At 41.4% G+C, this 71500-nt stretch overlaps 4 protein-coding genes across 6 annotated transcripts; 2 read left to right on the top strand and 2 right to left on the bottom strand.

Annotated features, from left to right (window-relative positions):
- Nucleotides 1–21796: 21796 nt before the first annotated feature.
- enc1 (ectodermal-neural cortex 1) lies at nt 21797–31063 on the bottom strand. Its single transcript, XM_030786387.1, has 4 exons — nt 31014–31063; nt 28997–29296; nt 27134–28658; nt 21797–22363 (listed from the first exon to the last, which is right to left on the bottom strand). The coding sequence occupies exons 2-3, from the start codon at nt 29288–29290 to the stop codon at nt 27177–27179; spliced, it is 1776 nt and encodes a 591-aa protein (XP_030642247.1). The 5' UTR covers nt 29291–29296; nt 31014–31063; the 3' UTR covers nt 21797–22363; nt 27134–27176.
- A 1770-nt stretch (nt 31064–32833) lies between these two features.
- Nucleotides 32834–43119, top strand: hexb (hexosaminidase B (beta polypeptide)). Of its 3 annotated transcripts, none has more exons than XM_030786862.1 (14): nt 32834–33137; nt 33483–33631; nt 34516–34581; nt 35476–35522; nt 35639–35749; nt 36404–36505; nt 36830–36962; nt 37204–37384; nt 37894–37980; nt 38108–38180; nt 41181–41361; nt 42075–42165; nt 42293–42397; nt 42783–43119. In XM_030786862.1, the coding sequence occupies exons 1-14, from the start codon at nt 32842–32844 to the stop codon at nt 42844–42846; spliced, it is 1686 nt and encodes a 561-aa protein (XP_030642722.1). In that variant the 5' UTR covers nt 32834–32841; the 3' UTR covers nt 42847–43119. The 3 variants fall into 3 exon arrangements, with proteins under 3 accessions (XP_030642722.1, XP_030642721.1, XP_030642723.1); XM_030786861.1 differs by lacking the exon at nt 41181–41361 and adding an exon at nt 39672–39852; XM_030786863.1 differs by lacking the exon at nt 41181–41361 and adding an exon at nt 38628–38802.
- A 330-nt stretch (nt 43120–43449) lies between these two features.
- gfm2 (GTP dependent ribosome recycling factor mitochondrial 2) lies at nt 43450–52460 on the bottom strand. Its single transcript, XM_030786350.1, has 20 exons — nt 52378–52460; nt 52122–52203; nt 51916–51961; nt 51532–51629; nt 51246–51371; nt 50867–50955; nt 50636–50724; nt 50033–50093; nt 49604–49789; nt 49181–49261; nt 48875–49023; nt 48386–48526; nt 47952–48051; nt 47657–47846; nt 47059–47135; nt 46653–46791; nt 46215–46400; nt 45605–45720; nt 44078–44260; nt 43450–43730 (listed from the first exon to the last, which is right to left on the bottom strand). Exons 1-20 carry the CDS (start codon nt 52411–52413, stop codon nt 43602–43604), a joined length of 2304 nt encoding a protein of 767 aa, XP_030642210.1. The 5' UTR covers nt 52414–52460; the 3' UTR covers nt 43450–43601.
- A 7923-nt stretch (nt 52461–60383) lies between these two features.
- dab2 (DAB adaptor protein 2) lies at nt 60384–67408 on the top strand. The gene is made up of 13 exons (XM_030787503.1): nt 60384–60528; nt 60626–60765; nt 60952–61050; nt 61200–61331; nt 61501–61584; nt 62034–62060; nt 62156–62206; nt 62547–62609; nt 63436–64122; nt 65586–65730; nt 65959–66618; nt 66964–67184; nt 67352–67408. The coding sequence occupies exons 1-13, from the start codon at nt 60384–60386 to the stop codon at nt 67406–67408; spliced, it is 2511 nt and encodes an 836-aa protein (XP_030643363.1).
- The last annotated feature ends 4092 nt before the right edge of the window (nt 67409–71500 follow it).

Raw genomic sequence — 71500 nt, 5'->3', positions numbered from 1 at the left:
AAAGGGCCTCAGGCAGAGCCTTTTAAGCACCCAAACAAACCAAAAGGTTTAGCGAATAATCCACCACAGACTGTGTGTGTGTGTGTCTGTGTGTGTCTGTCTGTCTGTTTGTCTGCCTGTGTGTGTGTGTGTGTGTGTGTGTGTGTGTGTGTGTCCACGTGCACACTGTGGTTCTCTGACCACTGAGGAAACATTCATATGGGTTTTCCTCTGATCTTCAAAACCGCAACCATAATGTCAGTACACTGTTATTTACAAATACATACACATACGTGCCTACAACACACACACACACACACACACACACACACACACACACACCCTAACTACAACACTAACTACATCAAAACTGTCCAATTAAAGATCCTCTCTCTACACAGACAGGCAGTTAGATATTCTCTACATACTCACATGGCAGGAAGAGCTGACCATCTGTGTGTGGTGGGTCTGACAGTCAAAACCTCTATGAGAGTCTCTATGAGTAACCTTTCATTTAACTTATTTAACTTAAACTTTCGTTTAAAACAATACTTTTTGTAATGTTATGGTGTATCCTTTAAGGTTATGTTTTTAATTTAGAGGTTGCAAGGTTTTCACAAATGATAAGGACAGCTTTTGTTTTCTAACTTCTACAGAAAGAAATGTGTAAATGCTTTATGTGCTTTAATTCAATCTCTGCATGGACTGAACTGATACATAATATAATATTCAGACTGGTTATTCAAGGACGCAAAAGTGCTAGATATGCATTTTTTTGTTATTTGCAGAAAGGATGATTTTGATGAGTGTTTTGCGAGTGTGTGTGTGTGTGTGTGTGCGTGTGTGCACGCGTGTGTGTGTGTGTTTGTGTGTGTGCGTATGTGACTGTGTGTGTGTGTCTGTGTGTGTCTCAGCGCTCACTCTGTCAGACTTACTTGGATATGGATGCCTGGTGTCCTGGTGTCTTTACCCCTTTGTTTTGTTAATGCTGGAGGGCAAAGGTCAGAGGCCCCACCTCCCTGATGTGAACCCCTCTTTTCCATTCCACAGGACCAGATCTCTACTGTCATCTGTTCATTTCACCCCCACTGGCGGTGTGTGCATGCATGTGTGTGTTTGTGTGTGTGTTTGTGTGTGTGAGTGCATGCATGCAGCATATATGTGTGAATCTCTTCTGTCCTGTACACGGAGGCATTGATAGATCATTCACATTAGCCAGTTGCTGTGCTCACCTGTTCAAAATTCGTGGTATTTCAGGGTATGTATATCAACAGAGTGTAATACTAACAGTGTAATATTAAAGAAAGTGGCCAACAAGGTACATTTATAAACCATCAGTATAACACTGCAGGATAATAATTATGGACTGAGTTAACTGTTGTGTTTGTCTCACATTATGTCTAATGTCCACACACACACACACACACACACACACACAAACAGAGAGAGAGAGAGAGAGAGAGCTTTTGGATTAGCTGTATCCTGCTGTTCCATACTTATACTCAGTAAGGGGTAGCATTAGTCAGAGCTACAGGTTGGGGGTAAAGATTGAGTGAAGGAGGGCGGGGGGCAGAGCTCTGTGGACCCCCTCTGGTGTGAGTCTGGGACATTCTAGACAGATTAACAGCACATACTGTGTGTGTGTGTGTGTGTGTGTGCGTGTGTGTGTGTGTGTGTGTGTGTGTGTGTTTGTGAGTGTGTGTGTCTGTATGTGTGTCTGTGTGTGTGGATGAATTTATGTATATCTCTATGTACCTGAGCTAAATGAACCCTGAGGTCAGTGTGCCGTGTAATATCGCGTAACTGTGCAGTATGTGTGATATAGTCTGACTGTGCAGTATGTGTGATACAGTCTAACTGTGCAGTATGTATGATACAGTCTAACTGCAGTATGTGTGATATAGTCTAACTGTGCAGTATGTGTGATACAGTCTAACTGTGCAGTATGTGTGATATAGTCTAACTGTGCAGTATGTGTGGTCTTTCTCTTGGTTTTATAAGTTCACAGAGGTATGTCTTTCTGACTGAGGGAATGACATCTTTCAAAGAGTCTTAGTTTACTCTGCTGCTACGCTAACCCAGTCAGCTAGGATAAAGCTAACTTGTCACTGCTTAACTGAGGTTGTTTCCCTCCTCCTCCAGGCTTAAGGTCAGTCCGGGTTTGAGGTGTCTGCAGAGTGCTAGGTCTACTTCATCAGACACACTCACATAGACCCTCTCCCCAAGATCCACATCAGTCTAGACTGGAACAGCACTCCGTGTATGATCTAAGTTTAGTTTCCTGTGGATAGAGAAGCATCGTGTTGAGACAGAAGATTAAATTTCACTCCAAGACTTTATCAAGAAACTCATGGAGCTGTATCTCTGAAAGAAATTGATGGGGAGAGAGGGAACAACTAAAAAAGGAACCCATAAAGAGAAAGGGAAGAAAAGCGTTAGAGTGGAAGGCATGAATTAGGGTTGGAATTCAAAATGTCATTTGTTCAGAGAATGTGTCTGGATTCCTGTGAGCAGTTATAAAAAATTTTTTGCTACTGTCTTTGGTAGATTGTGAAAAACAAAAAATATTTCAGCTTTTTCACTACTCCAAAAAAAATACCATAAACTATAACCTCGTGATCAACCTTCATCTGAAAATCTGAGTTTTCCTAACTTTAGAATAAATTTGGTCTGTTCACTTTTTGGCTGAGAAAAATCAACCTGTCAACCCGTTTCATAATTATACTCAGCCTGGTTCAGGCTATGTCAGCTTAAAAGAATTCCACTCCATTTTTTGCCTTAATTTGGAAATACCTAAGTTATCTGTGATCTTGCAGTGTGATGTGTCCTTCAGTCTATACACCTCTTTAATTTCTGTTGTTTGCTTGGCAGGGCATAGCTCCTACCTGTGTCTATCCAGTATGGTGTCAGCCAGGCCAGATGGGCGGGACATTTGTGAGCAGGTGTAAATTGATTACTTGAGGTAATGAGGCTGGAGGACAAATAAAGGCATGGGTCATATTCTTCAGAGTCAATGCTGAGTTATCAGAGCAGCTGCACGCTGCTGCCACTCCCCTTTAACAACAGGCAAATGGCCGTGAGTGCCCTTGGTATCAAAACAACAAAAACAGAGAGAGAGAGAGATTTAACTGCCTCTCTGCTCAAAGCTGACTCTATTAACTGCTGTGGGAACGGTTCGGTTTTGTGATTAATCAGTGTAAGCATCATACCAGGATGCAAACTTTCCTGAAACATTATTTTTGTACCATTGTGCATCGGTGACTATGCGTTCGTGTCTCAGTGTGTAGGTATGTGCTCTTAGTGTGGCTAAGGTTAAATAACCCAGGAAATTACAAAACATAATTTATTTCTCACATAGATCCAGCACTGGATCACATCTCAGACTGACACTAAACTTACTTCACTTGCTCCATGTTTGGATCTTGAACCAGGATTTTGATCGATACCCAGTTTTACCCAGTTAGCCAGATTTTGAGCAGACAAACACTCTTCTCATTCCCAGCTGTGTGAGGCATGTCCTTTAGTGTGTCTGTGGAATGTGCAGAGTTCCATGTTGATAAGTGGGAAAATAACATTCCACAAAGCTGGGCTCTTATCACTCAAGGCTTCAGATCACTTATGACTACAAAACCTCTTCCTGTTCCTGGGTCACAAACTGTCCAGGGTCACAGAACATTCCAGCGTGGCCTAATAGCCTTGTTTAAACAGGTTAATGTAGATAACACACACATTCACAAACACACACACACAGGGATGTACAACATTTGTATAACCTCACTTAAACTTTTACATTCACAAACAGAAGCAGACTCATTCATAAATACGCACACTCACACGCAGGCATGCGCAAAAACATACATATGCACAAACACACATTTTTCAATTTATTAAATTTACAGCAGTTAAGCCTAGAATTAGAACAAAAATTCAAAACAGGACACGAGTTTTCTACTGTTAATTAATTCACAACTAACCCCAAGTTCAGTCATGCAATCTATAAATCTATAAACAGCACAACATTAAAACATGTGCTGCGTTATATGTGTGACACAGTGATGAAAGATGCAAGTGCCTTTTCAGCACGTGGCAGCTTAGCCTGAAACTGCTCCATCTTTCTCATCAGAAACCTTCCCATTGCAGACTAATGACTGATATATGGATTTGCACTTTTGAAAACATGTGCAGCCACTTAATACATTTCCCGTCATGTCTTTTCTGTGTGTGTGTCTATGATATCTTTTTAAGTTTTCACAAGTTAACACATTTTTCTTAAATTTCAGTAATCCTAAATCAGTGAGGCTATTAAAAAAAGATTTTCTTCCATTTTTCAGTGTGTATGTGTGTGTGTGTGTGTGTGTGTGTGTGTGTGTGTGTGTGAGCAGGGGGGGGGGGTGTTATTTGTGCATTCCCACCTCAGTAGCTGTCTGCTCTGAAACACCATTTAATAGAAGATCATTGTTAAAGACAGTCCAGGGGTGTGAGGAGAATACTGGGTTGTGTGGAAACTGTTGGGGCGTAAACACTTTGTGAGCACGCCCACAGACGCAAAACGTTACAACATTTAATGAAGTTATCTAGAATATGTTTAATGCTCAGTGTTGAAACACCATTCCATTTGAAAAAGCATCCATAGGTTCTCTTACAATTCAACTACACCGCAGCCACACCATAGGGGTCACTGTATACGCAAGCTTTTGCCTCAGTTTTACACAGATACAAACCCAGATAGCAAATATACTTCTTGCGGCTGGATTGTTTTCAGAGTTGGGGGGTGGGCTTGGGTGGGGACACAATTTAATTCATGCTGAAGTGGTGAGGTAATACTGTCAAACTCAACTCCACTCTCCGCTTAATCCTCCCTCTCCATCTCTCACACACACAGACAGATGTAGACACACACAGAAGAGCAGATCTCAGACACTGATGTATGAGGAGAGGGTCTGGGGTCATGAGACATAGACTGGCACACACGCCCTTACTGTCAGTGTCTCTCTCATAGACAGTCTAGTAAATGTGTTTTGATAGTTTAGTGAATGTGTGTGAGTACACGAGTGGGAGAAGGTAGTGACTCATCCTTGGTTTGGCAAAGCCGCACATAGTCCTCATACGATATCTGACCAGATGACTTTGTTTTGTCAGCTCCTCCCTCACAGAACTCTGTGTGTGTGTGCGCGCGTGTGTGTGTGTGTGTGTGTGTGTGTTTTCTACATATGTTTTCTGTATAAGAAAATAAATAACAATGTGTCTTCAGCTCTTCAGAACATTTATTCCAACAATGAATCACTTGAGTTTTGTATTGCTTGGAAGAATAGAGGATCATTGCTAAGTTTCAGTTTCATGTTGTGAGTTCCATGTTACATTTTTGACTAAAAGTGGTAGAATGGCTCTATGCTTTTTTTTGTTGTTGTTTGGTTTTTTTTAAGAATAACATTTTTGGATTTTGAGTTTATCGAAACCGACGATTTTGTTTTTTATTCATCTTGGTAACCAATCAGAAAACTGACTGTACTAAACAGAGCCTGCAAAGTATATCTGATACTTTCTGAGATACTCCCATAGTGTTGCAAAAATGTTTTACTGGCGTGGAAATGATAGGCCTATAAATGATTTAAAGCAATTCATACACGCACAATATTAATAAGAAATGAAATTATTAAGGTTTGAGACGTGAATTTCACTTCCTCCGGTTGTAAGATGATGTTTTTCTATTTTAAAAAAATCTTTTTGCAGTAATACCTAGCAGCTAAAAAATGTTTTTCCTTTTCTAAAGCTGTAAGGAGAGATTGGGAAAGATTTGCAGATAGGAGTGTGCTGAAATTCCATTACCGTTTAGGAAAGCAGCCCTTAGGGTGTTGAGAGTGTGTGTGGCTGTGTGTGTGAGAGACAGATTTTTGGTTCCATTAGCATTCTGCTCTTTTCTCACTATGGTGCACGCTGAGTCCCTAAGCCACACTGGGATTGTGGAGATAAGTGGGGAGAGCTGTAACGCCCTTCACTTTAACCTTTGACTTGTGATTATTCTATAAGGGCAATGCAAGACAGAAGACAGAAAAACTGTCCCGCCCTGTCCCAGTAACCCACAAATACACACACACACACACACACACACACACACACACACACACTTGTACTTCTGTCGTTGAGAGGACACTCATTGACAATGCATTCCCTAGCCCCTTACCCTAACCTCAGCCATCACAGCTAAACACCTAACCCCAACCCTAACCTGAACCTAATGCTAACCTGAACCCTAAAACCAAGTCTTAACCCTCAAAAAGCCATTTGAAAGTGTGAGGATGAGCCAAAACGTCCTCAATTTCCCAAAATGTCCTCACTCCCAAGGTCTAAAACTCAAAGTGGTCTTCACAAGAATAGCTGTACAAGTACACACACACACACACACACAGACAAACACACACATGTGACCTTATGGTAGCAGGCAATGTATAGCTTTCCCCTGAGCTCTTGACCTCTGCACTGCTGACAGAAAAACGCTTCTCCTCGCACACAGAGTCTGGTATTGGATAAAATAGGGATAGAGAGAGACAGAGAGAGTGAGAGAGAGAGAGAGACAGAGAGACCTAGACACAAAGAGGGAGAGAGGGAGAAAGAGACAGAGTCAGAGGGGGGGGGGGGGGGGGGCACGCTGTATATGTTCATAGCTGTGTGTAAAAAAGGCCATACTGATAAAGTTTACTGAACTGAATGGAGAGGAGAGGAGAGGAGAGGAGAGGAGAGGAGAGGAGAGGAGAGGAGAGGAGAGGAGAGGAGAGGAAAAGGGGGCAGCTTCAGACAGACATTAAGAGCTTGATAGAGGCAGAGAAAGACTGATAAGGACAAAAATATAATGAACCATGTTGACAACAGTCACCTTGGCAACGAGAGAGGAGTAAGAAATCTGTGAGTCAGAAAGAGAGAGATTAAGGGAGAGAGAGAGAGACAGATGGATAAACTCAAGCAGCCATAGGGGAGGTGTTTTAACATTTCACATTTCTCTTTCTCCCTTCACCGTAAGCGGGGAATCCCATCACCCCCCCCCCCCATCTCTCTCCCTCTCACTCTCTCTCTCTCTTGCTCTCTCTCTCTCCCTCTCGCTCTCTCTCTCTCCCTCTCTCTCTCTCCCTCTCTCTCTCTCTCTCGCTCTCTCCCTCTCTCTCTCTCTCTCTCTCTCTCTCCCTCTCTCTCTCTCTCTCTCTCTCTCTCCCTCTCTCTCTCTCTCTCTCTCTCTCTGTCATCGGGGAAACCATTTACCATAAAAGAGTTGCAAAGCGAGTATCAGCTAATGGATTGGGATTAACAATTTTGTGTAGTGTGTGTGTGTCTGTGTACATGAGAGACAGAGATTATCTGTCTGTCTGGCACATTCTTTGTTGCTTCAGAAAACTGAACTCAGGCCAGAGTGATTCATATAAACATTTAGCTTCAGTTGTACTAAAATCACAGAGGTTGAAACATTTGCCAGGGGACCAATTCACTACAGCTATGTACACACACACACACACACACACACACACACAGTAGTTAATTTCTAACTGTTTGAAAACACAAAACCTAAAGCTTTCCAATGTATTTACTTAATTTTGACTCAATTATTAATGTAGCATTATCAGCGTACCAGCATTATTCATGTCATTTTTTGCAGTGGGAGTGTAACTTTGGCTGTTTTCTCTCTTTCTCTCTGAAACAAAGGCTCTGTTTAGGTCCAGTGCACAGGATGAGTGGAAAAAATGAAAAGGGAAATGGATTTAATTAGCTGTCTGTAAGGCCATTCAAAAGGCACTGCCATTCCACCCCTCCCCCTCTCCCTCTCTTCCTGTCACCCCCTCTTCCTCTCTCTCTCTCCCCCTCTCTCCTCTTTCTACTCCCTTTTCCTCTTCTCTGTCTCTCTCTCTCCTCTATCTACTCCCTTTTCCTCTTCCCTCTCTCTCTGCCTCTCTCTCCCCATCTCTCCTCTATCTACTCCCTTTTTTCTTCTCTCTCCCTCTCTCTCCCTCTCTGTCTCTCTGTCTCTCTGTCTCTCTCCCCCTCTCTCCTCTATCTACTCCCTTTTCCTCTTTTCTCTCTCTCTGTCTCTCTCCCCCTCTCTCTCTCTCCTCCTCTCTGTCTCTGTCTCTGTCTCTGTCTCTGTCTCTCTCTCTCTCTCTCTCTCTCTCAGACTTGCCTAATTAACACTGATGGTGTGAGTTTTATGCACAAATACATAAGAGGAACAAAAAGACAAAAGTGATCCATTTTCCCTCAAAGTAGATTTACATATAAGCCGACATTAATTGCGTTGACTAAGTGGCTGTGCAGTATGAATAATTCATCATTATAAGGAAGAGTCTGACGGAGTGGTCATACAGTGTTTGGAGGAGGAGCCAGGACAGGGGATAAATGTATGTGGTAATACTGACATACTGTCATGGGATTTCCACAGGCATATCTCCAATGAGAGAGGCAGAGAGAAGCAGAGAGAGACAGAGAAAGAGAGAGAGAGCAAACCATTTCACTCTTTCATCTCAATAATTACATTATTAATCAGTATTCCCATTCTCGTTCACTACTGCCTTTTACCACAATCTCACCTTTAGAACAGCGTACTTAGTCATGTCAGCCTACATATAATGCATGCACGCGCATGCGCGCACACACACACACACACACACACACACATACACACCTGTTGACACCTGTACACAATGCTCTTTTTTTAAAAAGTCATCTCTGTTAACAGAAAAGAACTTAAATAGATCAGCAATTAAGAAAGTTAATAATCGACCTCTGTGGTGTGTGTGTGAGTGTGTGTGTGTGCGTGCGTGTGTGTGTGTGTGTGTGTGTGTGTGTGTGTGTAAGAGAGAGAGAGAGAGAGAGAGAGAGAGAGAGAAAGAAAGAACCTGTGTCTATATGAATGTGTGCACAACAGTTATAAGAAATCATTATCATTTAAATGAACAGATGGAGAAAAACAAAATGAACAGTCAATGAGACCTCATTCATCATCTCTCTCTCTCTCTCCCTCTCTCACACACACACACACACACATGCACGCATGCACACACTGTTGTCAGAGAGTGACAAATGATGACACTCAACATCAACACACTCTCTCAAATGACTTATTAATGACTAGTTATATGAAGGGACTTGAAAGTCTGGGGCCTTTAACTTCTGCTGTGACTCACCCTCTGTGGAGTGTATACCTCACAATGCATTGCAACAATGTGTCAGTAAAACATGCAGGGCAGTGTCTGTACTGATACAGGTGACCGTGAACTGGTAGTGTAAATCCGTGAGAAAACTGTAACCATATGTGATCCTCCTGCAGTGGAGTGGCAGTGGATTTTGGTACTTTACATATGTAAACACAGACATGAAGCACCCTGCAGGCTCTCCGCAGGTCCTCACAAGTATAAAACCTTCCTCAGTGACCTTAAAAAACTTTCTTAAAAGACCTGACGCAAATCACTACCCACTACCCAAAATCACAAGCCTTTTCCTTTGGACTTCCGAGTAGAAAAGTCTAAGTTTAAGTTTAAATTTAACACCAAAATCCCTCTCTGTCTCTCTCTCACTGTCTCTCTCTCGCCCACATTCGCTGTCTGAGACATATATACAGACTCACACACACATACACACACACACACAAACACACACACACACACACACACAGGCAGTAACCAAGATAAATAGACTTTGTGAGTGTGGAAGGGCAAAGTCATTGTCCATATAATTGAAATACTTAGTCATTCTAGGGAACGTGAATCAGCAAAAGTGAAAAGTAGAAAGAGACAGACTAAGGGAGAAGAGATGGAGACATCACACACACACACATACAAGTATCGAATCAGAGGCATTTTATGTCACTTAAAGAACTTCTTAAAGCCATGGATAATCTCCCCACACAATTCACCTTCAATCACACACTCCAACACACAAACAACAGACACACACACACACACACACACACACACACACTGCAGACCTTCTTTTCTCCCATTAATTAATCTGGTCATGACAGCTCTCTGTCTCTAACTCTCTGTGAAACCGACCGAGGGCCAGATTGGCTCAAAACTAATTTCAGCACACACAAAAATGGATAGATTAAGATGAAGGGGTTTTAAAGGTAACTGTCTGGGACCAATTTTAACCTCCACCACTGCCCTCTATCCTTCTATCCATGTGTCCATTTGTCAGGACTAAACGAGTGTGACTAATGCCACGTTCACAGTTGACTGTGTGATGCTGAGGGCGTTGTATGCCAGTTTAAATGCCAGCTGTCTGGGGTGCTGGCATAGAGAGAGAGACACTTCAGCTACTGCTTAGACATACAGTTCAGTTCATGCCCTCATTTAAACAAATACCAACTGTTAATGTGAAACATCACAGCTAGACACACTCAAACATCCTCATCATTGAAACTGATTCACTGAGCGAGTGACTTTGCCCTGAGCTCTTCGGACAGGAAAGACTCAAACTCTGTTTTTGATATCAATAAGCTCTGACACTTGTCCTTGACATTATCAGAGACTATATTTTAGGGGTAAATGTACATTTGTACTGTGATAAAAGGGAAAAAAACATTACATTTCCTAACAGGAGAAAAAAACGGTGAGAAAGAACGGCGATTACAGCGTTAGGACAGATAGAGGTAATCACAGAAGCTTTTGAAAATGATAACATTATTTATGAAGTTTACCTCGTGAGGTCAACAACCAACCCAGCAGAAACAGACATCAGCACACCGGGCATGTCCAGACATGCCCACAGGAACACTGGCAATGGGGTCTCTGGCCCAAAGTGTAAACCAGCACCACTATCTGAAACAAAACTCACAAATTGCAGCTTTACATTGACCCAAGACAGTTTTTATTTTTAAAATAACCTTTTCATTTAAAAAGAAAAGAGCTTTACAAAGAAACAGGATGCAGCACAGACCAGTTACTCTTAGATCTGAAAATGGCTGTATATGCATTTGTGACTGTTTAGTGTGTTTCACTGGGAAACGCTTCATGTAGTTGTGTTACGTGATGCATAGCAATGACTCAGCTATGGGACAGCTGTTGAAGGATCTGTTAAAATGCAGTTGCACTGCAATATCTCACTCAGAACATACGGAAATATGTATATTTCATGTGTATTAAGGGATGAGTCGGTTTTCCAGAATTTTCTGATATATTTTTTCTAGATTTTTTTTGCTGCAGTCACTGAATATACCTTTAAGTACAGCTATTTGCTACACAACACAACACACATACATGGACGCACAGACACAAACACACACATACACGGACACACACACACACACACACACACATATGCAAACCACAGTACAGATGAAAGCATTTAATGCACCAGATGCACCGCTGAGGTTATGTGTGTGTGTGTGTGTGTGTATCTGTGTGTTTGTGTGTATGTCTGCGGTACTTTTTATATGCACGTGGGAGGGTGTCTGTCACATGTTCTAATGTGGGATGGGCTGGTGGACTCTCTGTGTTTGTATGACAAACACAGAAGTTTAATACTGGAATGCTAAACTTCTACACTCAATTCTATAGCCTGTAGGGCTTATGAGAGCCAGAGAGACAAAGAGACAAAGGGAGAGATTTTTGGGGATAGATATTGTATTGTATTTTGGACTGCATTTGATCAGAGGTAGTATATAATCAATAACACACACACACACACAAATATACAGACCAGTGGAGGTGCTTTACTATCCTATCAGGCTGTAAGAGGGGCATGAGAAGGAAACCAATTATGAGTACTGACAACACATCCACTTCCCCTGAGGGACACAGCATATGGGAGGCTCCGCTATGATCTGCAGGAGTCACTGTAGGAAATATCTGGTGGTCTGTTTTCATGAATGCCCAGTGTCCCATTGCCGTTGCAGTTTTCTGAAGCACAGGTTGTTTAGGTTTGGCACGTCGCACTAGACTTCAATCCCCCGTGAGTCCAGCTGCTGCTCCTCCTGAATCCTAGTCCTCTTTACCCTTCTCCACTGGTCAACTTGTAATACAGAAGGGCTACCTCAACTCTTTGTTGAACACACACCCATGCACACACACACGCACACACATACACACTGCGTCACTGAAGAGTGTAACGGGTTTCAAACAGCTGTTGGATGATCTGCATCACCCTACTAATTACAAACTTTGTGGGTTTCCTCTCTCTCCAGCCACTGCACCCACCCTCTCAGCCCAGCCCCCTCCTTACACACACTCAGACATGCACGCACGCACGCACACACACACACACACACACACACACACACACACACACACACACACACACAACTCCAAATCACTCCATCTGCTTGTGTGCTGTTTAATTAAGGAATAGCTCATTTAATTGATGAAAGAGAATGAGGCCCAGATTCCAGACCGCAGTCAAAACTAAGAATACAGGCCTTCTAGTGTTGTGTGTGTGTGTGTGTGTGTGCGCGTGTATCTCACGTCAGTGTGCACTCATCTGCTTGTCCCTAATGGAAAATGTCTGAATAAATATGCCATACATGCACACGTGCGTGCACACACATACACACACACACACACACACACACACACACACACACAAACACACACAAGGCTCATGAAATTGTGCTTTTGATGATATATTTTAAAGTACAGAGATCTAGTAGTTATGTGTGACATTGCAGGCAGGAATATTGTGTATATTTATTCATTTATAATCTTAATTCATGACTGCTAAGATTGCACTGTTTGTTATTTCATCATAGAAAAAACAGAGCATTGAAAAATAAATGAAATTATTGTTGAGATGACATTTTTTTGCACAATGGGTGTGTGCCTTTATGTGTGTTTATTTGTGTGGTACAGGCACATGAATATTGATTGTAATCTCAGATAATTATTTTTTTGCACTTGTTAGAAAACGACCCATCAGTGAATAATCAGTGTGTTTGATTAAGAGGATGACCCGCTGATGGTCACAGCACTCAGAGGAGACAACACATTTGAACCTTTCTTCTCTTTTTTCTTTTTCTCTTTCGCTTTTGTCTCTGTCATTCCCAACCCCAGCCCCACCTTAACCACACGAATGCACAGAGAGGGACACTTTAAGTGTGGTTAGTCAAATCACCTATCAAAGGAAAAATAAACAGTGTGTGTGTGTATGTGTGCGCGTGTGTGCGCGCATGCGTGCGGGTATGTCGTTGCCCCCCCCCCTCTCTCTCTGTCTCCCTCTGTCTCTCTTTTGGTCTCCCTCTCATCCATGACTGTGTGTGTGTGTGTGTGTGTGTGTGTGTGCGCGCGTGCACGTGTGTGGCCTATTCCCTTAATATTTCCTCTCTATCTCGGAAAACAAAAGGATTACAAGGCAGTTCACATTCCTCTTTATTTCTGTGCTACAGTGTTTATGTCCTCAGGGAGAGAGTGATGAGGAAAAGAATGAGGCCCCTCCACCCTCTTTTTTATCTCATATTTGCTGTTCATTGAAGTCAGAAGTGAAGGATTAAGGAGGAGAGGAATGATTAACAGGCCTGAAACACATCTCTTAAACCCTTAATGTTGTTTTAGCAGTCACTGAAATTGCTTTTATCTCAATCAAAGGCTGAGAAAGAAGTCTTATCACTTCCCCAGACGCCTAATGTGTGTGCGTTTGTGTGTGTGTGTGTGCCTGCGTGTGTGTGTGTTTGTGCGGTAATAAAGCGTACAGTGATTGGGGGTTTGGACTACTAATGTGGTTTCCACTGAACATCTCAAACTCTTTAATCAAACAAGTGGGTGTAAAAGGGACGGGTGGAGATATGGACATTCACGCACTCAAACATATGCACACGCAAGCACACAGACACGCAACACACACACACACACACTCACACACATACACAAACACGCACGCACGCACACACACACACGCACGCACACACATACACACGCACGCACACGCAACACACACACACACACACACACGTAACACACACACAACACACACACACACACGTAACACACATGCAACACACACACACACGCACACATACACACACGCAACACACACATGCAACACACACACACACACACACACACACGGTCCTCATGGGAGAATGTCAATGACAGAAATATAACTTAAATTGTTAATCTGTTATAGAAAAAAAAAACTTTTATTATGTTATGTCTTAACATCATTCTGCATATGGAAAAGAGTTATGGAAAAGTAAAAACACATTTCCATTATTCACATATCCAGTTACTGACGTATTTCTATACTCAACACACCATCCAGCATGCAAAAGACAAGCGGACACATACACACATATAGACAGAGACACACGTGTGCATGTGCACACACACACAATGCAAATACATACACACACCACAAGTATGCCCAAACACAGCAGGTTCTCAGCTGAACTTTTTAAACATTGAAATTCAGAGAATGGGGTGAGTGGATGAGAGAGACAGAGAGAGAGAGAGAGGGAGAGAGAGAGAAAGAAAGAGTTGTGTGTGTGGTCTGAATCACGAGCCCCTTGAGATCTAACCCCCCCCATCCCACCACCCCCACCCCTCCATCCATTTACATAGCTCTGCTCTTTTTCCTTTATTCAAGTCCTTATCTGTAATATGCTACAGGTGGGTCTGATAACAGTGTGTATGTGGGCACATGACTGTGTGTATGTTTGTATCTGTACATATGCATGCCTTTATGTGTGTGTGTGTGTGTGTGTGTGTGTATGTGTGTGTGTGTGTGTGTATATGCACGTGCACATGCGTATGTGTGTGTGTGTGTGTGAGTGCATGAGTTTGTGTGTGTGTGTGTGTGTGTGTGGTCCTTGCTTACACATGTGGATTCTGTAGGTCATGTGGGAGCACTTTTCCAGAATATTCCCCCCGTAAATCTGACACAAGTCATAAGCGAGATTTCACGCGTGACACACTTTGCGCTAAAATGCACACTCCAGAATTTGACCTCATTCTGACAAAGAGTGTGGAACTGTATAATATCTGCATTCAAAATAACAGGCCCTCCTTATTTAATGTCCCTGTTACACTGCAGGAACAGGACACACCACGAAATCACATGCTGCTAAATCACCATTGGATGAGGGAGGGAGCTCCAGGTGACATCACAATGATGTAAGAAAATTAGAATCCAGAAGTCAGAATTAAGATTAAGGGGCTTCTAAGCAGAAGGTATTGTCAGATGTGGGTTGAAAATGAACTATGCTACAGTCAAATGTCAAATGTCTAATAAGAAACAAAGTGATTCTTGAAATCTATTTGGGATTTCTGTAATGCAAACTTCAAGCAAACTCCATCCCTGTAGGTCCACAATTTGTTTGGTATTTTGCTGGAACTGCAGTCAAACACATTGGATTCAATTAATAACAATGAGTCCCTAAACATTAAATTCTGGTATGTTAGATCTAAGACAGAAAAAAATCTTTTTAGGGTTGCTCCTGACAAGGGTTAATTTCCATTGTCTCCTCTTGAGTTGGCCTTGTGTTTTATGTGATTCAGGACCCGTGGAAGGAAGTCTGAGGGTGTTTTCGACCTTTGACTTCTTCAGCTGGTTGATTTGGTAAGATGAAATACAGAGGTGCTGTGTGATTTGTCAGATGAAAGTGAGAGAGTGCAGGGAAAGGGGAGGGGCTTTGCTTTGACAGGAACCACGCTGAGCCCATGCAAGTCTCCGTGGAACCGCTAGACATGTTGCCTAGCAACAAGAACTGGTGGGATGTTCTGTTGGTGTCATGCGTGGGTAGTGCTGTGCGCGTGTGTGTATGTGTGTCTGTGTGTGTTTGTTTCCAATTCCCTCTGTTATTCCTGTCTATGTGGATCACCCATATTAGTATTTTGAGCTGATGACTCCACTGAGGGGAACATTACTGTACACAGGAGGATCTGAAATCCAGCATCTTGTGAAGATTAGTATGTAAATATAGGATTTTATAAGAAGTAGGCACACTGATATCTGCTCTTGCCTTCTGATTGTCTTAAAATGCAACTGGTACAGGGTTTTTCAGATTGGCAAAGGATAATAAAGTTAGCTTGCTGAAATTCAGCTCTCCCAGCCAGTGGGATACGACGATAGTTATTTTAAAGTGAGAGTATGATGATGAACAGTGAATCAGTAATTAAAATGAGAGTATGATGATGGACAGTGAATCAGTAGTTAAGGTGAGAGTATGATGATGAACAGTGATTCAGTAATTAAAATGAGAGTATGATGATGAACAGTGAATCAGTAATTAAGGTGAGAGTATGATGATGAACAGTGAATCGGTAGTTAAAGTGAGAGTATGATGATGAACAGTGAATCAGTAGTTAAGGTGAGAGTATGATGATGAACAGTGAATCAGTAATTAAAATGAGAGTATGATGATGAACAGTGAATCAGTAGTTAAGGTGAGAGTATGATGATGAACAGTGAATCAGTAGTTAAGGTGAGAGTATGATGATGAACAGTGAATCAGTAATTAAGGTGAGAGTATGATGATGAACAGTGAATCAGTAGTTAAGGTGAGAGTATGATGATGAACAGTGAATCAGTAATTAAGGTGAGAGTATGATGATGAACAGTGAATCAGTAGTTAAAGTGAGAGTATGATGATGAACAGTGAATCAGTAGTTAAGGTGAGAGTATGATGATGAACAGTGAATCAGTAGTTAAAGTGAGAGTATGATGATGAACAGTGAATCAGTAGTTAAGGTGAGAGTATGATGATGAACAGTGAATCAGTAGTTAAGGTGAGAGTATGATGATGAACAGTGAATCAGTAGTTAAGGTGAGAGTATGATGATGAACAGTGAATCAGTATTTCCTAAGAGATTCAGTGTGTTGTGCCTGTCTGCCGTGAACATTTAGGGTAATATGGAATCATATCAGAGAACATAGTTGGTACTCTGTTGGCAACCAGCTAAATGAAAAGCCCAACTTCCATTATTCATTCATAAGAACAATACATGTCTACACTTTCAGTTGTGTGGAAACTGTGGACAAAATTGTGCTTGCATGAACTTGTACCTCCATGGTTTATCTGGTCACTGTATGCACTTTTGTGAATGACTGGATAAGAATTATTGCTAAATGCAAAAAAGTAAATTTAAATTAATATATATCATGCTACTTTTGATTTTTTTATTATATACGTAGTCTGTTGACATTTTAAACTCTGTGATAGCACTGTAGTGTTAGGTAGTAAACAAGCAATACTGATATTCACTGTAGTTTTGAGTAGTATACAAGCAATGCTGGCAATACTGGAAACATTGCTGTGCTTTTGATACAGTAGATTGTTTAACATCAGGCAAGAGGTGCACTCTATGACGTACGTGGGCAAGAATAAAATGAGATGGAGAATTTTAAAGAAATGACGTATGATTATTTGCTTCAGATCTATAAAGCACAACAGTGTTGAATGTGAAAATATTGCACTGTAAAGGGCCACACTAAAATAGTCTAAATGATTCAAGTTACATTTTGGTCACCCTCCCATGAAGGGTGTGTGTGCGTGTGTGTGTGTGTGCACGTGTGTGTGTGTGTCCGGAGCCTGTAAAACTGGTGTTTCTAAACCTGCTGAGGGAGAGTTGTTTAAAAAAGGAATGTAAACACTCCTTCTTTCCTCAGGGAGCATAGTGCTCTGTATGCATGTTTGTGTCTGTATGTCTGTGTGTGTGTGTAATGGGATTTTAAACAAATATCCCCCTAACAAGCATACAGATAGACAGCAACCATGAGAGAGAGACAGAGAGAGAGAGAGAGAGAGAGAGAGAGAGAGAGAGAGAGAGAGAGGAGGAATTGGGCTTTTTAAAATTTCATGTTCTACCTCAGCCCTCAGAGCTCACAGATAAAGGTCAGTGTTTCCATGGCGACCTGTGAGTTAAAGGGAAAGTATCTGATGGGCCATGCAGGGGTGGCGCTTCCTACACACACACACACACACACACACACACATACACATACACACATGCACACACACACACACACAGATAAGATAATTTCTGGCTCATCTCCTTGTCTACACAAAGCCCTTACTGATACACACACACACACACACACACACACATACACATACACACACATACACCCACATTTTAATGCTTTCTACAGACAATAAAAGCCCTGCCTGCCCTGTAGAGCTGCCCAGATATGTAAGAAATGCAGTAATGAGTTTGGAGCAGAGCTGAGTTGAAGAGGGAACAGTTTTTCCTTACTCCAAATGAAGCTGTAGCCACTCTAATATTCAAGCAGAGTTTACAGCAATCCCTCAATAAATGCATTGTGTGTTTGTTCAACAAACTTTTCTTAACTAATGTTATCCTGACTTTTCAGCTGTCTACAAAACTATGAGATGTGTGCATGTGTTTGTGTGTAGTGGTACATTTGTGAATGATTACCAAGTAATGAGACATTTTATATTTATGGTTAAGAGGAAAAACTCTTATGTTTATTTAACCATGAATTTCACATTGTGAAAAAAAAATCACTTGTACAAAATAATGTAATAACCGCCATGGTCGAAACATAAACACAAATAATAACATTACAAACAGCATTAAGACAAACATGAATACTGTCCCACATGGCCCGTGTCTCAGCAATGAATCCAACTATACAGATGAACAGTTATCCAATGCCATTTAAATATAACCCAGTCAATCTAACAAAGAGAGAGCTACTGAGAAAGTGAGAGAGAGAGAGAGAGAGAGAGCAAAAAAAACAGTTAAAGTGGAATGGGAGACTTGCTGTTGACCATTGCTAGCGAAACAGTGTTCTAAAAAGGAGAGAGAGAGACAGCTTTCCGTATGATTGGCTGGAAGTGTGTGCATGTGTAGTGGCCTGTGAAAGAGCTTTAGAGGGGTAAGGGTCGTGTCTGGGATCAGGGGTAGATGTAGCAGGACCTCCAAAAGAGGACATGGTATGAAGGAATTCCCCAATACCAGTCTGCACTGGGGTACAAAACAACAAGAGGAATTTGAAGTCACATACCTTATCCTTACCTTTCTCTATTCTCTCTGTATTCCCTAATTAGAGATTTGATGAACTCAATGTCAAGAGGGAACAGGTTGTTAGGTCTTTACATTGTTGTGCATTGAGTCCTATGTAAGATATGTGTAATTACATCAGTGATTAAACAGTTTTCACACAGTCACACAGAAATACAGTGTCACTATGTAAAGAATGACTCAACACATTTGATAACAAGACCAACACATGCTTGTCATAAGAATAACATCGAGCCTTACTGTGAGTCAGGCATTGGACAGGGTTACACTCCATGACCGACAGAAAATTCTGGTAAAACATTAGAAGTAGTTTGTGTAAGCACTGAACAAACCACTTTTGAAGTATTCAAGGAAAGGTTCAACATTTTTTTCATCTTTTCACTGCCATAATGAAAGGCGTGTTCACACTTCTGCCTCATTTACTCCCATTGATTCTACCTTTGAGCATGCTAACAGTTAGCATGTTGAAACTCAGTTGCTAGTGTGCATCAAACCCCCATCTAAAAAAAAACTGTCTTATGATAAGAACACAATGGTGACAAGATGAAAAACTGGTCAACCTTTCCTTAAGGAATGAGGTTTATAGAGTGACTGAGGACCTTCTAATATATATCGTGTGGTACCATGGAAGTGTGAATGTGTGTCTCTCTCACACCGCGGTGTCAGACACACTATGTTGTGTGTGCTCCTGGTCTCGACCACTTTAAGAGCTTTGGGATTTAGCTTCATCATCGCTGTGTGATTTTTAATGTAACGGTCAAATGATGCTTGTGTTTAACCAAGAGGGCACGAGTGTGAGTTTTAAAGCTTTGTCAGTTCAGTCTTTCCAACAGACAAACTTCCTAAAGATAACTACCTTCATCATCATCATCATCATCGTAATGAGCATCAGGAGCTATGGTAGGAGGACATTCCATATTCCAAATCCAGTTAATCGTCTTATGGATTACTAGGGGAATTCCTAACATTCTGCGCCTTCTCTATGCTGTTTTCAGAGTTCCACTCTGTTGCCAATCATTTAGGTTTGTATTAACATTTTAATGCTAACCACCCTTCATGCACAACTTAAAGGCAATGACAAGATCTTAGTGACAGCTTCAGCTGAACCCACAACAGCCATGTCTCAAAATTTGTGATATTTCTCTCCCTGGCAAAACAGCCATACATGCCTGTAGTCAGAAAAAGACCACTATGCCCCCCCCCCCCCCATTAGTTTTTAATTGGAAAATGGATGGACGAATGGACCAACTCAAAACATTCCATTGCACTGAGGATCTTTCAGCATGGAAGTGTTTGTGTGCAGCTAGCTTGATATAGCTGTTGTAATAATAAAAAAAACAAGGTGCTAAACAGAACAGAATAAAATTTAAAGACAATTCAAACCACTGAAAGGCTTGAACAAACTGACAAACTGAGCACACTGACAGTCAAAACAAAGCAGGGATAAGAATTGTGTTCAGCAACACTCAGGAGGGTTGCCACTCAACAGCATCATAGGCTGAGGGGGATTAGCATTTGGATGGTTTTCACTGGTGAGTATTACTAACAATCTGCTAATACACGTGGTAGAGATTGCATAGCAACTAACTGTCCTTTTTAAGATATATACTAACTTTACAATGGTATGCTAATCCTAAAAATAGAGGCTAGACTAGTTACTTGTTTTAATCCTAATTATTTTGAATTCTTACCAAGGTAAGAACATATCTATGACAGTCTAGTGAGCTAATCAGAGAGGCAGAGCTTGACTCCAACCCATATTCAGCAGTGTAACACTCCTCCTCATCGCAAATGACTCTTTGGCCCAAATGACCTCCTGGGGCCCACTGGCTGCCCTGCCCATTTGGACTGTGGGTAATGTGACCCTGTAATACCTCTTGCTCTAGTACTGGCTGCAGTCTTTGACCCCTGTGCTTTTTTGATCATGTGAGTGCTAGGGTCGGGTATTTTGCTGACTTTATGGTGTGGAGATGTGAAAATGTGCAGACTGTAAAAGTCTGAACAGAAGACAGAAAACAAGGCAGTGTTGGGCCATGCAAGGTGCAAAAAAAGTTACATTTCTGCACATCAACATATGTAAAGCAATCAAAGAAAATAATAAATACAAAAATTCATGTAAATTAAAACAAACAAAAACAAAAATGTGAAGCATAAAAACTTCTTCTCATAAATTAAGACTAAGAATAGACACTGAAGCCTTCAGACAGCCACTTTTTTTTTTTCTTTCCAGAGAAACAACTTTTTTTTTTTTTTAAATTTCAATTCAGTCCTTTTTTTCTTTTTGTTTCTATGGAGACAGATTTCCTCTGCAGTCTCTCGGAGTGGCTCTCACCTCTCTGTTTTTCCTTTTCTCTCTTCTCGCTCATAAAACCACATCTAGTTGGAGCGGTTGAACCTCCAAAGGGCAAGAAACTGAGAAATGTCCCACTTTGGCCTATCAAGCCTCTGACACCTCCCAGTTCCATAAGTAGTCCATTGTGCTGCACACCAGTCATTAACCCATGCTGTGGTCATTTCTGACTGTGCCGTGTTTTGTTCTCTATACAGTCATCCTTCAAGCCCCACATCAGAAGCATGCACTGTATCTTTTTAATGTTTTTTGATTCGCATGTGAAAAGGAATGAGGCTTGTCAGCTACATCTTTAGTTAAGCAAGCATCGGTGTTGCCGCTCCCATTTCCACTCCAACAAACGCTCAAACAAACACACACACACACACACACACACGAACCGCTGTGCTCTGCTGAAGAAGAACAGTTACTGCTTGTGTTTGTCCTGTTCAAATAAGGGCATGAAAAGAGCATACATTTATTTCTTCTTGTTCCACACAGAAAAAGAAAGATAACAGAACCCTCCGGGCAAAAAATGAGCATTCTTGATCTAAGACACCCCCTCTCTCCCCTTTGCTTCACCAGGGTATAAGAGAGAGAGAGAGAGAGAAAAAGTGAGTGATTATAGTGACTTGGATTGTCTACAGATATCATGCAGAGGAGTACGCCCTTTCCTTTCTCTTTCCTACTCCATCCTTCATGTGACACACCCCAAGACACACACGTGTCCAGCGAGATAGCTTGTTTGACAGACATATTCAGTACACTCGATGCTGACTGGTCCTCTCCAATCAGCAGCTGTTGGTAGGTTTGGTCCTCATCATGAACACAGGCTCACTACGGAACACCCCCAGGCAGAATATTACATGGCTCTGTACTTTCAGTTGTCCTTTAAAGAGCAGAGCATACTTTGGATCAATTTGGAGTAGTTTGGTTTGTGACTGTAGTAGAGGGTCAGGTTGGTGACTGGTTAACACCCTTTATGTCAAAGAGAAGTGTAAAAACGTAACACGTGAAAATGTCTTTGTACTTTCATGGAAAATTTAAAGTGTATTTCTTCACAGTCGAAACCCAGCAGAAGATGACTGAAAATGAATGAGATCTGTGGAGAAAAGAAAAAAAAACAAACATTAGGAAACATTAGGATTGGAAGTTCGAAATTCTCCTGTTCTTTCACTCTTTCTTCACCCCCCTCTCTCTTGCATGCGCTCTCTCTCTCTCTCTGTCTCTCTCACACACACAAACACACACACTGAAGCCAGATGTCATTTCTCTTTCTAAGGTCATGAACACTGCACTGTCCAGTGAACCAGACAGACTCATCATTTTACTGTAAACAAAGAACAGACACTCTCCAAAAATGACAAGTCAAAGCCAAACACAACACACACACACACACACACACAGAGAGAGAGAGAGAGAGAGAGAGAGATAGAGAGAGAGAGAGAGAGAGAGAGGCAGAAAGACAAAAAACTCTGAGATAAAATCCAGACCATCATCTCTCCTGCATGGCCATTTGTTCTCCCTCTGTAAAAACAAAAGGGAGTGACACATTCACACACACTCACACATGCTTTCACACACACCTGTTACACCAGAGACAAAGAGAACAGACATTAAACACACACACACACACACACACACACACACACACACTGCCTCAGCACAGGAGTCATCCAGTTTTTCAGACCTGATCACAGCTCTAGGGCTGCTGAACCCCAGAAGGACATTCACATTGTCTCTCTAACAAACCACCCTCTGTCAACAAAACAACTCTTTACTAATCCTTCAACAGTAAAAAATCAGGCAACATGATTCCGACAGAAATAGCACCCATCATTTTTTTTTTTTTACCAATTTTTCATATTTTCACCATCATACTATCTTAAGACAACTTCATAAAAGGGGCTTTATTGCTATTGTATTAACACTCAAGCACTTATCTTATTTAATATCTTTTTTATCTTATTTAACATATCCTTGATTATTTCGGCTTGTACTGAATTCCACTTACAAAATTCATCTATTAACTGCACGCCCTTACTTGTAAGTCATTTGGGAATTCACTTCAAGGTGTTTTCCAAACAAATAAATATAAGTGAGAAATACAGAGGGGTAATTTTTGCACCAGGCCAAATGTCTCATTGGGGGTTGAAGGTTTCTGAGCTTGTCTGTGCTCCAGAGAGAGACTCCATGTTGAAATCTGATCTGTTGTGTTTAAGAACAGTTTTTACCCTCCGTTCTTTTACCTCACAGCTGCTTCATAGCCTTGAGAGGCCCCAAATCTCTCTCTCTCTCTCTCTCTCTCTCTCTCTCTCTCTCTCCAGTGAAGCGGGGGAGGATGTTAGACAGCAGCAGTACCCCCAAGCATCTGAAATCAGACGCCCACACTCACTCCTCTCCCTCTCCCTCTCTCTCTCCCCATCTCTCCCCGAGAGAGAACAACCCAGAAAGTGACAGAAAGACCATCCATCCATATAACCGTCCAGCCATTCCGTAATCCTTGAGTTTATCTTTCGATCCATCTATGTAATCAGTTACCACTTACAACTGTTTATCCAACTCAGGAGACAAAGAAAGAAACAACCAAACGACATCCATCCATCCATGTACTGATGACACACATCCGTTTTGGTCACGCACACACACACACACACACACACACACACACAAACACACACACATAAACACACACAAACACACACACACACACACACATCAGTGCAATGTTTTTCTCCAAACTATTTTTCCTGGGAAGGTCAGTAAGAGAATGACGATTTCTGTGCATGTTTGAGAGATTGTGTTGTGAGAGAGAAGGTGGGATGAAAGCAAAAGAGGATTAGAAACAGAGTCTGTTTTGTGTCTGTGTGTGTGTGTGTGTGTGTGTGTGTGGTCAGTGTGTCCAGACCCTTACAGGAAAGGGAGGATTTCTGTTGCCAGATGAGTTCCCAAGAGGCAAGAGAGATAGCACCAGTGGCAGTGTGAGAAAAGACAGCAGCAAAGGAGAGAGAGACTAAAAACTTTCTCTCCTTTCACTTCCTCCTCTCCTCTCCTCTCTTTATAGAAGTGGGATTGTTACTCAGTGGAAGACCACTCAGTGGTATTTTAAATGCATGAGAAAAGCCCTATGAACAAAAGACGACCTCCAGACTGAAGTGAGCTTAGCACTCTAACGCATACACACAGTCCCCGAGCTTATGGGTTGTGGAACTTTGACCGAAACAGATGAGGGTGAACAGTCAAACAGGTATGTGGAGCCCTTCCTGGTCACTGGGAGCTCCAAATTCTCCTGTTCTTTTACTCTCTCTACACCTCTCTCTCTCTCTCTCGCTCTTTCCTTTTCTTTCTCTCCATTTCTCCCTCACTCTCTCTCTCTCTATGTAAATCCTATGAGCTGAATATGGCAGATTTTGTTTAGTCTATAGTCTTAAATTCTCCAGGAAAGATTAAAAACCAGATTTACAGGGGATAAACATTTCAAACTAACCATCTTTTTGGGTGCTCCGTGTCAGGTTGGTTACGGAAAATGAATTTTCATAAAAATGAAGTGTGTCTGCAAATACTGTGCTGATATATAAATCACCTGGAATTTTTCTCTTCCTTCTTTTTCTTCCTGATCCCTCACTCCCACACTCTCTCTCTCTCTTTTAGTTTATCATACAAATAGTCCATTGATCAGCTCTGTATTCCTTTTGTCCTCCTCTTCCTCATCCATCTATCTAACACCTTCATCCCAACAGTGCAGGGACAACATTCATCTACAGATGATGGCAGTAATGTGTGCATGTAGGTGTGCCTTTGTGTTAAATCCCTTTCTTCTTCTTCTCAAAAAGCTGTCTGTTTTGGCATCTGAAAGTGAGCTTTTGTGTGTGTGTTTGTGTGTGTGTGTGTGTGTGTGGGGGGGGGGGGGGGGGGGGGGTCACAAAGCACAGAAGAAAGGGACTAATCAACATGCATTCTACCCATCTTCCTGGCTTCCCCTGAAATAGTTCTCCTTTAGATGTCTTCTTCTCTACCTCTTTTTCTTCTCCTCTCCTCTCTCTCATGTTGCTCTAATTAAAAACATACTAAATCAGACACTCCGCAGCTCTAGCTCAAAATCTCTCTCTCTCTCTCTCTCTCCCCCTCCCCATCTCACATGTGGTCATCTGTTTTCTCTGCAACTCTCTCTCTCTCTCTCTATCTCTCCAGCCTGTAATCCTAATCCAGATTAGCCAATAAGAGGAGGCGCTGGAGACTGGATTAGCCGTCCTGTCACTCTGTAGCAGCCTGCCAGAGAAATGCCTGTCTAATTACACTCTCTCTCTCCTCCCTCAGGGACAATAAAAGTCCTCTATTCTGTTTCAATTACCCTCAGTGCTACACCCCACACTGCACTCATAACTCACACAGACACACATACATACACACTCACACACTCATATGCACAAACAATCACATTTTCTCTCAGAACATTCATAACACAACATTCATTTTATGTGTAAATTTTCAATGCCCACGCACATATTAAAATGCAGGTTTACGCTAGAACATTTGATTATATGAAGATGTGGGTGTGAAGCAGAGACTTTGTGTGTTTTAGAACAGCACAGGCTCTGTAGTGTCTAAGGCTTTGACAGCTGAATTTCACACTGTTTGACTTCCTGTAAAACCCCTATGAGGGTTCAGATACATATCACTCTTCTCTCTCTCTCTCTCCCCATGTATCACACAACCTCACTTTCACACAGTTTTATAAACCCCACTGAGAAATATATTTGAGTCTTGTGCCCTTTTCTGAAATAGTTTGCTGTGTGAAGCTCACTAATGGTCAGCTCAAACTGTCTACGTTTAAAGACTCCACATTTCTCTTTAATTCACTTCCCTCAGGACACACAAACTGAATTTTCCCCAAGTGAGTCCCTTTACACTCTCTAACTCTCCAAACATAAACTATTAAGACACTCAGACCACATGTCCACAACCATCATGGGGGTTTGTTTATGGCCATTGATTTCAGTGAGGTTCAGGAAAATGTGGCCATTTTCAATCAAAATATAACTGCTGTCAACAGAAATACACAAGACAGAAAATAGATAGATAGATAGATAGATAGATAGATAGATAGATAGATAGATAGATAGATAGATAGATAGATAGATAATGTGGTTGGCAGAAAGAGTGGTTAATATTCTTGGCATGTAATCCAATCCTCTGAATCATGGTTAAATCTAATTACTTTATCAATACTCAATTACGCTGCTCTCTAATATGGATCTTAGTGGTGAACAGAGCTAGAGGGGAGGGGCAGGCCAAACAATGACCTTTCTCCTAGTTCAAATGCATAAACAACACAACAGATACGTAACACAACAGCTCTTAAGCACATGCCTTAAAAAACACAGCCATAGAACCATGTCTGACTCAAAATCAACAATACGGAGTCCTAAACAACAATACTGAATCCTAATCGGTACTTAAACATGCCTTGCAAACAGAAAGACTACCATCCCAGCCATGGGTTTGTGTGCTCACATGCATTTGAGCTAAAGAGCTGAAATCTCAGCTTTGAAAAAACAGATAACTTGACAAAATGCTCTCAGTGGGTTCATGACCTTAGACAACTGAATCGTGTTGTATCAAATTAATCCTTTTAGTACAGGGTCCAAATAGGAAGACATTATGACAGAAAAGAGGATAACTGAGAACATAAAACTTAAAGAAATGTGAAAGAGCTCCAAGGATGCTGACTGAAGGAGCTATTTCATCGGTCACCATGAGAGTGAGCACATGTTTGCCACTGGCCCCAGACAAAACCCTGACACCATAACCGAAATCAATCGCAGTATGGATGGAAAACGAAAAGACATGATATGTGAAACTGTGTACATACCTCCAAAGGTAAGGGGGACAGACAATATCCTGGTAAACATCAATCAAGCAGGGAGATGTTTCCAGGTGCTGACAAAAGCAGTGGGGATGAGCGAATAGGGCACAGTGGTGATGCTGTTCCAAGCGTCAAGAGTTGGATCATAGCAGTCCAGCGTCTTGCATCGCTGTGTGCCAAAATAGCCTCCTACCACGTAGAGTTTGTTACCCGATGCTACAGCCTGGCAGCTCATGCGTTTGGCCGTTACATCACCCACTTTTGTCCACTGGTATGTCTCGCTGCTGAATTTATATGCTGAACATGCAGAAAATTCAGTGTCACCTCCCATCACAAAGATTTGGTTTCCAAGGACCGCTGCAGCCGTATACCGCCATGGTTGTGGGCAGGAAGCGGGAACAGTCCACCGATTTTCCACAGGGTCGTAGCACTGGACTTTCGGGAGCTTGTCATGCGCTACACTGGTGCCGCCAAAAGCAAACAGCTTTAGTTTGACGCTAACGACAGCCGCATTGCTAACGCCCTCCCGTAAGGGCGCCACCATGGTCCACTTGTTGGCAACGGGGTCAAACTGCTCCACTTGTTTCAGTGAGACAGACGGCGATGCAGGAAGGCAACCTGTTGCAGCCGTGTGACCTCCAACCACATAGAGGCAGTGCCGTAACTCGGCTGAGCCGTGGCCAAATCGTGCAATTAGCATTGGTGCTGCTTTGGACCACTCCTCATGCAGTGTGTCATACACCCAAACGTCTTTGGATACGCCGTTTTCGGAGCCACGCCCGCCCGTCACATATACTTTGCAACCAATGGCACAAGCGCTGAACTCCTTTCGTGGACTAGGAATGTCAGCTTTAGGAATGATCTCCTTGGCCTTCTGATCCACCAGGTACAGCTTATCACACATGAAGGTAGGACCTCCCAGTAGGAAAAGGGCATGGCTAGTTTTACGGGGACGGGCACAGGGGCTGTTGACCACCCCATCGTTCTGTAGGATGCGCAGCTTACATCGGATGGCCTCATCCACCAGCTCCTTGCTTTTGGCTTGAGTATTGATCAGCTCCTCTGTAGAGACGTTCTCCATCAGGAATATGGCAGGAAGCAGCGCCAGCCGCACTGTCCGGAGCAGCTCCGGAAGGTGGCAATGCCGACGTTCCAGGTCATAGTTCACCCAGTTGAGCGCAGATTCATAGACTAGCCGTTCATCCTCAGTCTCCAGTTCCTCATGAGACAGTAGCTGGACTAGCATGTCTTTAGGAAGTTGCAGGAATTCTTCAGTCTTACAGATGGCAGGAAAGTTGCTCAGGCACATACTCCAGGAGAGCTGGAAAAGCTGCGTGCACTGGTGGGCATCAGACAGCAGGAGCATGCCCAGGCAGTTGGATGGATGCAAGTTCTTCTCCAGGAATTCCGCGCAAGCGTCTCTGATGTCCTGGAATTCCAACATGTCTCCAGCTTCTAGGAGGGACTCAGCATTCTCTTCGTTTATGACCACGCGGGACGAGTAGGCATAGTCCAACAGCAGCTCCAATACCTTTTTAACATACGGGCACAGGTTAGATTATTCAGCTATCCACCCATATATTCATAAACATTGATTTTACACGCGGCATGTGTTATCTCCTCCACAGCAGGAAGTGTAGAAATTCATTGAAAAAAATCAATATCTGAATGTATTCTTAAGCAATAGTATCTGTCTTGATACTGTTTTACCATTATTATTATTATTATTATGACCACAGCCAACGGATTCTTGATTTGTTATGAGAAGAAAGCCAACTGGAAAGGCCAAATTCATAAGCCTCATTTAACCTAGTTTATCTCTCTCATTCCTGAGCCTGCAGCTCAGTTTACAGATTGCTTCATTTGTACCTCTGGGTGTATGGAGTCTCTGAAGTCCACTTCATTGGCCTGGCTCTCTCTCAGTCCTCCACTGAACATAGCTTCAAAGTAACGACTACAGGCAGCAAGAACAGCACGATGGCACGGGAATGAACGGCTCCCAGCGTGCAGCAGGACGTCGGTGAAGAGCCGCTGTTGTCGCAGGGCATTGAGGTGCATGAGCACACTGTCGGCGTATGACGACTTATGGAACAAGTAGATGTTCATGGACCCTGTGCTGGCCCGTGATTTTCGGGTCTCGTGCATACAGACGGACATTTTCATTGAATCCTGACAAGAGAAGGGAGGGAAAGTGTTAAATATTTTGCAAAAAGTCTCACTGCTGATAGAGACAGATCGCAGTCTCGATTACATAGTGTACGTGGTGAAAACAGTGAAGTAAAACTGTTTGCTGCTTTATTGTCTGAATACACTTGGTAAGAAAAGGTTTCAACATCCAGCGGAGCAGAGCAGAGATGAGTTGTGGCAATCACAATAGGGGCAAAACAGACTCAGAAAAGCTGCTGATGAACATCACTGGGAACCAGACTTTCTTGTTCAATCAAGAGAAGGGCTTGTACTGGCAAAGGTTCAGAGGGAAAATAGTTTGTTGGGACAGGCTATGATAAAAGTAAAATATGTTATCAAATCTATTCTGGAGATGGGTAGAGTACACGGGTTACTGCCTTACTGTGTATTCTGAGGAGAGAAAACAGAGGTTATCTTATTTTCAACCCAGACGAGATACACTGATATGAACAATATTCAATGAAAACCCACAGAGCAATGCGAACTAGCCCCAAAAAAGTGTATAGCTCAAGATGATGTCATTCTGTGTGCGCACACGCACACACACACACACATACACACACGCACACAAGCATGTTCTCCTCTGATGTCTAGCCGACTGGAATGTAAGGGAGTCTAATCATTACCAGGTGTTCAAAAGCAGACCATGGATAACAAAGGGGGCAAGAGGAAAAAACTTTTAAATGTAAACATCCAAGCTAACCTCTTAGTGGCAATGAGCAGCCTAAGATTAACAAAGAGCCTCAGCAATGAGCGCAGTGTCAGCGCCCAAACTGTGTCAATGTCACCGGCTGCCATCTGGTTGTCTATATGAGCATGTATTCAAATCCAATCAGTCGTAATTTCCATGTAACCGATACACATCCCCCTCGGGCCCTGGCCGGCTGTCAGTGATCCCTGTGGGGAGGTCTTAATTGTGTTTCCTCTAATGGTCTGCAAAGAGGTAAAATGTAGTCCTGCAACCAACTAAATATATTACCGACACATCAACATCGCTGATATATCGTACCTGATATGGACTGCTAATGCAGTTAGATTGGCCACAGCTGCGGGGGACAATGAACGAGGGCAATGTGTTGACATTACCAATAACTCACTTAGAACCCAGCAGGCTAAATGTAATAGGCTATTGTGCTCGACAGTTAAGCATTATTCTACGTACATTTAGTGCAGGTTTATATTATTGTCCTTATAATGTAATCTGTCGTTTTGGACAAAATCACATCCGCCAATACCGTGTAGTGATATTTTGCAGGTTACAGCGCTGTAATAGTCCATTTGTTCTGAGAAGATAGTATTGGCTTTGTGCAGGTTTATATCAAGATTTTAAATATTTGTTTAGTCTTTTTCAAATCGGCGAAATAAACTACCAAGAAGCTGAACAAACGGATATGACTTAACATGACTAAACAACTCATATCAGCAACAGCGAGGCAATTGTGCAGTGTCAAATGCATGAACTGCATTTCATGTACAGAATAATTGTCATAAATAGTTTCGTATAATTCTTTAGCAACAAGAAAACTGCAAAATTTATGATTAATTATTGTAAACTAATGGCGACCCAGTTCTGATCGATTGCAGAATATTCCTAATAAACACACACATGCATTTACAGTTCATGAGGCTACGGACTGAGGTCACACAGTGCTGACCCTGTAAAAAAGAAAAAGAAAAAAAAAGAAAATACTCCGTTTACCTCCTTGGGTGAAAGTTTGGGTTCACTTTTGTCCGCCTTAACCCGTGAACATGCTACACCAGGAAGAGCCACGGTGCTGACCAGAGGTTGACCGCTCTTGCGCGCGGTGACTCAAGGTGTCTTGGAAAGGGCTGGCGCGTTGGACTTCAGATGGGAACTTCAAAACGTTTGACTTCTAGCAACGGACTGTTCTCCGTTGGTCTACGTCCTCCTAACGCAATGTGAAGTGGAGCACAGAGTTTTAAGCTGAATCACCAGTCTTTACATTGATGTCCGTTGTCTGGAGACGTCCAGCTCAGCCGATACCACACTCCTTCCGCTCACCTCAACGTCTCCCTGTCTCTCCGGTTGGTTTGCCTTTTGATTCGAGAAAAGGGGGTGTGTTTAATGGGGAAAAGAGGGCGTGTCTTCACGGTGATAGGAGGAGTATGTAAATCACTGACTAGAAAGGATACAAGAGCTGACATTACTTCGAAGGAACGACGTTGATATAATAGGGAAAGCTGGGGACGCAGCAAAAACAGGGTCTCAATTTATAGTTACATTTGAGCTCAGTATTTACATAATGGGGAAAAATATTAGGTTTGAATAGGTCATAATCATTTCTTAAACTGAAAATGTAAGACCAGTACCTTAATGACCTAGCACATGTCAAAAAATTTGTCAGAAGTCTGTTTTCCAGTGAGGCTGATGTTCAACTTACCTCAAACACCGAGTGTGTGCAGCATTTTTCATATCACAAAATTACTTCTGAGCAACTAGGTACAGGAAATTTACATGCTACTTCTGCTGAATACGAAATAATTGTGTCGCTTCTCATAAGAATAGCTTGCATCTTCATCCTTTTCACTGTCACAACTCCAAAAACCACTGCAATATACTAATACTAATTCATCTACCTATAGGCTGTGCAGTAGGCTAAATGTTATCAACGTTGAAGAAAAACCAGAGCCACTTTCTCCGTTAAAATTATGTTCTCAGCAATTTATAAGGATGTCCAGAATCGTGTACTCAATTATTACAATGTTACCTCTCATTCCTACATTTCCTCCTTTGCTCTGGTTATTAAAGGCGCGGAGGTCAATGACTGAATTAATGTGTAATCAAGGACGTTACTTCTAGTTATACTCTTATTATTATTAATTATTATCATTATTATTATAATCATCATCGTTATTGTTGTTGTTGTTGTTGATGATAATGATGATGATGATGATCACCAAACAATAATATCATCAATGGTGCCAATGCCTAAACCCAAGGCCTGTATCATTCATAGATAGATAAATAGATAGATAGATAGATAGATAGATAGATTCTTAAAAATGGAATAGGGCGCTTGTCACACATTTATTTTCACATAATAAAAGTTTTATCGCCATCTAGAGGTGACAAATAGAATGGAGGCAACAGATGGAAACGTGCAAAAAAGTTGAGATATTGTGTTTGTATTTTTAAATATTGTCCGTGACAGAGAAATATGGGTGGTCGAAATCAGAAGAAATGCACTCCCACAAAGCGTTCTGTTTTTCATATTAACTCCCTTAAGCAATATTTTCTCTACAGATATCATAAGACATATGATGTGAAATCTATAATGCATAATAATATGAAAATAACATTAGCCTATATAATTGAAAATAAGAAATATAGCATAATATATGGTAATATATAACTTATTCATTTCAAGACACTCTTGACTGATATTCCACCTCTGAAGTCCTTTATTTTCAGTCTGGGTAAGTACGATTAATTGTTACCTAGTTTGACACTTGTAGGCATCCGTAATAACGCCCATCACCGCCTACTTCTCTATTACATCTCATACATGGACCGAAATCAGCTGACTGAGGAAGAAAGTAGTCGTAGAGTAAATATCATGGGACTACTGCTGAACTGTGCGGTTTTCTTGCTGGTTGTTATTGTTTGTAGCGGATGGCAAGATGATGGGAACTATGACGGGAGACTGAGTGATTCAGATCCCATCTCCTTGTGGCCTCTGCCACAGAAAATCCAGATATCAGCAGTTGCTTTCAAACTCAGCGCGTCTTCTTTCCAAATAAGTCACGCCAAAGAGTCCTCGGCCGGCCCAGGGTGCAACCTTCTGCAAAATGCATTTCGCAGGTAAACAAGGTTTCATTTACCTAAACCGGTGGCTTTAGCTGTGGCTTTGTTTTCGCTATAGATAAAGACCGTGCTGACAGCGGCGTATAGCCTTTGTCCAAATACATAGGCATGCAATACTTTGTGTATAGGTTTTCAGGAAGTGTTTCTAGTCGTCATTGTTGCAGTGTCGCTTGCTGAACAGTCAGAAATAAATGTTATGTTATGTTATGTTATGTTATGTTATGTTATGACATTTCGTTTTCTCTGTCTGCTTTGCTAGTTCACTCTTTCATAAGCAATGCATTGTCTCCTCGTTAACATCTAAACCAGGCTAATCTCCAGAAATCCTATTCGGATTTGCAGGTATTTTGAGTATATGTTCGGCAGCGTAAAAAATGAAGCAAAACCCCGAAAGAAGGTCTTTAGCTCAGAATTAACGGAGCTTCAAGTTTGGATCACATCAGCTGACCCGGAGTGTGACGGTTATCCCAGTCTGAAATCAGACGAGTCATGTGAGTTATCTCTGAATTTCCGTGTTCTTCATTTTCGCCTTTTTTGTTAGGGCGCCACGGAGCGATCATGCGCGTAATCTGTTCAATGTAATCGGTAATCTCATAGAAGAAGTGGGGATTACCTGGGTTCACTGTTTAATCCAATACATGACATCTGCTTCTGTGTTTGACTTTTCAACTATGTAACCTCATTGTAGAAACCTTTTCAGTGATTCCTTTTAACCCATTTTGAAGTTCTCTGTAGCCTCAATTATAAAAATTAGTTGAGATAACTTAAGGTTGAGGAAGCATTTAGCAGTTCTTTGTCATGCTTGTCTAGCAACTAAACATTCTGTTAGTTTTGGGGAGCACAGAGTTGAAATGAGCATTGTTTGTTCTGTGATTGAACAAAGTTATACAGTATCACCGTAAACATAGACATAGCAAGACAAATACAACATCATTCATGTGTACTGTTGATGCTATATTATAGTTTAATCAGAAGAGCATAGAAAAATATTTTCAGTTTCTCATGACCAGGGTGAACAAATCATGACCTTAGAGGTCCTGTAAGGGTGTAGAGATCCAGGAAGGAGTTGCTTAAGAGAGCAAATGTTCCTAGGGTAAAATCAGCTTCTTAACTATGTGGTGAGTGTGGAAACCAATAGGATACTGGCCCTCCGAACTGGGTTTCCCTGCTTAAGATCTGTCCTCTCTCCGAGTCAGACTGCTTTTGTCAACAGACAGCCCGATGATTACCTTCCATTTGTCGACTGTATGTCTGACTCAGGATCAGACACAACTCTGTCAGAGTTACAGAGATTACTCTTTTTGTGGCTTTGTAGACTGATCCTAGGACAGTTAGTCGTAATAAATAACCCTCCTGTTGTTGTTCTACACTGCAGACGAGCTCTCTGTGGACCAGCCCAGCGCTGTACTGAAAGCGTCCAATGTCTGGGGAGCTCTGAGAGGTAAGCGCCACATCTCCACTGTACAAACACAAGCTTTATATGGTCTTACGTTTTCTTTAAATTCTGGTGCATCGAGAATATCCATTTGGTCAAAATAGGCTTGAACGTGAACTACTGCAAAGGCTAACATTACTAACTGTTTTGTAGTGCTATTACACAACACTATAACCCATGCTCTCTTTCCATAAGACTGTCTCATTCTCCTTGTTGAAAAGATAACCCTCTTTTGTGAGTGAAAATATTACAGATACTGTAACAATCAGGGGCGTAGTGTTTTTTGTTGTGTTTTTTTTTTAGCAGGGGTGAGCAATAACAGTAAAGTCAATGATAAACAAGCCCTATTAAGGTTAAGGTTAAAGTTGAAGTGTGTATATCCCATGGGTGAGTGTGTATAGTGTGTGTGTATATGGAGATGGTGAAACTTTCTGAGTAGCTCAGTGAAAACAAAGATAGTACCTTTGTGGACAACATTTGGTTAATGTAAATGTTATGCAGTTATGAATGTCTTCATAAAATACATCAGAGTCATTTCCCTTGTGTGTTAAGCCATTCCTCTCTGGTCCAAAGTCTCCCAGAGAGACATAAGGAAACAGGTGATTATTTTACAGTGCTGGTGTGATCTAGATCTCATGAAGACTGTGTCTGTGAAAATTGCATGTATGTGCAAGTTTGTCATGATTGTCATGCTCTACCATGTTGTAAATAGTTCCAAAGAGTTCCTTAGCTGCTTTTATTGCAGTGTTTTCTGTGTCACTGATCAACCAGACCATATGACCAGAGTCTGTTTTCTCACATAATCTAATCTCTGTGCCAGTCCATCTGTCTGTAACCTGGATTACTCCTGCTGTGAACCCTGAATCTGTTGTTTTAATCATAACTCGTTGTTGTGACTAGGTTTGGAGACTTTCAGCCAGTTGGTATATGAAGATGACTATGGCGTCGTAAGTTTGGTTTTATATCCTCTAAACAGTGTTTGGAGTAATTACTGTTCTGAGTGCAACCGGGTTATTGCTAATATTGGATAATTGTCCTATTTTATTTTATGTCTGTTTAACAGAACATTATCAATAAGACAAGCATTGTGGACTTTCCTCGTTTCGCTCATCGAGGGATTTTATTGGACACTTCTCGCCATTATCTGCCACTCAGAGTCATCCTAGCCAATCTGGTGAGTCCAGCCCACTCAAAGGAATTGGAATCAGAGAGACAAGAGGAGCCAAAAACCTAATTAGAGAGGCATGAAGAGCCAAAAACCTGTGTGGCTCTTTATTAGTTTTATAATAAGTGTTTGCCTTTTATCCAGCAGAGAACAATGGGGAAAAGGGGAATATTGTTTGTGCAGAAAGTTTCGTTAGAAGTGCAGCTCCTCCCAAAAAGTCACAAGACAGGAAAAGCCAGATCCGTCATGTGCCTGTACCACTAAAAACAAACAGAAAGAAGTAAAGATATTTTCTGTCGCTTAAGAAAATAATTCTTTTGGTGGATGACAATGTTAATGACATGTCATAAGTCATTCCATTTCTTAAAAACCAGAATAAGTATCATAACAACACAAGTATTCCTTCAGAAACAGTCAGCTTCAGACTGTAGCTCTACAGAGCTGTGTATCTTCATTTATATTCACTGTTGTGTCATCAATGGGATTAGCCTCTTTTTGATTTTTAATGATGGCACATTCTCAACATCTCCCCTGCCTCAGTGAGTCCTGCTTTCAGCTACACATATTTTGTATGTATGCTTGTATGTATTCAGTTATTTAAATGGTGTGACTAAATCGAATTATATTGATGTCAAAAATGATCCTCATCCTTTCTGTAAACAGGAAGCCATGGCAATGAACAAGTACAACGTTTTTCACTGGCATATTGTGGATGATCCGTCCTTCCCCTACTTCAGCCGCACATTCCCTGAACTCAGTCAGAAGGTGAGAGTGTATATAGAAACGACCCTATAGGGTCAAAAAGGTTCAAAAGTTTCCTGGCACTTCTCTCCATCTGCTTGGTGTAGGCTCAGTTGGTTGTGTGAATAAACATGCTAATTGCTATTCTTTTCAAACTCCTTTCAGTCCATCTGTGCATGTCATAAAAGGAGTGACAATTTCTAATATTGTTCCAGTATTGCCATATGGCTGTTTTATGCGCTGTCTCTATTACAGATTTATCATCTGAACTTGCACCGTATATTGAACAGTGATATATTGATTATTAATCAGTGTGTTGATCAGGTTGTTGTGTTCTTTGAATGACAGGGAGCCTTCCACCCATACACACACGTGTACACACCAGCAGATGTGAAGATGGTCATCGAGTTCGCTCGCATGAGGGGAATTAGGGTCATACCTGAGTTTGACACTCCAGGACACACACAGTCATGGGGCAAAGGTCAGTACAGGGCCATACATGTTACACATAATGGAATTTTCTGAAGATTTCAGCTGAATAGTTTGTATTCAGCAGAGTCAATTACAGTGTAATTAAATCTGCAGTAATTTTTGGCCAAAATTGAATTGTGTTTTTTCACTTTTTAATTAAGACAGTAAATGGCATATTACATGGGTATTTCTGATGAACTGATTTACATAATAATCTCCTTCTGTCTCTCGCTCTCTCTCTCACTCCGTAGGTCAGAAGGACCTTTTGACTCCATGTTATTCAGGTTCTAGCCCATCTGGTACCTTCGGTCCCGTAAACCCCATCCTTAACACCACGTATGAGTTCATGGGACGCTTCTTTAAGGAGGTCAGCACCATGTTCCCTGATGCGTACGTCCATCTGGGTGGAGATGAGGTCGATTTTTCTTGCTGGTGAGTAATTAACACCTGTGCCTAGTGTCTCCTAACACCACACCTAAAGTCACAACACCTAAGAACTTTGAACCAGCAGAATTTTTACAATTCTAGAATTTGGAACACAGTACATTTATGGCTCTAGAAGATCTTGTTGAAACACCAGAAACATTTAAGCTACCTTCACAGAGACTAGAGAACGAGAATAGTCAGAGACAATAGTGATTCTTAAATGACATTTAAGAATCTTCATTCTTATTCATTTTCATTTAAATTACATCTGCATTTTAATGACATGTCATTCAAAGCATTTCTACTCTGCTAATATTTTTTTTCTTAAAAAGTGTAGTCAGCTGTTTGAATAATTCTTGTAATCACAGCAGTATTTACCTTTGACTGATTAAGTTAAACACAGTGTGACTCTCCCATGACACAGACCTTGCAGAACATCTGAAAAATCACTTTCAAATCCAGTTAAGACCCAGTTTAAATCCGTGCTCTCTCTTTTTTTTTTTTTTCATATGTAGGAAATCCAACCCAGACATTCAGAAGTTCATGGAGGAGCACGGTTTTGGCCACGATTACAGCAAATTGGAATCCTACTACATCCAGCGGTGAGAGATCCATCACTGAGCACAAAACACATTACAAATCAGTTGTAGCTGAGTTTAGTACAAATATCTATACCACCCACCAGTGAAGCAACTTTGTTATTATGCGACTTGTTATTCTTGTTGGCAGGCTCCTGGACATTGTGTCTTCCACCAATAAAGGTTACATGATCTGGCAGGAGGTCTTTGACAATGGAGTGAAGGTAAACAAGTAGGCTTTTCAACACTAATTAAAAAGAGGTTGGGCAAAAACACTAATATGAAGTGATATAAAATTCTTGGGCATCTTTTTTGCTGTTTTTTGGTCAAAAGTGTTTGAATTTTCAGAGGGTGGAGAAACATTTTATAATGAAGAATTGAGTGCATTACAGAGAGTGCTTGCCCAACTCTTTTTACTCTGGCTGATTTGTGTGGGAATACGCATGCAGCTTCGCTAATGCCCTCTGCATTTTAGTTGCTAACATCTCAAAATTCCAAATTCTCACTCTGCTCTGATCTAGAACACTTCTCTAGAACACTAATCTAAAATACGCCTATGCTAACATCTTCAGATGCCTCAGCTGACTCTGCAAAAAAATTGTCATTTGGGCTTCCTACGAATGTTTTAATTGGCCGAATCAGGCAGCCAATTAGCTGTGTGCTCGTTTCAGTTGAAGGAAGACACGGTGGTGGAAGTCTGGAAGGGAAGCCAGTTTGAGGATGAGCTTCAAAATGTGACACGAGCAGGCTTCACTACTATTATCTCCGCCCCATGGTACCTGGACTACATTAGCTACGGCCAAGACTGGCAGAAATACTACAAGGTTGAACCACTCAATTTTAAGGGTTAGTTTTCCCACTTGTAAGCTGCCTTCACGTCAGTTAGGTTGGTCGACTGTCAACATGGGAGCAAAAAGATGTTTTAGTAGTGTGTGTCACCCCCACCCCCGCTCCCTGGTAATCATTACTTCACTCTTTGGCTTGCATTCATTAGGAAATACAGGGATGACAGCATATTGTGTGGAGTTGTTAGATTAAAGAAAATTTCAGTTGATCTTTGGTCTGCTCAGTTTGATGCTCTAATGATTTAGACCTTAGTCTTGTTTGATTCCTCTGATGTTTAGCTGGGCCACGTGTTGAAAACTGGTTGTAACTTAAATGTGAGAAATTGTAGACTAAGGCCTCATTAGCAATGCAATTATTTATGAAGATTGTTAACTATAATCATTTGTCACGGTGTTATATTACCATTACTGTGTAATAAACGTCAGTTTCAGATTCTCGATATTACTAAATGATTACGCATGGCTTATTAAAAATCTCTGCCAAAGGCTTCATTAGTTCACAGCACTTTTAGCATGGGATCGCTTTCTCTGCATGACTCTGCATGGTGGATATTTTTGGGGGTCTAATTTTTGGGGTGCATTCAAGACCCAAACTGTTCTGTTATACATCTGGAGGTATTCCAGCAAAACTTTTTTTGACAAATTTATCTTCTGTGTTAAATTATTATTGGCAATGAAGAAAATTATGTATAAATCCTAGTTTTGGTTCAGAGAAAACTTGTGAGAGTTTTATCATTTTGACGGTTTGTTTAGTTGCCGGGGTCGTTTCATATCTTGAATGTTGTCCAAGAATATTGACGGGCAATTAGTTTGTTTGGGTACATGACTGTATGTATGGACATTTGTCTGTCTGTATGTGTGTGTGCGTAGCTGAAATTGGACACACTGATCCATGTGTGGATGGGCAATAAGGCTCAGTACGAGACTGAGACGGCCCGTGTGACCGCGGCAGGTTTCCATGCTCTCCTATCAACACCCTGGTACCTCAACTACATCAGCTATGGACAAGACTGGCATGACATTTACACTGCTGACCCTCAGAGTTTCAATGGTGTGTGTGTGTGTTTGCTTAATCTAAAGCAATGTAATCTTAATTTAATTTTAATCTGAAGAAGTTATTTTGTGCCGAAGAGGTTCAAATCGCAAACATGTATCTCTGCTCAGTGAAAACTAAAATGGTGGAAAAGAAAGACAAGCCTTGATCTTTTGAAAAGCCTTGTGTTCTGGTTTATAAACTCAATAGCTGAGCTCATGGGGTTTGGTTCCTGTGACCTGGGTCAGTGTTTCGAGCTATTGTGCGGTTGTTGGTTTTGTGGACGTATTAATACTTTGGTTGCGTTTAACAAGACGTTTTAGCGGCATAGTCTTTGTCATGGTCTAGTTTGTGGCTGTGTGTGTGCACACTGATGTGCAAGTTTGCACGTGTTTTTATGTTCTGCTGTTCTCTGTTGTGTTTCATTTCATTTTCTGGAAGACAGGTCCTGTTGTTGGAAAAGCATTAGGAGACTCAGGGCTAACACAGTCTTTGCCTTTACACAGCATCCTTAGAAGTTAGAAGACACGTGACCTTTGACTTGAGTCTACTCCCGCGTACACACAGACATTACATGAATATTCACATTTGATTATTGGCCCCAATTAACTTCAACATTTTGTGATGAATCAAAATTGAATTACATCATAATTGATGTGATGTCACATTCAGTGCCATTTAGACAAATCAAATTATTCTCAGATTGTACTACGCACAATCTGATTGCAAATTACTAGCACCTGTGAATGCTTAAAAAAGACAATGAAACACATTGAAACACAAGGACAAGTGATGTTTTAGGAAGCCTTTCTGTTTCTAATGGTTTGGGTACATGTAAACTTTAGGGTCAATCATGAATAAATCCACACACACACACAAAAAAAACCCCCAAAACAAACGGTTTAAGAGATTGAAAATAAAACGGTAAAGATGGCATCATCTCAACACTTCCTAAGCTAATGACGCTGTCTTACCTGCTGCTCTCAGCACATCAGTCTCTCTGCATGACTAACCATGGGGCGTGGCTTTGGGGCAAGATTCTGAGGTGCGTTCAAGATCAAAAAACTCTCTGACACATTTAATATAAAAACCTTTTTTATTCACCAGACTTTTATTCCAGATTATGTGGTGCAATATATGATTGCACCTTTGGTCATGGAGAAGATGATATCTAACATTGATAAACTGGCTTCTCTTTCCGTTCTAAAGCTGTTTTGCATCTTGAACGTCATCCTAAGAAGCTCAGTGCGATGTGGAGGTTCCGACCTGTTGGTCTGTGAATGTGAATGCGTTTGTGAATGCTAGTGTATGTGTGTGTCTGTGTTTGTGTGTGTGTGTGTGTGTAGCTGAGACTGGACACACAGATCCACGTGTGGAAGGGCAGTAAAGATCAGTATGAGACTGAGATGGCGCGAGTGACCGGGGCGGGTTTCCACGCTCTCCTCTCAACGCCCTGGTACCTCAACCGAATCAGCTACGGCCAAGACTGGCATGGCATTTACACTGCCGACCCACACAGCTTCAACGGTGTGTGAGCGTACGGCAGCTTTGTCTGAGGAGTTTCTGTAAAGTTGTCTGAAAATTGTGTTCGAGGCAAAGAAGACGCAGGAAATTAAGTGTGCGTTCGTTCGGACAGTTATTGTTTAGCCTCTCTCACTGCTGGTGTTGAGAATTACAACTGTTGGTTCAAGAGGGATATTAAGCTTTTAAACTTAATGGTGGAGAAGTTAAGAAGTTGTGTCTTTAAGGAAATGTTTACAATGTTTTGTCCTTAAATTTTTGTGTTCTTACGATAACAATACTTAACACGATCACAGACATGTTTAGATCCTTTGCGTTGTAAACATGTGTATGGCTACACTGTCTCTTTCATTGCAAAGTCTAAAAGCAAAGTCATTTAACACATGCACTAGGTCAGTGTGTATCAGGTGCTTCATAATTCCCCGTTTTCTGAAGGGGAAGGTTTTAACATGCAGTGTTTATGTGTTAGTCCAGTATCTCTGTGAGGAATAAGAACTCCCCATCTGCTCTCTTTCATTTAATTATGACCCAGAAAATGTTACACCTGAGTGAAAGAGATACAGTTATTAAAAATCTGCATGGTACATCTTTATTGCTCCCATGTTGCTCATAACTAGGCCATAAATATAGATCCATATGACATGCTGTTTAAACTGTGATGTCCTCCATCTTAAGAAAGGGCTAACTAATGTATCACTTGTCCTTCATCTTGACCTTAGGCACAGAGGAGCAGAAGAAGCTTGTGATTGGTGGAGAAGCTTGTCTCTGGGGAGAGTATGTGGATGCCACTAACCTCACTCCTCGACTATGGTACGACACAGTAAAGAGGCAAATTAGAGTAGCAGCTGAGCCAATAGTTTACCACTGACTTTTCCTTTGCCATTTTACCATACTACGTTTGACGAGTGTTTCGTTCTGCGTGTGTTCTCGCCTTCAGGCCAAGAGCCAGTGCTGTGGCAGAGAGATTGTGGAGCGACAAGGACGTAAAAGACATTGGCAATGCCTACGGTCGTCTGGCCCAACACCGCTGCCGCATGGTTCAGTGAGTCAAACTCTACAACTGATTCACTGATTCAAACTGAGCACAACACAAACCCTTGAAACAGTTCACAGTTCAAAACGATCAAATGATTCATTGATTCAAAGCGAGGGTATCAAAAAGACATCTAGTAATTCACATTAAACACAGCTCAGAATGGCTGAATGAATGAGCAGTTTATACTGGACACAGACTTTAGTTTCATGTAAACACAGGCAGCCTGTTTACTCATAACCAAAAAAACCCCCATAAATTTTAATATAAATTTGAATGCTAGTATCTTTTCGTTGACCTTTCCTCACAGATCATGCTTTAACCTTTGTGCCTTTGTGTATTATACCTCCACTTCTCTCTCTCTCTCTCTCTCTCTCTCTCTCTCTCTCTCTAGGCGAGGGATTCCAGCTGAGCCCCTGTTTGTGGGGTACTGTCGTCACGAGTACAAAGGCCTGTGATGACCATTAGAGAAGCACTAAAAGAACAAAGGGAAACACACAAGATAATCAAAGTTTCAACACCAGTCAGAGATTACCTTCATCTCACGCATAGTATTCTCTTTCTCTCTATCACCTGTGCTGTGTGCAAAAATCTGAACCTGAAGTTATTCTTTTAAAATTCATACACCAGCTTTCTGAAGTCCACAAATGTTGTCTTTTTTTTTTTTTTAGGTTTTGGAATGATCATTTGATATAGATAAATGTTTGTATAAATAAAGTTCACAAAAGTGGCTGTTAAGATTTTAAACACGTTTGAATTTGATTGATGTGAAGGTCACACATTCAGGTACAACATGTCATAGAATATTTTGTATCAGATATGTCCTCTGAATAACCTCAGTTCGGTTCTGACCAAAGCAGCAGTGTAAGCCACATATCTTTAATCTCTCCACAACAATTTATTACAAGTACAGCCCGATCAAGACAGGTCCGCTGGGCTTATTTTTATATCTGTCAACCATTTATAGTCATAACTGTCCTCCATTTATATTCATAAACAGTTTAGTCCAGTAATACACATTCTTTAAATACCATTTTCAGAGAGCCTGCAGCTGGGAAACACTTAGATTTAGTTACATTTCAGAAAAAAAAAGAACATGTGTTTAACTGTCTGCAGCACATCTTTAATGGTCCAGACGTTTTCAGTTATTGAACAGACCACAGGCATCTGAGTCTGTGATCTGACCAATCACGTGTATGTGGGAAACATGATATTAAGTGAGTCCTGCCATCTTGTTTAGCAGTGCATTCTGGTCCTGAGGGTTCATGGCCTCGTAGCTGGACAGCTGGAGGGAGAATGTGGCATTTCCTGAGGTCAAAGTTCGCAGCACAGTGGAGTAACCCTGTGAAAAGACACATACATATACCTGCATTAGTCATCAAATCGGGAAACTATAAATACTTCTTCTGTAAGGGTTACAAGACAGCTAAATGTCAGATGTCAGATTATAAACAGAGGTGTGCATACACACAGTTAAACACTCTTTCACTCCCTTTCTCTCTCTCTCACACACACACACACACACACACACACAAGAGTCAAACATAGGTTCAACAGACAATTACAATTTCACACTCTCTTTCACAAACACAGTTTAATAACTCATTCTCTCAACTCGTACAGTTTCATACACACCTCTCATGCACTCATACACTTTCATACTCTCTCCCAAACAAAGTATCAGCTCACCATCATCTCTGCCAAAGGTACGGTTGCTATGAGGACCTTGTTGTCATGACGACTCTGTATGTCTCGTACAGCGCCGCGTCGTTGGGCGAGATCAGCCAGAACAGTACTCAGATGTTCCTCCCCTACAGTGACCTCTGCTGACATAACAGGTTCCAACACCTGCCCCCCTGCCTGCTTCAGAGCCTGTTCACAAACAGACAGTACAGTTTCATCGAATGACACACACACAGAGTACAGTTTCATCAAATGTCTGCCTGCTTCAGAGCCTGTTCACACACACACAGTACAGCTTCATCAGATGTCTGTCTGCTTCAGAGACTGTTAACACACACACGGTACAGCTTCATCAAATGTCTGTCTGCTTCAGAGCCTGTTCACACACAAAGTACAGCTTCATCAAATGTCTGTCTGCTTCAGAGCTTGTTCACAAACAGACAGCAGTTTCATCAAATGACACACACACAGTACAGCTTCATCAAATGTCTGCCTGCTTCAGAGCCTGTTCACACACATATAATACAGCTTCATCAAATGTCTGTCTGCTTCAGAGCCTGTTAACACACACACAGTACAGCTTCATCAAATGTCTGTCTGCTTCAGAGCCTGTTCACACACACACAGTACAGCTTCATCAAATGTCTGCCTGCTTCAGAGCCTGTTCACACACACACAGTACAGCTTCATCAAATGTCTGCCTGCTTCAGAGCCTGTTAACACACACACAGTACAGCTTCATCAAATGTCTGTCTGCTTCAGAGCCTGTTCACACACACACAGTACAGCTTCATCAAATGTCTGCCTGCTTCAGAGCCTGTTCACACACACACAGTACAGCTTCATCAAATGTCTGTCTGCTTCGGAGCCTGTTAACACACACACAGTACAGCTTCATAAAATGTCTGTCTGCTTCAGAGCCTGTTCACACACACACAGTACAGCTTCATCAAATGTCTGCCTGCTTCAGAGCCTGTTCACACACACAGTACAGCTTCATCAAATGTCTGTCTGCTTCAGAGCCTGTTAACACACACACAGTACAGCTTCATCAAATGTCTGTCTGCTTCAGAGCCTGTTCACACACACACAGTACAGCTTCATCAAATGTCTGTCTGCTTCAGAGCCTGTTCACACACACACAGTACAGCTTCATCAAATGTCTGCCTGCTTCAGATCCTGTTCACACACACACAGCATAGCTTTATTAAGTGTCTGTCTGCTTCAGAGCCTGTTCACACACACACAGTACAGTTTCATCAAATGTCTGCCTGCTTCAGAGCCTGTTCACACACACACACACACACACACACACACACACACAGTACAACTTCATCAAACCTGAGATAGGTCATCAAAACGAGAGTATTGATTTACACACACATTTAAGTCCTGTGTCCTTATTACCTCTATCATCTGTTTTACAGCGTGAAGACTTAGGAGGACCGGCAGAGAAAGAACAGATAGACAGACAGACAGGGAGGGAGGGAGGGAGGGAAAGGACTGGAGAGACAGAGAGAACCAGTGAAATACCTTGAGCATGCAGCGACTGACACAGGCAGAGACCATAGCCAGTGATGTTCCAGGTTCCATCCTCACACTGTGGATCAGAGTGCTCACACCCTGTACAGGATAACCCAACACAGGGCCTAGAGAGAAAAATAATATTTACATTTGGCAGAGTCAGTACGGAGCAAACTAAGTCAAAACTGTCAGACACTTCATATGGGTGTGACAGTGTATGGGGACAGTAATGCTATAGGAGTGTATTCAAACACTTCGGAAGCTGGAATAACTCTTGAGACCATAAAAATGAGGTCTGGTTGCTAGTGTTAAGTTTTGCTGAGTAATGCAGACAGCCCGGGTCTCAACAATCATCTGCCTGTATCACTGCAGAATTCAGGGTCCTGATTATTGTTAACGACACCTGAGCTTTCCTCTTCTACCTCAAATTAAGAGGCTAATTAAGGCTGTTTGTCCTTATTTCTTGTGATTGAGAAGATCCCACATAACCTGACAGCTCCTTTTAAAGTCTGTTTATTCTGGTGAGGTCAAACTGTGTGAGTGGTCACTGGCCAACGATCTTCTTGTTGCCATGATGAACAAGGCAGAGCTTTTAGGGGGCGTTGTCTGTCTCAGTTACCTTGGAGATAAGAGCTCTGTACACCATTATCCACTGCCTCTTTGACATCAGCAGAAAGGTGGCCCTCCACTTCCTCCTCATAAGCAATGTCACAGGAAGTACCAGCAGCAGATTCCACCAATGGCATCACAGTTAACTCCACAGTAACAATGTGCCTTCTTTCACCCAGTGTACGATCTAGGGTGTCTGTGATAACCACATAAAGAATTAAATAAACTGAAAACCAACTCTACAATATGAGAAACAACATCATTTTAAGACAAAACCTGTTGTACAACATATGGCGTACAGTAAACAATTCAAGGAATTTTTCTTCAAAAGTGATTTTTATCAAAATTTAGACTGCTGAATATTTACCATCGTTACTTCAAAATCTGGAAAACAATGTTGTAATGAAATAGAGTTTTAATAGTGAGCTCTGATTGGCTGTAAACTGACCTGTGGTGGATGCTGATTGGAGGATGGTCTCTCTATAGGCCACCTGTAAGGGTCCCAGGTGGGTCTCGATGCCGTATTCTCTCCTGATACGATCGTGTATAATCTCAATGTGCAGCTCGCCCATCCCACACAGTACCATCTGACAGTCGAGGGCGGAGAGTGAGATGGGGGGAAATGAGAGACAGAAGTAGAGAAAGGAAAAGACAGACAAAGTTTTACAAGTGATTATAAATCAAGATATGAATATAAGAAATATATATATATATATAAAAGATAAGTGATATTTTAGCTCATCTAACCTGCTGGCAATTGACACACAACATTATTTTGCCAGCCAACACCTCATTAATATCTCATAAACATGTCATTAAAAGAAGTCAGGAGAACCTTCCAGATCATTACCTACCTGCCCTGAATCTGGGTCAGTTCGAACTTTTAGACTGGGGTCCTCCCTCTGCAGGCAGGTCAATGCATGCTCAAGGTCTACAAACAACAACAACACTGTTAACAACAACAGACAGGACAACTCGGAGATTAAGAGTGAATGACACCATTGCTGTCTCTGTGCACGTCCTATATCAGCGAGAAGATTAAACGTACACCCTACACAGGGTAACCTTATATTTTATCAAGACATAAACATATCGAATGTATTTTTGCTCCATGAATGTGGCATTCAGAGCAATACCATGTCACTTCCACATAATTATGTTCCAGAGAAAAATGTGAACTGTCTCATAGGAACGTTGTTTTCAATTCTGGACAATTCTGATTTTATACTGCATGTTCATAACCACTGACCCAAAAATAGCACTTACTGTAATACCTTGTTGGGAGTTCATCCACAAATACAATGCCCTCTAGTGGCCAGTCTGAGAATAGTAAGAGCAGAGTACCAATCCCCCACCTGTTTGTTTCTCCCACCGAACTCATTGGGCTGTAGTCCATGAGAACCAAGATCTCTTTCTTTCTACTTCAAAAGTCTCTCACGCTCATTCTCTCACCTGCTTGTTTGGCCATGGATGGCGGTTCAATGGAACAAAAGAACACAGGTTCAGGCACCTCCACCCCTGCCAGCACCAGACTGGCTGTCTCTTTGCCTGAAGCCCTGGCTGTTTTTGCTTCTTTCTGGGCACGCCGTGCTGCTGCAGCTGCTGAGGCTTTGGACGACACAATCGTGTCGCCTGTCACCGTCTGAGAAGACAGCATCAGCTCAAAGTTAGAGGGGAGAACTACTACAATGTGCATTTGTGTGAGTTTAACTGTTAGAGTGATTAAGGTGTTGGAAAGATGTCGCACCTGTTTGAGTCCAACCGTCAGGGCGATATTTCCCGCAGTCAGAGATGGTATCTCAACGTGATGATCTGCGAACGGCAGCAGCAGTCGACTCATTCTTTCCCTGTTGTACCACACAAACGGCACAGGCACAGAAATTAAAAAAAAAAACACTTCAGAGCTACAGAACGTTCTTTACACCAATTAAACTTTTAGACCAATGTAGACAACACAGAGGAAAGTCATCAAGGCCACTTAAATGACAGAATTTATCATTTGACATTACATCACGTAAATAGATCTACTTAAAAATTCTGCTGGGAGACACAGAGCTCAGTTCAGTAGCATTATAAGCTCTGTAGACCAAAAATTGGATATTCTCAAGCGAGAGTAAAACGGGAGCGCATGATGTGTGTGTGTGTGTGTGTGTGTGTGTTGTTTTGGTAAAAAGGACACACGTTTTGTCTCTGTTAATGTTGTGTAAAGCAGTCTGGGGCTTCATTAAGCCAGAGTAGATCCTCACAAACACCATAGGACCCTTTTGTTTATCATGGACCACCTTAAACGCCAGTGCACACAGGTCATCCTTATACCAGCGCCTGCACAGAGAAAACAGAGACATTGTCTCACACATCCAAAATCACACACGAATCACAGAGAAAACAGAGGCAATATCTCACACATCCAAAATCACACACAGTGACATGAAATGACCTACAGGTCTAAAAAAAACCACACAAAATAACATCATTCTCAAGTAATGACACATACACACATAACAACAAACACTTACGCATAAAAACCAGCACACATACAAGCTCTGTCTCTCTTTCTCTCTCACACACACACACACACACACACACAAACAAAGGTTTTGAGGTCTCTCGTTTGGCTGCAGCTCATAATGTTTAAGACATGGGATCAGTGTTAGGTTCAGTGAAACTCACACCAGGTCGTGATGTCTCTCACTGGGAGCAGGAAGATAAGCCGTGATGGCGTCCAGTAATGGCTGGACCCCTTTATTCCTCAAAGCGCTTCCACACAGCACAGGAACACCTTTACGAGATAACGTCACTCTACGCACCGCCTCCTGCAACTACAAACACACACAGTCATTAACCCTTTATGCAGTAACCACATCAAATCTATGGCAACTACTAAACACACACAGACACATCCACAGGCACACACACACACACACACACACACACACACACACAAGCGCGCACACTGTAAGATGTGGTATTGCTTACTTTTCCAGGTGGAACAGCATCAAAGTGGTCACTGAATTCTCCCAGCAGCAACTCTGCAAACTCATCATCCAAATCAGCCACCTGTCAGCAGAGGGACCAGAGAACGGCAGGTCACCAAACACGATGTCACACCAGTTCCTTAAAATGTCCCTTCATCTATTACAATGTCACATCAGTTCCTTAAAATCCCCCTTCACCTATAACGATGTCACAACAGTTCCTTAAAATGTCCCTTCACTTATAATGATGTCACATCAGTTCCTTAAAATCCCCCTTCACCTATAACGATGTCACAACAGTTCCTTAAAATCTCCCTTCACTTATAATGATGTCACGCCAGTTCCTCCCCACTAGTCAGCCTCATGTCCAGAGGCCCTGAGGTCAAATGATGAGGTCGAGGTGAAAGGTGCTCGTTTCCTGTACCTGCTCTATAAGTGCTGCCCTGGCTTCACTGGCCTCTCTGAACAGCTCAGGGTCATCAGAGGGGTCAAGAGGTCGGGTGTCAAACACACGACCGTCTTCCGCTCGTGATTTCACATGCCACGTCATTTGCTGCTTCGTGATCAGATCAACCACTCCTGTGAAGCTTTTGCCGCTGCCAACGGGAAGCTAAGGAATGATCACTAGTTACATTTCTCAAATTTAATATAGGGCTTAAGTTTTACATTATCATACTGAAATATATACAATTACTGTAACCATCAGAAATATTACTATGCAGACTCAACATAACTGAACCTTGTAATAATGATAACAATAGTTTACTAACATACAATATGGAACAGAAAACACTTATATAGGCTCTTATACGTGTAACAAAATGCTTTATGGGTAAAAGAAAACTACAGTTACCTGAAGGAGGACTGGGTTGGCTCGCAGTTTCTCCTTTATGCTCTCAACAGAATAACTCAAACTGTGGGGAAACACATATAATGAGTTCAGTGAGTTAATATTTGATATAAACTTTATAATAAAATAAAGTTTACATTTTTATACTCAAAACTGAATGACAATCCAGATGTAATCTATTTATCCATGTTCTTGATGAAACATTCAACTTTTCAGGCTGATGCACTGGGTCTGGCGTGTTACTGCCAGGATGGAGAACGGGTATGTGTGTGTTACTGCCTGGATGGAGAACGGGTATGTGTGTGTTACTGCCTGGATGGAGAACGGGTATGTGTGTGTTACTGCCTGGATGGAGTACGGGTATGTGTGTGTTACTGCCTGGATGGAGTACGGGTATGTGTGTGTTACTGCCTGGATGGAGAACGGGTATGTGTGTGTTACTGCCTGGATGGAGTACGGGTATGTGTGTGTTACTGCCAGGATGGAGAACGGGTATGTGTGTGTTACTGCCTGGATGGAGTACGGGTATGTGTGTGTTACTGCCTGGATGGAGAACGGGTATGTGTGTGTTACTGCCTGGATGGAGTACGGGTATGTGTGTGTTACCTGGCTGCTGGCTTGTCCATCTTGTTTAAGAAGCACACACACGGAATTTTATGTTTCTCAGCTTGTCGCCAAACTGTCACAGTTTGAGCCTGTCAAAATATAGTGTATACACACACAGACACACACACACACACACACACACACACACAATGTGAGCCAACAGTAATGATGATAATGAAGATGTACATTAATAATGTTAGACTGAAAATGTTAAAATAATGTTGTCCCAACCTCTACTCCTGCTGAAGCATCAAACACTGCTACTGCTCCATCCAACACTCTCAGAGCTCTTTCCACCTCCAGGGTAAAGTCTACATGACCTACAACACACACAGTACATGTATCTGAAAACAGTCTGTGCATTTGTGGTTGAGACCACCAGAGAATATTTGTGTGTGTTTGTGTGTGTGTGTGTGTCTGAGGGTTATATGAATAAATGTGGGGGTGTATTTGCATATGTGTGTGTTTAAGTATCTTTAGTGTTTTCATGAAGTTGATACCGTGCTGTGTTTATGTGTATGTGTTTCCGACAGTCTAATGGTTGTGTGTGTTTAGGAGGATGATTCTATGCATTTGTGAAATGCAGGGCTGTATAAGTGTGTGTATGTACCTGGTGTGTCTATGAGGTTAATTCTGTGTTCTCTCCAGTCAAAGGTGACAGCAGCTGATTGGATGGTGATGCCTCTCTCTCTTTCCTGAGCCATGTAGTCAGTGACTGTGTCTCCATCATCTACATCTATAAAGCACATGTACACATTTTACACACACACACAAGTATGTATATACAGAATATATACTTACACATGCAATATACAAACACTCACACTCACATTGCCTGTATAACTGTAAGACAGAACCCAGTCTTCAGATATTAGTCTTTGTAACCAGTGCCTTACCTCCAAGAGCACGTGTATAGCCAGAGTAATAAAGCATTCGCTCTGTTGTTGTAGTTTTCCCTGCATCAATGTGGGCCATGATACCAATGTTCCGAATTCTACACAATGAAAACAGGTTTTTCATTTTCATTTGACTTGAAATAGTCAAATCAATATGAAGAATAGTTTGTCCTCATAGCTAGAGAAAGACTTGGGCATGCAGAACTTAATATCATTTTGGTACATACAAATGAACTAGGCTACAGCGAGTACAGTGCATTTCTCAAAGAATGAAATGGTGACAGATGAAGAGAGCACAGTACAGAAGGGATCGTTGAGAACTCAGCGCTATCGTTAAAGCTAATCGATAATTAACAAGAGGAGGAACGTGTCCTCACAACTCACTTGGAAATGTCTGGATTGAGCACAGCTCGAGGCGACTTGACATCATCTGAAAAAGTATACAAACATCTAACTGTGTTGTTCACCAGTAGAAAGAGGGTCGCAAAATCAGCAGAACAATGCAACTTATGTCAGTCATTTGTTTCTCTAAAACACAAGCTCTTTCATAATCTTTCGTTTCATTATCATACAAAATCATTATGAAATACCTGGCAAAAAGCTGTAGTCTCTTTTCCACTGAAACCTCCATCTGTGACAGTAGTTCGCTCCATTTTTCCAGTAGTGGACGCACTGGTGACGTAGATGAGACACTATGTGAATCGTAAAGTAGCCTTAAACGATGGTCTTCTCGTCTAAACTGTGAAAAGTATCCCTCTTCACGGCACCCTCTAACTGAAATCTGAAGTTGCCTTTAAGTGTTAAAAACAAAAAAAATCTACACTGATTAAATTTAACTGAACTTACCCCTCGAAGGATGCTGAACGTGATGCCAAATCGCATTTCTTAAATCATTAAAGTACAGCAGCAAAACAAACACCCGGATTCAGCTTTGACTGAAGGACAGTTCATTAGATAAGCTTGATGTAATTAAATGACATCTTTCTTAGCGTAGAGATATGATATTTACACTGTAAGCAGTACACCTCACTTTCTCTGAAGGCGACGTATACAGAGGGTCATCATTTCATTTTGTCAGTATGAGACAGAGAGAAAAATACGTGCATTCGAATGAACGAAAACAATGTTCCGATTTATTAACACAACTCATGTTACACAATTCAAGGATGTTTCTATCCAGTGACTTTTACCGCACGCACATGTTGTCGTACAGCTCCCAAATACGTCCCCAAGAAAACACGTATATGTAATAATTGTTCCGTACAGTAAAACCCTATCAGGTTCTTTTTCACATGGATCGTGTCCTTCTTTACGCTCCTCACGTTAAACCCAAAGATATGATCCAGTTTCTACATGCATATAAATAATGTCATCTTCCTGAAGTAAAGCTTAATTAATTCGTAAATTCTCTTGTCTGTTCCAAAGCTACTTGTGGAGAAAGAGCGAGCAAGTCAAAGTTCTCACGTTTAAGCTGTGCAACGGGCTGCAGAAAGTTTTCGTTTTTCTTTCACAGAGAAAACGCAGTCTGAGTTTCACATTCATATATTCAGATTCAGATTCACAAAAACTGTTCCTGGGATAGCTCTGATGATCAGAAGTCTTTTGCATGTAAAGGCAGGCTGCTGCATGTTATCCACATGTTACAGTATAAAACCTATTTCTCTCAGTGTTTTTGTATGATATAATATTGCATCTGACTGCAGATTATTATAAAAACGTTTTAAGAAAGAACTTCACTTGATTCTGAAAATGGGACTCTTGTTGAGATAAATTAAAAGATAAAAATACATGTCATTTGGAAGGAAATGCTCAAATTTCCTATTTAAAGTATTTAGAGCGGGTTTGTGACCGAAAGGTCGCTGTTTCAAGCCCCTGGACTGGCAGGAAACATCCATGGCTGAAGTGCCCTTGAGCAAGGCACTTAACCCCCAACTACTCCCCAGGCACGGAGGCTGCCAACTGCTCCTAGTGTGTGCTCACTACTCCTTGGGTGTGTGTGTTCTCTACAAGATGGGTTAAACGCAGAGGGTTAGAGTCACTACGGCGATCTAAGGAAGGCTGAATTATCTTTTCATTTTACCTTTAAAATAACACAGGGTTAAACTGGGTGGCAAGGAGAACACAGAGATACAATAAGCTTTGTGTGTAAGTTCTCCATTATATGCACTCATATATCTGACCCTGTGACCCATTTATTTTTCTCTCTCTCTCGCTCTCTCTCGCTCTCTCTCTCTCTCTCTTTCTCTCCTTCCCTCCCTCTCTCTCTCTCTCCCTCTCTTTCTCTCTCTCTCTCTCTCTCTCTCTCTCTCTCCCTCTCTGTTTCTCTCGCTTCTTTCCTGGATTCTGAGTATCTCTGCTGACCTCACTAAAAAAATCCCAGCCTCGTTTCTGCTGAATCAGCAAAGCCCATCTCCTATGGCAAGTACGCTATCAACTGTTCTAACTGTTTCTGATGGCTTTGGGGAATAGTGTGGTTCTGCTCGTGACCTCGGGGGGGTCAGAGAGTGATGCCGGAGTTTTGGGGCTGAAAGTTGTTACACAGATCCTGCCATTCCCCTCTCAGATATGTGCTGAGGTCGCTGCTTTTCTCTGTTTCCCACTTTTCCTCCGTTGTTCGAGGCTTCCTCTCTGCTATTTCTCAGGAAAACAGTGAGGACACAAGGTCCCTCCGGAGCACTGCACCACACTGTCAGACTCTTCACCCTTTAAAGAGGCGCTTCCTGTTTTTTGGGGGGTGGGGGTGTTCAGAGGGTGTTCACTGTCTTCAGTTGGAGAATGAGTTGTAGACATCTGCTTGGTTTGGCCGTGAAGAGAAATCTGTAAAATGCACATTGAAGACACTGGGACACTGGGATCATGTCTACCAAATTACAAGGCTTAAATCCTTTGTGCTCATCATTGCTTCAGCTGATATTGCAGCAGAACAAATCAGAACATGCACTGACTTTTTTAATATTAAACATGTAGACTCAGAGGTAGTTTAGTAAATCTGTACTCCTTTAAATTAGTCAACTTCATTGCATCAAAGAACTAGACGATGTTTAGCCAGTTCAGCATTATTTTAAGGATGTCAGCATTAAAAGGCAGTACAGGTCATAAACCATATCATGACAGACCTTCCCATGAATGAATCAGATAATCAGATGGAACTGAATCATTGTTGGTGTGGCTCTGTAAAGTCCTTTTCTCTAACAGCACAAAAAGCCCATAACTTAAAACAACATACCTGGCCAATTGTTGGTATGTATTTTAGTAAGAGCACTGTATGATCCTCCTAAGGTAACATTCAGTACCATTATTTGCTCATATTATCATTTTAGCATGGCTGGATCAATCTGTTGGCTAAAAGTGGATTCAGTGAATAACATTTGGAAACGTCTCGCACTAAGGTGCCAAATTCAACAGACTTAAGAGAAGACAGGCACCAGGTGCATCATTACAATGGTTCTAAATTTCTCATAATCAAAAGTAAGACTTTTTTTTTTGAGGACACGTATCATCACTGAAACTTCGTTTGAGTTTATGCGTGTGGTATAGGTTTACGTGAGTTTTTGCGTAACGCCTAAGTGCTCAGAGGGAGGTGACAGAGGGTGGTGCACGAGTCTTCAAGGTTGGATCGGAGTTGATGTTACAGTATCGCGGGAGCGCGAGACAGCTGACCAGACTCACTTGACCCGAGAAAGGTCGCGAGTTTTGGGTTTTACCCGTATAGAGGTACAGCTCCTCGTGGTCCAGCAAACAGTTCACCTGGAGACTAAGGTCTAGGGCACTTGGAATTCTCACAGGGGCGCTTTATTGCGGTAAGTGGCGGATGCTGCGTTCTTTTTGCCCCCTCCAAAAAATCTGAATTCAGCTTAAGTATTAAATGTTGTCAGCAAACCGCTAAGCAAATTGATGCATTACATGGTTTGTGTAGTAAGAAGGGCGACAGACGGAATATACTGTGAAATATTGAGACCATTTCAACAGCAATTAGACAGTTTTCTTAAGTGATTGCAGGTGTGTCGGATGTGATTGCGAGCGCGTGCAAGTTAGTGAGCGCTTGCACTGTTAGTATTATCATTTTCTGCGCGAAATTTTTAGTTCAGGCTCTTCAAAATTGCATGCCAAGTTTTTAGCTTTTATGTCTTATGTCTGATGGAATTATCTTTGCTGATGAAGCAGATCTGAGGTAAAGCCAGGCTGGGAAACCCTGGATTCAACGACAAATACGTCTGATCTTAATTGACAGTTGTGATATACGTCCAGTTTCCTTCAGCTTGAATAAATTCGTTGCGTTTTATAGTTTATGTTCGTTGTGGAATCAGCTCCTTACTTAGTTGAAATGCTTCATGTTAGTATTTCTCAGTCCAGACATGAAATTGCAATTCTGCAGACTTCAACTTTGCACAAACACATGTGATACCCAATCAAATGTGTTATACAGGAAAACTAAAAAAAAAAAAAAAAAAAAAATCAGGACAAGATACTCATGTGTGTTGGTTTGTTGCCATGTTTACACCAAAGTGAAGTTTCTGTTGTTGACTGACTCTCAGTGTTTGCTCTTATGAACTGTGGAAGAGTGTAAGCTCTTCTTTATGGTAGAAAGGCCCTCTAAGTTTGATTTGTACCTTAAGAAAGACTGCACCTGGATATAATGGATGCTCTCTCTCTCTCTCACTCATATACATGAGAGAGAGAGATACATGCATAAATATATATTCATACGTAGAGACAGTTGCTCAATGTCTGATTCCCCTTTCAGTGTATGTTCCTGTGAAATGGATGCCACCATTTTACACTCTAGTTTCACTCATTCTGCTGACTGCGTAGAAATCGGACGATTGCCCCACAGTCTAACCTTTTAGTTTAAAGTTTGAGAGTGACACATATGTTTGTGTTCATGATCTGAAGCTTCTGTTTATCTCTGTTTTAAATGTTCATCGTGTTAATGAATTTGCCGAGACAATGGCAAGTTGGGGCAGAGGGTGGCATTAGTTGAACTCAGCAAGTAACCCACTCTAATAACACATTAACACACATCTACTTTCTGTAGGGATATATGTTTTAAACATTAATATTCTGACCAAGTTACTGGAATATAGCACACAGTATGCTTCTGCTGTGGTGTTAAATTGAAGTGGTTGTCAGTGCAGTGTCCCACTGATCTCCAGCAGATGGCAGCATTTTTAACTTTGATATTTTTTTGTTTGGTGAATATATAATCTATGCAAACAGATGATCTAGTGAAGTTGCTGATGCGGAATAAGTCAGATGCTTTTGTGAGCTCCTTCAGTTGTTGCTGACAGGCAATTTAATAAAGCTAAAAGGTTGTAATTCTAAACTGCATATGAGTTACTGAACAACCAAGGGCATAAAGTGAGTCATGTTCTGTACTGACGGTGTGCTTGCTCGTTTTTTTGGCCTCAGATCGTCAGCACCTAGGGCAAGGCACCCGAGGTTCAACACTGGGAGTGTTTTTACCTGAAAATCATTGATAAAATGAAGTATTATTTGGCACACATACTTTATTGATGTTAGCACATCAACAAAACTGATTAATTGTTTCACTGTTTCTCATGCTGAACCAGCCCTGCTCTCCTGTTCTCATAGTTCTAACTCTTATAACTCTTTTGTATTCTACTACTGCAAGTCTCCTCTCACATTCTTCTCACATTCGTGTGATGTGTGCTGTTTAAATTGAGACTTGTACCTCTTTTCTGGATATTTCTCTAACCTAGCTCTGCTATGCAGTTTGGTTTGCATTTTTTTTTAGATAGAGCGAGTGAGAGAGAGCGTGTGTGTGTGTGTGTGTGTGTGTGTGTGTGTATGTGTGAGTGTCTGCCTTTTACAGTGGAAATTTTGAAGTTGTTTAACTCAACAATAAAAATAGACTAACTTAAATCACATAGACAGAGTCATTCCTGATAGCTGATTCCCAGCTGGCTGTTATCATGTGAGCCAGAGCTAATTCATAGAGTTTATCAGGATCTGATTAGCAGTTTTCCGGAGTTGCAGGGATTGCATCCAGATCCGGTATCCTCTTCTTATAGAGTAAGGAGAAGTCTGAACTTTCCCCTTTTCACACTGATGGTGTTTACAGTGATTGAGAGATTTCGTATCTGTTTGATATGGGGTGTTATATCCTGAAAAGGCACTCAGCTGTTGCACTAAGAAACTGTACTCTGATGTGCTGGACCTTGAACACACTCATAAGGAGCACTTTAAAAAGAAAAAAAAGAAAAAGTGCCCTCAGCAGCAAAAGCACTTTACTGTTTTATTATAGACTGTGTGCTGCCGCTGGTGATAATATATGCATCACCAAGGATTTGATTGGTACATCCATAAAGTATAAAGTGTGTCTATGTGTGATTGAGAGAGGCAGAACATGTGAAACAGGATGGTGTCTCCCAATGAAAGTAACTGTTATTGCATGTTTGGACTGAGACGCGTGTTTTGCTGATTCCCTGTGACGTGTTGCGTAATTTGAGATAGTTTCTTGGTGATGAGAATTATTTCAGGTTATGACCCTTCATTATGACTCTGTCATCCTGTCACTCAAAGGCAATCTGTGCTCTTATCAGTTATTTCACTCATTCTGCCACCGTTTTCCTGCACTCATTATTCCCATATTCCCTACTGTACTCAGAAAACATCGCACATTCTATCCAACTTCACTGCTGCTTTTTCTGCTTTATATATATATATATATATATATATATATATATATATATATATATGAATTATTTTTATAATTATGTATGGGTGTGTTTGCAGATGCATTGATTACCAGTTCAGATCAAAAGTGATAACTCCTTATAGAAATTTCTCTGTATGTCTCGTCTAGTTAGTCAGTTCAGATCCTTCCTCATTCTAATTGTCAGTTGTCAGCAGGATGGTGCAGGTACAACTGGCCAATTTTAAGTGTCCTTTCTAGTCTCTTATACTGTTTGGTGCTTAGAGTGTTTAGAGAAGAGTTGTTGTGAGTGTGTCTAACATTACTGCGAAATATCTTTGTGTAGTTAATGTTCCTGAGAAATTTAAGACTGCAGCTTACAGCAAAAGCAGTCAGCACTCACATGATCATTTGGGAGGTCTGGTTAAAGTTAAACTCACACCAAATTAATCCACAGGGGACATGTCAGAGACCTTCTGAACTTGTGTCTTAGACATAAATGAATTGGAATCAGTCTAGAATGAAAAAATATGCATTCAGGTTAAATTAGGCCTATTGCTTGTCTTAAGAATCAAAGCTGTCCCTGGTTTTAAGCGGACTAGACACAATCCATGTTCTGTGTATAAGCGTAGCAATTAAAATGAAAATGAAGTGGAATTAGGATTAGATTGGAATGAAGAAATGTATAGAATTACACCTTGAGACATCTTTTCCATTCTCACATTGCAGGTACTGATGTTTGGCTGTGTCAACATTTAAAGGTATGGCTCATTACCCCTCACTGGCTCCAGTTCTATCTCAAAGTCATGAGCTTTTTATTGGACAGAAGCATAATGTCCCACAGAGAGAATCTTTAGTGTGAGAGAGCTGATCACAAGATCAGTGTAACAGCGTTTCAGGACATTCTCACTGGACTAAGATTAACTCAGTTTAATAGCTTGACCTTTGATCTGAGTCAAACCTTTGCTCACTTCTGTCTTTCCACTTCTCAGAGAACAGCAAACAACCAACACTGTAACTGCAGGTGGGCTGAGAGGTAGGTCTTATTCAAAACAATCATCCATTTTTACAGTTATGCTTAGCCCCAGAACTTACTGTTGAGAACTAAATGATTGATAAGTGGTCTATATTTGTTGTGTTCTGGGATCTGTTTTCCTACATCTCTCATAGCTGTGTGTTATGGAGTTTGGGACTGATTAGTCCACTCTGGGACAAATTTAAGGAAGAGAAAGGGTTTATTTCCACACACACTTGTGAAGATATGTTAAATTCCACTTTTGTTTTTTTTTTTTTGGTGGAGTGCTGGTGGAATAAAAGCTCTCTGTTTCAGATGTAAAAGGATTTAAGAAAAAAACAAAAAATAACTTTTGCAGTTGATGTTTAGAGCACAGTGAGGTGAATGAACTGAGGGGTCAGGCAGATGGATTGAGAAGGACAGATAAAAGCTGGGGAAAGGAAAGGAGACAGAATAAATACTGATGGGGACTCATTGAGGACGCACTTGAGGGGGAAGAAGGAATGGAAATGTGTTTTCTCTGAGGGAGCAATGGAAACGGAGAGAGGGATGGTCAGAGGTGCAGACTGAGTTGACTTGCTTGTAAAATGGAGCAGCAATGTGATTCAATCCTTGATACATTCGACGTAGGTTTGTGTTCATAGTTGACTCTATAGCTGTTAAATTCCTCGGACTGTCGGGTCTCAGGAAGAGAAGACATTGCAGGATGTTACTGTTTTCCCTCTGCTCACGAGACAGGACGTTTTTATTGCTGACGCTGATGTTCAGCTTTCCTTTTCTATCTCTCTCTTCTCTAGTTTTCGCTCTAGTTTCACAAATTTTTCCTTTACCCTAATGAGAAATGAGAGATCTCGTTTAGATTTCTCTGTGTTTCACAGTAAGTTTACCATATGTATGTTTCTCAGTCTGTCTAAAGATTTGCTCGCATGATGTAATATGGGGTCTTCTTTTCCAGTTTTTATATTTATCTAATAATTCTCTCTCTCACTCTCTCTCTCTAGATCCGATTATGTGTGTTTACTGAGAGTCCTGTCAGTCGGTGCCTCCTCGTGCTGTGATATCAAAGTCACTCCTGCTTCGCCTGTGCTCCTTCTCTCTCTCTCTGTCTGTTTGTCTGTCTGTCTTTCTCTCTCTCTCCCTCTCTCTCTCTGTGCCTGACTGGCACAACTCCCCAGCCTCAGCATGTCCACAGACGTTGAACCTATCACTCTGCCAGCTGTCTCACCAGAAGACCCTGCTGAAGTGCCCACTTCTCCCACACCAGCTGTCGCCACCGCCGTCACCCCAATCATCAGCAAAACAGCATTTTGGTGGGAAAAGAAAAAAGGTAGAACTGAGTGACTGACTTTTCTTGACCTCCTCTGTGTTTCCTCCTGCCCTTTCATCTCGTGATGGAGAGTGTGCATTTTATTTTTCAGTAGCAGCACCAGAGAAGACAGATGAGTACCTGCTGTCTCGGTTTCGAGGAGACGGCGTGAGATACAAAGCCAAACTAATTGGGGTGGATGATGTACCAGAAGCCAGAGGGGACAAAATGTGCCAGGACTCCATGATGAAACTCAAGGTACAAAGCCAAAATTGGTACTTCTTTTGTAACCTCTTGGGAGTAGCGTGTAATGTATTTGATGTTTGGTTCCAATGCTTTTGATTTTAAAAGGAATTGAACAGAATGGTGTGTCTATGTGTGTGTGTGTGTGTAAGCCATTTTTTACAGTCTTTTCGTGTGTGCATGTGCCTGTTTATGATTCAGGGCATGGCTGTAGCTGCACGTTCTCAGGGAAAACACAAACAGAGAATCTGGGTGAACATCTCTATGACAGGCATGAAAATCATTGATGAGAAAACTGGGGTGAGTGCTGTGTCCTTTTGTTCCAGATTAGCTCAAGTTTGACTGACTTGTACACATTATTACTAATAATTCTGAAATAATTACAGCTATATGCAGTTAACTCAAATGTTCAAGACCTCTAAATTTTCTTTTCTCTTTTTTTTTTCTAGGTCATTGAACATGAACACGTAGTAAACAAGATCTCCTTCATTGCTCGAGACGTCACAGATAACCGCGCTTTTGGCTATGTGTGCGGAGCTGAGGGGCAACACCAGTTTTTCGCTATTAAAACAGCTCAGCAGGTAACAGAGATCTGAGAATGAGGGTGAGGTGGTATTATTCAAGGACTCTGGCCCTCTGAATTAAAGTGATGATGAAGGAAAGGGGGCCTATATACAATTTATGTGCAATAACATTTGAATTTTGTTTAAAAGCGGTCTCTTTCTCTTTCTCACCCTCGCTGTTTCTCAGGCAGAGCCATTGGTCATGGATCTGAAGGATCTCTTTCAGCTGATTTTCAACATGAGGAAGAAGGAAGAAGAGGCTTCTCAGAAGGTTCTAGAACTGCTCAAACTTTCGAGAGCTTACTGTCCGAGTTGGCTGACTCTCGTTCTAAATCAAAACTTCATCATGGTTTTAGTAAATTAAGTGGGAGTAAATGGAGTAAAATACAGTGACAGTTTTTTGGAGGGTATGCAGTGTTTTTGAATACACAAACGGAAGTGAGTGTGATTTAGCTTTAGTGTTTACTTCTAACATTTAAATGAACTTGAACCAGAGTTACAGAACAATTTTTTTTCTTTTTTGTTCCTTTGAAAAAGCTGGGATTGTCTGAGAGAAAAAGATTTAAAAGCCTGTATCACAATGTTTTTCAATAATACTACACTGCCCCCTAATGGTTATGGTTGAGAATACTGTAGTAATTCCTAAGGGTGTATTTGGCCCATTTTCTCACAGAGGAGCCAGTCCTTTGATATACTTTTTTTTTTTTTTTTTTTTAACAGAATGAAGCCGATAAATCAGTAGTTGAGGTAAATTTCTACAGCAGTTTTACCTACACATCATTATTTCATTATGCTTCCTGTTTTGGAATCTGAGTTCCTGTAACTGTGCTTTGTGTCTGCAGAATGGTGGTGATGCTTTGCTGAGTTTGGATGGCCAAGTGGGCACAGTCAAAGTGAGCATTCTTATCTGTTTAAAAGACTAGATATTTACTTTTAATGCTGAAAACTGTTAATCTCTTTCATTTCATGAGAATGATTAATTTCAAGCCAGATGTTCATTGATAGTTATATATGATATGTATTGTGTAATAGTACATTAAAATGTTATAGTATATACTGTTTATAATATTACACTGAAATGTTATAATACTCCCTACCTAACTGTTACTTATTATTGTTTACCTATACTTGTTGGATATTGATATCAGTTGTAGATTATTCCTATTTTCCAATAAAAATGACAGTATAATTAGGTTATTCTTTCATTTATTGTGACCTTTCTCGTCATTTCAGACAATGGAGCAGCTGAATCTGTTTGGAGATATGTCAACTCCACCAGATATCCACTCTCCAACGGTAATACACACACACACACATACACACACCAGAAATGGCACTACTGGAACATCCAGTGGTCTTAAATTGGCAATGAATATTTACTGTTTAAAACCTCTCGGTAACACATCGATTCCATAACAAATTTGCCAGTTATTATTGGTGATTTTGAGATGCATTACTGACCCTATGAAATTATTTCTAGCTATTCATGCAGATCTTTGTTGTTGTTTTTTAATTTGGCCAGAATACTTTGAAAAATCCTAATCGGGTAAAGTTTTTCTCCGATACTGTTTCAAACACATACTAACTAGAGCTCAGAGCCGAACGTGGTCAGCAGGAGCATAGCTTGTCAGCTGCTTACTCAGTTTGTGCTTTAATGCAGCAAGTTCCACCAGAGATGGTATCAGATTGATTTTATTTCAGGGGGAATGAAGAATTAGTGAATGTTTACTGACTTGATTGAATTTATTTTGTTTTTGTGTATGACCTTTTTAGTAGTTCAGTAGTGCTTAAAAATAGTATTATTTTAAATAGATTCTCTTGCATACTGTTTCTTAACTAGTCTGAACCAAGGTCCTGTACAATGTGGTGATCATTTTTCTGGTAAATTCCTATAGGATAGCTTGTCCCTTGACTGAAACTGCTCTGGTCTGTGTGCTTCTCCATGCTAGTAATGATATTTAATCGCTTTTGCATGTTTCATTTCATTGTTTGTAATCATCTGAGAGCTCAAGCTTTAAGCTGTTCTAACCATTGCTTTTACTCCCCTCATACCCTCTTCATTTTTCATATCCCTCTCCCTTTTTCCTCTTTCCCCTTTTCACTTTCTTCCTCGTATAATCAGCTGTCCAATCTAAAACTGATGGACCCGTCTCCTGTGATTGACAACTCTAATTCCCACCTTAAAGGAAATCTCTTCACATGTTCTCACCCCACTGATTCCTGGGACACACCCACTGGAAACACTTTTTCACCCACCTTAGACTTTTTCCCCACACCCAGCCCAGATCCTTTCAATGACAACTTCTTTGGAATATCGGTCGACCAGTCAGATCATTCTCGCTGTGTGGTCTTATCCAATCACAGCCCTCAACAATCAGATTGTCACTTTAACTGGCCAGTAGGGAAAAGGAGGCTGAATGGTGACTTTGCTCCCCTCTGTCAGCAATTTGAAGAGACTTTACTATTAGGTTTGCAGAACAGTCAGTGGCCACCAGGAGGCGAAATGGCAAAAATGATTGAGATTTCCGTCAAAGAACAGAATGGAGAGGTCAACAAAAATCCCTTTCCTTGTCTTTCGGTTCAGACCACACCCCTTCATAATGGATATGTCAAATCCATCCCCTCTGTACTTGAAACTCCTCCTAAATATAATGGCTTTGATGATTCACTGCATAGCTTTTCCAAAACGGTGCCTCTCTGTAACGGTGTGGCTGAATCAACCCCCTTCAAGATCCAAAATGGCAGTATGGTTCTCCTCAAACCACCTCCCCAAAGTTCTAAGTATGGATGCTCACGGAAAAAAGAAAAGGTGAAAACCAGAAAAATGTTCACTCAAGAGCACATCTGAGCACACTGTTGTGGGATGGTCACCACCAGGAGAGACTATAAGGGCACTCTAGACCTTACAGTTACAGTGTGACATTAGCATGTAAATTTGATGTTGGTGGGTCACATGGCTTTTTGTTGTGCATCAATGCTTGTTTAAGCAATTGAAAGAGGAATGAATAGGATAGAGTTTGCTCATAAATGATATTTAAAGCCTCCATTTTGTAGCCATTTTAATAGGTTTCCCCAGAAAACTGGTGACAAAATGACATGCCAGCCCACTAGAACCAAGACTGGACATTCTACAAGGTTGTGAGGTATTTATGAAGGTTATGGGGAATGGGGCATTTCATTGTGGTTAAAGCGTCTATAGGTCTGAATCCACACGTTTTCCATACTCTTATAAGAGTTAGTTCCTCAGATCGGATCCAGGAGGTCTGGAGTCTTGTTGGCTTTCGTCAGTGAAACAGTGTGGTCTCTGATAGGGAGAGTGCACACACCTGTGGTAAAAAATTGCGAACGCAAAAACAAACAGGATTTGGGCTCTACAGGACCTGATCTGAGGAACACTGTTATAGGAGGATCTATCCATTTGGACATGTCCTTGTAGTCTCTCCCATCAAAGAGTTCAGTGACTCCTTGGCACAATATCCATTCACCGACTGAAAGGTAGATAGTGATGGGTAAAGGAGAAGGATGGTGTGGATTAAGTAGCAATGGTGGAGGCGCAGTGGTGGTATTCATTACTGGTTCTGGAAGGACTTCATTTCCATAGAAGGACTTCATTTCCATTTCATAGCATGTCCACTCTTACCAAAGCAATCAGAGGTTTATGTTATTGCATGTCCACTCTTACCAAAGCAGTCATGCTCAGTAAATACAGCATGTCTCCATCCCACAAACGTTCTGCTTTAACTAAACTAAAAAAAAAAAAGTGATGACTTCCAGGATCTGTATTGAGACATCGTGGATTTCTGCATGATTCGTTTTTAAAGGCTTAATTCCTATTGGGATAATTTAGGTTTTTTGAATGGTTTTTAGTTTACAATTCATCAGTTGTTGTACCAAAGGGGTGCACATTCAAAGATATTTCCAGGCTTTCTGCTTATGAAATTTCATGTTAATTAACCTGGCCTGCTTTCACAAATGAAACTGTTGACCCACTAATTTATCAACATTGGACTTTTGATCTGTTTTGTATGCCTCAGAAAATATGCACAAGGTAAGTGTTGACTCTAAGAAATATACGGAAATGACAGTAAACCATTGGTAAACATCAGAGGACTGTTTAATCAGGAGCTTGCTCATATAACTGGAGTATCTGTAAGATAGCTCTGAATATACCATGGTGTTTGCACTCTTCACTCTGAGGAGATGAGACAGAAGAACGTACACAGTGCAGTATTCGTGTAGAACATGTCCTGAAAAACATAGTTTTCTCCACAGTCACCTGCCAATGACTTGTTTGGGAGTGACCCTTTTGCGCCACCGGCCTCGAGTGATGGCACATCAGCCCAGTCTGACTCATCATCCATCCCAGCGGATCTGTTCAGTGCTGCCCCCAATCCTGCCTCTACTGTTAATGCTTTGGGTATGACTGGGGACTAACCAGGCCCTCAACAATCTTTACAATTAAACAAAAAATTGTAGTTCAATGTATGGTGCTACTTTCTGGGCAAACATGATTTGTTCTGGGTCAATCATATTTAAGTCATATAGGGGTTTGTGAATATCTGTGCACACTTCATATATACTGACCATTCAACCAAGTACGCTGTTACCTATCCTCCCTTAGATGTGTTTTATCTCTGTCCTTTAGGATCAATGTCTCTAGGTCCTCCATCTGTCACTCAAGCCCCTGGCACCACCTCGTCTCCATGGGGACAGCCTGCTACATCCCTGTTCCCACCTTCAGGTGGTGTGCCCCAGATAACAATTCCAGGTGCTCAGCCAAATGCCTTTTCCCAGCCCCCTGCCTTTGGGGGCATGCCAACCGCCCCATGGGGGCAACCACAAACAACCTCCCCATTCAGCGCCCCTGCCGTCACTCAAGCTTGGGGTCGACCGGCCCCGACACCTCCAATGGGGGCTTGGCCACCCTCAGGTCCAGCGAACAACCCATTCCAGACAGGCGGGTTCCCTCCTATGCCTCTGCCAGGAGGCCAGCAGGGTTCAGTGGTCACCAATCGACCTCCACCTCGTCCCCCAGTAAAAGATACCCCTGTGGTGAAAAGTGCCTTCACAGCTCTGGACCCCTTAGGGGAGAAGGAGCAGAAGATTGGCAAGGATATGTTTAAAGACTTCCAGTTGGCCAAACCCCCTGCTGCTCCCACCCAAAACAATGAGCAAGGGACAGCCAAACCAAGCACCAATGGGAGTGGAGCATTTGATCAGTATTTTTCCAGCAAAGTAGGTATGGCCCAGGATGCAGCTGATCATGACGACTTCGACATCAATCAGTTGTCACCCACCCCAAATGGTAAATAAATACATAAGCAAAATGGCAGAACAAGAGACAGGATTTTTGTCATTTTTGTTTTGTTACTGTCTCATAGTCTGACTAGGGTAAAAACTGCTTTAATAGACACTGCACAGTGCCATGATGTTGATCAAAATTTTAAAATACTGGCCTCTAACAGTTGTGTAGCTGAAACATTTTTACAAAAGCTCTTTTAGCTTTTGCTTAAGAGTACTAATTGTGAAAAATATAAACCATAATATTTCTCATGGCCCATTGGTCCCATGATATTTTCATCACTGTATTCCATAAGCCTGTTGTTTCTATGTGCTGATGTAGAGCATTCTCCATCATGTGTCTTCCCAGAGCTTCCTAAACCTGCCCCACGGCAGTCTAACCCCTCTGCAGCACCCATCCAGACTCCCAGCCTAACCCCTGCCCCAGCTGAAGACCTCCTGGATGCAGCCTTTTCTTCAAATCCAGTTTCTGGTTCCACTCAAGCCCCAACCCCTACTCCAGGGTTAGGCATGGACATTTTCGATGACGCCTTTGGGAACAACCCTTTTGGAGCACCGCCCTTCATCTCGGTGAGAGGAGGCTTTGGGAAGAAGAGAACATGTCTGATAATTGTGGACAAATTGTGAATTGTTAAACTGATTGGTTTTAGATTTTGCCAGGTGATTGTTTGGAGCACATGTAGTGTCATCCCTTGTTAACTAAATATTTTTTTAATTGTTTGTGTTGTCTATGACAGAGCACTCCCTCTACCCAGACTGCTGGCCCTGCGGACGCGTTTGGAGACCTCTTTTGAAAGAAATCTTTTTGCCTGATTGACCTTAGAACCTGTACATCCAAGGTAAGCTACGAAACACACACACCTACAAATATTTGAGTCTGACTATATTAGAAATGTTTCTCCATGTATCCATTTGGACTCGTCTTTAAGTGAGATTGTTCATCCATAAGCTGTCTGTATATTGTTATTCATTTTATGTTTAGTTGCTGGTTCATTTGTTTCAGGTAATTTAACCCTCTGAGGTATCAAAGCTCCATAGGGTTTCCATGACATGGAGGATCTTCTGTCTGAACACACTGAACACAGCAGCCATATTCATCTCATCTGCTCCTGACTCCCTGAGCACCGTGAAGAGCACTGGACCAGAGGGAGAAGAACACAAATCAGTCTGACGGGGAGAGAGAGAGTGTGTGGGCATTTTGTGTATCTCTGCTGTGCTCAAAGAAACTCTGCACTTATGGAATGTAAGATGCTTAATCCTGATATTGTGTCTCATTAAACGTAACATTAATCTGTGTGTCTTCCAGTGACTTTCTTTTCCTCTGGCAAATGTTTGGGATGGTTTTAGGCATTCCGATGTAGGAACAGGTGAAGATTAATATACATCTATTAGAATAGAACTGCTTGTTTCCCTCATTTTCATTTGGGCACCCGTACAAGACTTTGTTGTTTTTTTTTCCTTAGGACCTCCCATAAACAACATTAAAGCTATGACCACTTTTGTCATCTTTGATTCTTTACCCAAGGAAATGAATAAAATATTGTCACTCGTTTCCATAAAGCAATCTGGGCTCTTTCTTTGCCATGTTACACATGAGAGATACTTGACGTATCTCTCATGTCAAAATACTGTATATACATAATTTATCGTGCTTTTTCAAGTATTATCTGGTGGCTTTTTAAGCCTCTGATAGGTGCTTACTTACTTACTTACTTATTAACTTACTTAATCTCTTGTTCGGATTAACGTCCTTTGCCATCCGCCAATGTCTCAGGGAGCAAATTACGAATTTTGGTCTGGATAGGTTTCAGTTGTATGTATTGTGAATTTCCCAATATCATTGTATTGCCAATATCATCAAAACACCCATTTTGCGACCATTCGTTAATTTAAAACTGTCCCGACCCCCAGGTAAGCTAACTTGGCAAGCTAACTTAGTCATTAATTTTCGTGCTACCTGACTCATTAATTGATGGTGATGCGCTGCCTGCTCTGTCCTAAGCATGGTTCAAATTACGGGGGGGACTGGGGGGACGTCTGACCCCCCACCAAAAGAGGTAAAACCAATAGTTCGGAGGGGGTCGAAACATTTATATATCCTATGGTATACAGCCCTGGAGAAAAAGTCTTTGCGTTGTTGTTGTGTGTCATACCTTTAGTTATAGTTTGTTTATAAATATAGTTTATTTATAGCTGTAGTTTATAGTATATTTAGTTTAATTATACCTTTTGGTTAAAGGCCATACCTCACTCCATTGTTTGTCACAGTGCTTCATCAACACAGCAAAGACCACGCTAACTACACACCGCACTCCCTCATTCAACAGTTGTCCATCTCGTAAGTCTTGAAACTGTGATATAGTCACTGTGTCATTTCTGATGTTGTATGAAACCGCAACAGATTAAAACTGGTGAAAATGATTATTGTGCTTCTTGCAGACACAGAATGAAAACACTGACTAATTCACAAATGATTTCTCTTCTCATAGTGACTACCTCTGGGCCAGTTTTTCCTGTTACAGCCGTAACGAATTACATTGCAACAGCTTACTTAGCCTGTAACCAGCCGTGTTCAGGTATATTCTCATGGAAGCTCGATGTAACCAGACATCCTGTGAGGCAATATCTGGGGTTCAAATCTACCATATAAGCAACATAGACAGCCCCCTCCTCATCCTCTCATCAGTTGAGGCCAGTGATACTGGTTTTTGTCGTGGTCATTGTGATGGGAAGGAGCTCTGTAGTGTGAGGTTATGGGTTCACAGTAAGTTTTCCTCAGTTTTGCCACATAATTTTAATCAAATTAAAACACAGACAGTCATTTGCATGGGGCAAGCATGTTGTCCCATTAAAAAAAAACAGGAGCATCCATGTGCCCACACTCTTAGGGGTCTGCCAAAGGATACACAAAATGTAATGTGATACAAGGCAAAAGGACCTTTACTATATATTAATCACAAATTTCTCCCTTAGCTCAAAAATCCTTTCAACCTGAAGAAACTCTCCAACTGGGGTTACCATCACCAGACCATGTGAAGGTGTTTTTCACCAGGACTGGTTCTGCAGACACCATTATGATCTGTACTGTAGCGGGGATCTTGTATCAATGTCGTCCTAAATACAAGAAGAGAGTGTCAGTCAGGGATAACTCTCTAGTGCTGAGTAAAGTGAAACCATCTGTTAGTGGAGTTTACACTATGAAAGATGAGAAGACTGATAAAACCCTGTGTGTCTACAGTGTCTCCATCAATGGTAGGACTTTACAGCGGTACACCCCCTTAGGTTAACTCGAATGTCATCTGAATACAGACTGCAAATTGAAACACAGAGATATGAGTACAGCCAATAAAGGTTTAATATGCTGTCCATGATGTTATTTGAACCTTGAGCCCTATCCCATGCTTTACCAGAGAATTACATCTGAGATATTTCATTCACTGTCATAAAGTCTTCTGACGTACAGAGTGCAGGGAATTTATTTGCACAATGAATATTTTCAGTTTGATAAAACTGTACATTCTCAGTGAGCTTTGTAGTGTATCTTGAACTATTAAAACAAAATATCACAGACCTAAATTTTTAAATATATAAAACAGCTTAAAACTTAGTCATGACCAGCATAGTGTGCCTGTAATATTTGTTGAGATGTCACAATTTTTCTTTTTTGACTTTACTTTTTGATGGCTAAGCCTGATGCAGTGTTTACACAGCCAGCTAGAGATTGTACTGTTGAGAATTTCACATCTTTTTCATGCAATACCTGTTGGATATCCTACAGCTAACCAGACTTTACTCCTAATAAAAGCTGGTGAATCTCTCAGACTGGATTTGCCTACATCAGATCCATTCGAGGTGTATTTCCAAGGGACTGATGTTGAAGGGCCTGAAAAAAATCTGCACTGTGGAGCGTGAAAAAATTTGGAGTCCTCAAAAATATGAGGGGAGATTATCAGTCAGTGACAGCCCTCTAGTGATTAAAGAGATGGCATTATCTGATCGTGGAATTTACACTCTGTGGAGCAACGAGACTGAACTCAGTGACGTTTATGATGTCACTGTCATTGGTAAGAGTTTACTGCACTATACCAACTCATGATCTCTCATATGTCATCAAAATGCAGAGCACACATTTTATAAGAAAATGGATTCCACTATAACTGATAAGGGTTTCATGTGGTGTTTAGTCTTAATGTAATGTTTCACTTATGGGTTGTGATCCATTTTCTCTATTTTTCTTTTCATGAACCACTGTATGTCCTCTCCAGATATCCTGGAAGAACCAAAGAGGCACAAGAACCGCAGAATAGGTTTAATTGTGATGGATGGAGTGATGGTAGCAGTGACGGCAGTTGCAGTGTCATGCCGGCTGGCCTACTCTTCTCTGCATCCCTGAACTACTGAAGCATTGATATCACACTGACATTTAAGGTCATGCCCTTGCAGCCCAATATTTGGTGTCTGTTGATGATTGACAGATGCAAAACCTCAAAATATTTGACACTGTCTGAAGCTCTCTACTGGATTCTCTGAAATAAACCTGGAATCCTTATTCTTGCACTTATACTGTAAACTTTATTTATTACACGGCTTTGTTGAATACTCGATTCTGATTGGTCAGTTACAGCATTCTACAGTCTGTTATTTCTGTATAGCAGACTGCTGCTATGTATAACAGACCATTGCTATGGAACTATTTTTTTAGCAGATGCAATAAAATCATTTTTAAATCAATATTTTGTGTCAAATTTATTGATTTCTTTGGTAAGTAGCCGTGTAATAAGCAGGATAATGTACAGCGAGCCAGTCATTATAGCGAAGTAAACCCCTTCAGGGTGATTCAACACCCTTCCACTTTGCGTTGGGGTCCTGCATCACCCTGTCAGGGT

This window comes from Chanos chanos, chromosome 10 (assembly GCF_902362185.1).
Source record: "Chanos chanos chromosome 10, fChaCha1.1, whole genome shotgun sequence".
Classification (NCBI taxonomy): Eukaryota; Metazoa; Chordata; class Actinopteri; order Gonorynchiformes; family Chanidae; genus Chanos; species Chanos chanos.
The sequence above is the reverse complement of the archived record's forward strand: the minus strand, read 5'-3'. Positions and strand labels throughout refer to the sequence as shown.

What these genes read in the sequence shown, in the direction of transcription:
- dab2 (XM_030787503.1), top strand. Translation starts at nt 60,384, where the DNA reads ATGTCCACAGACGTTGAACCTATCACTCTGCCAGCTGTCTCACCAGAA. An exon ending in CCGATAAATCAGTAGTTGAG is followed by an intron (nt 62,061 to 62,155) that starts GTAAATTTCTAC and finishes TTGTGTCTGCAG; the next exon opens with AATGGTGGTGATGCTTTGCT. An exon ending in GTTGTCACCCACCCCAAATG is followed by an intron (nt 66,619 to 66,963) that starts GTAAATAAATAC and finishes GTGTCTTCCCAG; the next exon opens with AGCTTCCTAAACCTGCCCCA.
- gfm2 (XM_030786350.1), bottom strand. Translation starts at nt 52,413, where the DNA reads ATGCGATTTGGCATCACGTTCAGCATCCTTCGAGGG. An exon ending in TAACCTCATAGACACACCAG is followed by an intron (nt 50,956 to 51,245) that starts GTACATACACAC and finishes TGTGTGTTGTAG; the next exon opens with GTCATGTAGACTTTACCCTG. An exon ending in GGGCAGCACTTATAGAGCAG is followed by an intron (nt 49,262 to 49,603) that starts GTACAGGAAACG and finishes CTCTGCTGACAG; the next exon opens with GTGGCTGATTTGGATGATGA.
- enc1 (XM_030786387.1), bottom strand. Translation starts at nt 29,290, where the DNA reads ATGAAAATGTCCGTCTGTATGCACGAGACCCGAAAATCACGGGCCAGC. An exon ending in GAGACTCCATACACCCAGAG is followed by an intron (nt 28,659 to 28,996) that starts GTACAAATGAAG and finishes TATGTTAAAAAG; the next exon opens with GTATTGGAGCTGCTGTTGGA.
- hexb (XM_030786862.1), top strand. Translation starts at nt 32,842, where the DNA reads ATGGACCGAAATCAGCTGACTGAGGAAGAAAGTAGTCGTAGAGTAAAT. An exon ending in TCCCTGAACTCAGTCAGAAG is followed by an intron (nt 36,506 to 36,829) that starts GTGAGAGTGTAT and finishes TTTGAATGACAG; the next exon opens with GGAGCCTTCCACCCATACAC. An exon ending in CACCGCTGCCGCATGGTTCA is followed by an intron (nt 42,398 to 42,782) that starts GTGAGTCAAACT and finishes CTCTCTCTCTAG; the next exon opens with GCGAGGGATTCCAGCTGAGC.